The 72,089-nt window shown below is 37.5% G+C and overlaps 1 pseudogene; it reads left to right on the top strand.

The window, feature by feature from the left end:
- The first annotated feature begins 45,244 nt into the window (after positions 1 to 45,244).
- LOC145509427 (protein phosphatase inhibitor 2-like) lies at positions 45,245 to 51,197 on the top strand (annotated as a pseudogene).
- The last annotated feature ends 20,892 nt before the right edge of the window (positions 51,198 to 72,089 follow it).

Raw genomic sequence — 72,089 nt, 5'->3', positions numbered from 1 at the left:
GTTTTCTATTCTTTCTTTCTTCTTCTTCTTCTTCTTTTTAATTACATACCATGGTTTGTGAGGTCTTGGTATCATGATTGTGCCCACTTTGTGGGAATGCTGAATCCTGTCCACCGGACCACCAGAGAATTCCTTGCCCCAGGGAATATTAATTGGCAAGAGCTCTTCTGGAGGTCCCCAGCTTGGCACCAAAATCTGACTTGACACAACAGTCTGCAAGTTCCAGCATCAGAATGTTTCAGGCCAAACAACCGGCAAGACAGGAATGCAACTTGCCCATCAGCAGACAGACTGCTTAAAGTCATACGAAGCTCACAGATGCCCCAAAATGTAATGCCTGACACAGCCCTGCCCATCAGAGACAAGACCAAGTTCCATGCACCAGACTGCAAGAACCAATCCCTCCCCCAACGAAAGCCTATACAAGTCCCTGGACCAAACTCACCCACCAGACCTCAGACACAAGAAGCAAGAAGGCCACAACCCTGCAGCCTGTGGCAAGGAGACGAAAACACAGTAACTTAAACAAACTGAGACGGCAGAGAAATATGGTGCAAAGGAACAAGGTAAAAACTGCTAAGACTGAATAAATTAAAAGGAAGTAGGCGATATACATGAGTAAGAATTCAGAGTAGTGATGGCAAGGATGATCCAAGGTCTCAGAAAAAGAATGGATGCACAGATTGAGAAAATGCAGAAAGAAAAAAATTAACAAGTAACTGGGAAAAGCTGAAGAACAGGCAAAATGATGAACAATACCAAACCTGAAATGAAAAGCACACTAGAAATAATTAATATCAGAATAACTGAGGCAGAAGAACTGAAAAGTGAACTGGAAGACAAAATAGCAGAAATCTACTGCCATGGGTCAGAAAAAAAAAAGAATAAATTAACACAGTCTCAGAAATCTCACAGACAACTTTAAATGTACCAACATTTGAATTATAGGGGCCCCAAAAGAGGAAGAGAAAGAGAAAGAAAAAGTGTCTGAAAAAATATTTGAAAAGATTATAGTGGAAAACTTCCATAACATGAGAAAGAAAACAACCACCCAAGTCCAGGAAGAACAGAGTTCAATGTAGGATTAACCCAAGGAGAAACTAGCTGAGACACATATTAATCAACCTAAGAAACATGAAATACAAAGAAAAAAATATTAAAAGCAAGAAGAGAAAAGCAAAAATAACATACAAGGGAAACCCCATAAGGTTATCAGGTGATTTTTCAACCCAAAATCTGCAAGCTAGAAGGGAGTGGCAAGATATATCTAAAGGAATAAACTAGAAAAACCTGCAACCAAGAATTCTCTACCCAGTAAGGATCTCATTTAGATTTGATGGAGAAATCAAAAGCTTTACAGACAATCAAAAGCTAAGAGAATTCAAGACCACCAAACCAGCTTGGCAGCAATTGCTAAAAGAACTTCTCTAGGTGATGAACATAAGAGAGAAAAAAAAAACCCTGCAAAAACAAACCCAAAACAATTAAGAAAATGGTAATAGAAATGTACATATCAATAATTATCTTAAATTTAAGTGAATTAAGTTCTCCAAACAAAAGACACAGACTAGTTGAATGAATATAAACAAACACCCATATATATACTGTCCAGAAGACATCCACTTCAGACACCCACTTTTTCCCCTTGGGAAATAAAAGACTACAAGTGAGGGGATGGAAAAGAAAGGATATATAAATAGAAATCAGAAAAAGAGCTAGAGTAGCAGTACTCACATCAGACAAAATAGACTTTGAAATGAAGATTATTATAAGACACAAAGAAGGAACCTACAAAATGATCAAGGAACAGTTCAAGAAGAAATAACTGTAAATTATATATATTCACCCAAGATAGGAGCAAATCAATACATGAGTCACATACTACCAGCCATAAAAGGGGGAATTGACAGTAACACAGTAAGACTGGGGCCTTGAAAACCACACTTATACTAATGGGTACATCATCCAGACAGAAAATTAACAAGGAAACACAAGCCTTAAATGTCAGATTAGTTCAGATAGACTTAACTGTTAATCAAAGGGCATTCAATACAAAAGCAGGAAAGTACACTTTCTTCTCAAGTGCACTGGAACATTCTCCAGGAGACAGCACATCTCAGGTCACAAATCAAGTCTTGCTAAATTTAAGACAATCAAAATTATATCAGACATTTTTTCCTGACCACAGCACTATGAGGTCTGATATAAATTATAGGTTTCCCTGATCGATCAGTTGGTAAAGAATCCACCTGGAATGCAGGAGACCCCAGTTTGATTCCTGGGGTGGAAAGATCCTCTGGAGAATGAAAAGGCTGCCCACTCCAGTGTTCTGGCCTGGAGAATTCCATGGACTGTGTAGTCCATGGGGTCCCAAAGAGTCAGACATGACTGAGCGACTTTCACTTCCAGTACTGTTGCCCGGACAATTCCATAGACAGACGAGTCTTGTGAGCTACAGGCCGTGGAGTCACAAAGAATCACACATGACTGAGTGACTAACACACTCACAAAGGAAAAAATAAAAATAAAAAAAACACAAACACTTGGAGGATAAACAATACTATACTAAATAACCTGAAGAAATCAAAGAGGAAATTATAAAAATACCTAGAAACAAATGAAAACAAAACATGATATCCAAAACCTGTGGAATACAGCAAAAGCAATTCTAAGAAGGAAGCTTATACCAATACAATTTCATCTCAAGAAACAAGAAAAATCTCAAATAAACAAGCTAACCTTACACTAGAAAAAAGAACAAGCAACACCTCAAGATAGTAGATGGAAAGAATTTCTAAAATCAAAGCAGAACTAAACAAAATAGAAATAAAACAAGAGCAAAGATTAATGAAACTAAAAGCTGATTCTCGGAGAAGAGAAACAAAATTCATAAGCCTTTAGCAAGACTCATCAAGGGGAAAAAGGGGACTCATATAAATAAAATTTTATGAAAGAGAAGTTACAACTGCTACCACAGAAATAAAGAGAATCATAAGCTAATACTACAAAAAAGTAAATGCCTATAATGTGGACACCTCGGAAGAAATGGACAAACTCTCAGAAAGGTACAACCTTGTAAGCCTGAACAAGGAAGACATAGAAGATAAGAACAGACCAAACAGAGGTAAGAAAGTTGAAACTGTGATTAAAAATCTCCCAACAAAAAAAAGTCAAGGATCAAATAGTTTCATGTGTGAATTCTGCCAAACATTTAGAGAAGAGCCAACACCCATACTTCTCAATCTCTTTCAAAATATCACAGGGGAAGGAACACTTCCAAGTTCATTCTACAAGACCACCATCACCCTTATGCCAAAATCAGACAAATATTTCACACAAAAAAGAAAATAACAGGTAAATAAAACTGATGAACATAGATGCAAAAATCCTCAACAAAATAGTCACAAACAGAAGCCAACAACACATAAAAATGATTGAGTGGGGTTTATTCCAGGGATGCAAAGATTCATTGGATATGCAAATCAATTAATGTGACACATCATATTAACAAATTGAAGAATCAAAACCATGTAGTTATCTCAACAGAAAAAACTTTTGACAAAATTTGACATTTATTTATAATTAAAAACTTCAGAAAAAGGGCATAGATAGAACCCAACTCACTATAATAAAGACCATATAGGACAAATTCACAGCATACATAATTATTTTTTTAATTTATTTATTTTTAATAGGAGGATAATTGCTTTGTGGCACTGTGTTGCTTTCTGCCATATGTCAACATGAATCAGGCATGGGTATATATATGATATGTCCCCCTCTCTCTTGAACCTCCCTTCCACTTTTCACCCTATCCCACTCCTCTAGGTTGTCACGGAGTTAATGGTCTGAGCTTCCCGAGTTATACAGCAAATTGCCACTGAATGTCTATTTCACACATGGTAATGTACATGATTCCATGCAACTCTCTCAATTCATAACCCCCTCTCCTTCCTCTACTGTGTCCACAAGTCTGTTCTCTACCTGTTACAAGTCTGCATCTCCATCGTGGCTCTGCAAATAAGTTCAATACCATTTTTCTAGATTCCTTGTACATGTGTTAATATACAATATTTTCTTTTCTCTTTCTGACTTACTTCACTCTGTATAGGAAGCCCTAGGTTCATCTACCACATTAGAACTGACTCAAATGCATTCCTTTTTATAGTTGAGTAATATTCCACTGTTAACAGAGAACTTCCAGATGTCCAACCTGGATTTAGGAAAGGCAGAGGAACCAGGGATCAAATTGCCAAATTTCACTGGATCATAGAGAAAGCAGGGAATTCCAGAAAAACATCTACCTCTCTTTCACTGACTATGCTAAAGCCTTTGACTGTATGGGTCATAACAAATTGGAAAACCCTTTAAAGAGTTGGTAATACTGGAGCGTCTTACCTGTCTCCTGAGAAACATGTATGTGGGTCAAGAAGCAACAGTTATAACACTGTATAGAACAACTGACTAGTTCAGGATTGAGAAAGGAGTAAGACAATGCTGTTCTTTGTCACTCTGTTTAGTTAACTTACACACAGAGCTCATCATGTGAAACACCAGGCCAGGTGAGTTACAAGCTCTTCCTGATTTTTCATTGTTAGTGTATAGGAAGGGGATTTCTGTGTATTGATTTCATATCCTATGACTTTACCAAAAGTGAATTACCTTTAGTAGTTTTCTGATAGTACCTTTAGAGTTTTCAATGTGTAATATCCTGTCATCTGCAAACCGTGAGGGTTTACTTCTTTTCCAATCTTGATTCTCTTTATTTCTTTTTCTTCTCTGAGTGCTGTGGCTAGGACTTACAAAACTATGTTTTGAATAATAGTGGTGAGAGTGGGCACACTCGTCTTGTCCCTGATTTTAGAGGAAATGCTCTCAGTTTTTCACCATTGAGAATAATGTTTCCTGTGGGTTTGTCATATATGGCCTTCATTACGTTGATGTAGGTTCCTTCTATGCCCATTTTTTGAAGAGTTGTTCTCGTAAATGGGTGTTAAATGTTGTTAAAAGCTTTTGCTTCATCTATTGATGCTATCTTATGATGTTTATATTTTAATTTGTTATTATGATGTATCACATATATTGAAAAATGCATGTGCCCCTGGGATGAACCCAGCTTGAACATGGTGTATGATCCTTGTAATGTATTGTTTAATTCTGCTTGCTAGAATCTTTTGAGGGTTTTTGCATCTCTGTTCATCAGTGATCTGGGCTAAGCTTAGTACCATGATGTGGGACCTTTGATCTCAAGGTTTTCAGCTCCAGTGTATTATGCTCATGTGTGTTTGTATCACCTGTTGTTGGTGGAATATGCTGACCTTCATGGATTTAGAGAATTGGGTTGTCATCTGCAACATGATTTCATCTGTTACAAGTCAACTATCCATAAGTAGTCAGCAACTTTTCTGTTAAACTTTTCAAGGACGTCATAATTGACTTACTCTATAGATGCTCTCCCTTTGGTGGCATACAGCCTAAAAGTAGCCAAGAAGTGTTAAGTAAATGGCAGAAAGTGAAGAAGAATTAAAGAGCCTCTTGATGATGGCGAAAGAGGAGACTAAAAAGCTGGCTTAAAAGTCAACATGCAAAAACTAAGATTATGGCATCCGGTATCATGACTTCATGGCAAATACAAGGGGAAAAAGTGGAAGCAGTGAAAGATTTTATTTTCTTGAGCTCCCAAATCACTGCAGATGGTGACTGCAGGCATGAAATTAAAAGACGTTTGCTTCTTGGAGAGAAAACTGACAAACCTAGACAGCATATTAAAAGGTAGAGACATTACTTTGCCGACAAAGGTCCATACAGTCAAAGCTATGGTATTTCCAATGGTCATGTGCAAAGATAAGAGTTGGACCATAAAGAAGGCTGAGTGGCAAAGAATTGATGCTTTTGAAATGTGGTGCTGAAGAAAACTGACATTCCCATGGACTGCAAGGAGATCAAACCAGTCAATCCTAAAGGAAATCAATCCTGAGTATTCATTGGAAGGACTGTTGTTAAAGCTGAAGCTCCAATACTTTGACCACCTGATGTAAAAAGCCAACTGATTGAAAAAGACCCTGATGCTGTGAAAGACTGAAGGCAAAAGGAAAAGAGGGCAGGATAAGATGAGATAGTTAGATAGCAACACTGATACAACGGACATGAATTTTAGGAAATTCCAGGAGACAGTGAGAGATAGGGAAGCCTGGTGTACTGTAGTCCATGGGTTTCAAAGAGTTGCACATGACTTAGCAACTGAAAAACAACAACAAATCTATCTACTTTTAGTCTACTGACCACTGTTGTCTATTCATGGTTGGGCATTTGGTCCCTGGCCTAGTCATTAGTCTATTATTGTTACCATATTAATATGTATTAGTTAATATTTATTAGGTATCTATATTTGTTGCTTTACATTGTATGCCTATGATCATTTAATCATATTAAAATTCTTAAAATAGTGATTATACTTTCTGTTTTTTGCACTGAGTAAATTGAAAGTAAAAAAGTACATGAAGCTTTTGCAGAGCCAAAGAGCTGTGAGATGGTAAAGTGAAGGTTCAAACCCAAATCATCTGACTTTGATGAATTAGTGGTTTAACTCACTCCCTTTAAATATATATTTGAATATTAAATAAATTTGGAAAATGTTTCAAATTTAACAGTATGTCTTTCATGCATTAGATTTACTTTTCCCACTCACTCTCTGAAAAAGGAACATAACAAGAGAAAAAAATTAGTTGCGTTTTCTCTCAGAAAATATTTGAATATACCATAGTATTTTCAAGTTAATTTTTTTTTCATGTTGCTCCCAGGTTCTAGATTTTCAATGAACACTGTTAGGAACATCTTAGCACTTAAGATTTTTCATTACATATGAATTTCAAATATGCAAGTTTAAATTATAAGTATTAACATATGTTATACTCAAACACACAGATACACATATATAGTGTCAATTTTATGGCAATTTGCACTTTTAAGAAGCTATGATACCATTCAATCTGATAAGTACACTGTAATTCCAATTTACTAAATGATTTCTTAGTGACTTATGGATTAATATACACTCAGAAAATAGGCAGTTAACACAATGAGCAATGTACACGGTAAGAATAAGAACAGAGCTTCATGAGAAAAGTGAATAAAGCTTTTGTCGATGTTCAGTCATGTCTGACTCTTTGCAACCCATGGACTGCAGTATACCAGGCTTCCATCTTTCACCTTCTCCCAGAATTTGCTCAAACTCATGTCTGTTGAGTCGGTGATGCCATCCAACCATCTCATCCTCTGTCGTCCCTTCTCCTCCTGACTTCAACCTTTCCCAGCATCAGGGTCTTTTCCAGTGAGTCCGCTCTTCACATCAGGTGCCCGAGGTGTTGGAGCTTCAGCTTCAACTTCAGCATCAGTCCTTCCAGCGAATATTCAGGGTCGATTTCCTTCAGGATTGACTGGCTTGATCTCCTTGTTGTCTACAAAGCTTTATTTTCTACAAAAGACACTGTGGTTTTACTATCTCTATTTCTCTTATGTCCCTTTAACTACCACACCCAAGGGAAAAACAAACAAAAATGAAAAAAAAAAAAAAAGAAAACAAGACCCAAACAAATAAAATCAATATGCTCAATATGATATCATCTTAGAAACTAATAGTATTCTGAGTGGCTTAAAGAGTTATTTTTTTTTTAATTATTATTTTTTTTTAAATAAATTTATTTATTTTAGTTGGGGGCTAATTACTTTACAATATTGTAATAGTTTTTGCCATACATTGACATGAATCAGCCATGGGTTTACATGTGTTCCCCTTCCTGGACCCCCACCCACCTCCCTCCCCATCCCATCCCTCTGGGTCATCCCATTGCCCCGGCCCTGAGCCCTTGTCTCATGCATCGAACATGGAATGGTGTTCTGTTTCACATATGATAATATACATGTTTCAATGCTATTCTCCCAGAACGTCCCACCCTCACCTTCTCCCTCATAGTCCATAAAATTGTTCTATGCATCTGTGTCTCTTATTCTGTCTCGCATATAGGGTTATCGTTACCATCTTTCAAATTCCATATATATGCATTAGTATACTGTATTGTTGTTTTTCTTTCTGGCTTACTTCACTCTGTATAATGGGCTCCAGTTTCATCCATCTCAGTAGAACCGATTCAAATGTATTTTTTTTAATGGCTGAGTAATATTCCATTGTGTAAATGTACCACAGCTTCCTTATCCATTCGTGTGCTGATGGACATCTAGGTTGCTTCCATGTCCTGGCTATTGTAAACAGTGCTGCGATGAACATTGGGGTACACGCGTCTCTTTCAGTTCTGGTTTCCTCGGTGTATATGCCCAGCAGTGGGATTGCTGGGTCATATGGCAGTTCTATTCCCAGTTTTTTAAGGAATCTCCACACTGTTCTCCATAGTGGCTGTACTAGTTTGCATTCCCACCAACAGTGTAAGAGGGTTCCCTTTTCTCCACACCCTCTCCAGCATTTATTGCTTGTAGACTTTTGGATAGCAGCCATTCTGACTGGTGTGAAATGATACCTCATTGTGGTTTTGATTTGCATTTCTCTAATAATGAGTGATGTTGAGCACCTTTTCATGTGTTTGTTAGCCATCTGTATGTCTTCTTTGGAGAAATTCAGGGTCGATTTCCTTCAGGATTGACTGGTTTGATCTCCTTGTTGTCTACAAAGCTTTATTTTCTACAAAAGACACTGTGGTTTTACTATCTCTATTTCTCTTATGTCTCTTTAACTACCACACCCAAGGGAAAAACAAACAAAAATGAAAAAAAAAAAAAAAGAAAACAAGACCCAAACAAATAAAATCAATATGCTCAATATGATATCATCTTAGAAACTAATAATATTCTGAGTGGCTTAAAGAGTTATTTTTTTTTTTAAGGATCAAATATACCATGAGTAATAACATAATGGAGATGTAGAAAGTTACTTATTTAATAAATATATGAGTGCCAGTCATTTTGTTTATTCATTCAACACATCATTTAAATTTTTTTACAAAAACTACCTTAAGTTCAAAGATTTTTAAAAAGCAATACTAAGATGTGTCTGTCATTGTGTTTATATTCTAGTTGGCAGTAAGGTGAATAAAATAAAAAATAAAGATAATTTGAGAGGACTAAGGACCATAAAGAAAACATACCAGCATTTTTTAGCATTTCTCATGCGGATTAATTTATACTAATATGTTAAATCAAAATTTAAAATATATCAGGGTGCAGAGAATCTCAAAATACCTGGAAAAAATTCTCAATTTATCATAAGGAAATGAGATCCTTTTTCTGCAGCAGAGATTGACAAAAAAAAAAGTTTTCTTGGAGCTTTTATAGTTTAAACTCTTGTGTAGCTTTTATACAACAAACAACATGTATACCCAAATCTCTTCCTTCTCTGTTCCCATTTTCAATCAATACATTTAATTTTCCTATTTTTTTAAAATGTATCAGACTACATTACATTGTTAGTATTCATAATTCCCCCAAGGAGATACAATTTGTGAAAGAAAAAATCCTCATATTTATAAGATTTAAAGCTGATACTATAATTTAACATATAAATCTAAGCATTTGCTATAAATACTAGATTTCTTACACTGTTAATAAATGAACAAAATAATATAGTCTTGGTGTTAAGAGGCACCATTTTCATATCACATGTAATGATTCTATGTTAATCCCTGGAGGAGGAAATGGCAACCCATTCCAGTATTCTTGCATGGGGAATCGCATGGACAGAGGAGCCTGGAGGGCTATGGTCTATAGGATCGCAGAGTCCGACACGCAGCAGCATTCTATGGTAAAGAAAATATGTTGGTATTATTCAGAAAACTCAAGAATCAAAAGCAAGAAGAAAGAAAGGTAGTATTTCCCAGGTTGAATAATAGCACACTTCCTTGGGGCTTCCCTGATGGCTCAGCTGGTAAAGAATCTGCCTGCAAAGCAGGAGACCCTGGTTAGATTCATAGGTCGGGAAGATCCCCTGGACCAGGGCATGGCAACCCACTCCAGTATTCTTGCCTGGAGAATCCCGTGGACACAGGAGCCTGGAGGGCTGCAGTCTACGGTTTTGCAAAGAGTTGGACACAACTGAGCACAGAACAGCATGGTACACTTACTCAAACTTGCAAAATCCTGACAGTCACTTTAACACATCCTGGGATGTTGAGTTGTGTGTGTATGTGTGCGTGTGTGTGTGTTTTAGTCACTCAGTCGTGTCTGACTCTCTGCCCCGTGGACTGTAGCCCTCCAGGCTCTCTGTGACTCCAGTGCCCATGGAATTCCTCAGGCAAGAATACTGGAGTGGGTTGTCATTTCCTTCTCCAGTCGAGTTGTAGAACTTAGAAGAAATTGCAGGTGGTGGATTCTGAGGCTCGACCATGAATGACTGTATTTTCAGTAAGTTTTTAATCCTGTGGCGAGCCTATCTGACATGAGATTGTAAACCATAGATCACTGTGGCAAATGTGATTCATTTGAGGAAAAAAACCTATTATTTAACAGTATCCTCTTCCCTGGTTCGCTATTATATTTAGGTTAGAAAATGCAAATAGTTACTATTTTAATTTATATATAACCTCAAAAGGAAATGTCTGATGTATAATTTCTAGATTTATTATGTAATATACCATTTTTAACTTTTTAGCTGCTACATTTTATTCTAAAATAGAGAATTTTCCATCTGAATTTTTAATCTCAAACTTTTAATCTCAAAGCCCACCTGATATGAATACTCATTCAAGTTTTTATAAGGTAATAACAGTTGAAAATAACTTTGATTTGAAGAAAGAAGAAGAAATCATCCACCCTCAGAGAGCTTACAGAATAATAGGATAAATTTTAAAACTATGTAAGAATCATTTTACAAGGCACTACATACTTACCACAAAAAATATAGATGCTACAGTGTTCTTGCCTGGAGAATCCCAGGGACAGCGGAGCCTGGTGGGCTGCCGTCTATGGGGTCGCACAGAGTCGGACACGACTGAAGCGACTTAGCAGCAGCAGTTAGGAATCAGGGTGCTGAGATTAGATTGCCTGAAATCACACCGCTATGACTCCATTAGGTAATATGAAAATGTCTACCAATATAGGTTGTTTAAGTGATGCACCATATATGAATAAATAATGGATAGATATGCCCCAAATTTGATCAAAAGCAATAAGTATAGATTGAAAAAGTTCAATTAAGTCCAAGTGAGACTGATCTAAAGAAAACCGCATGTAGGCACGTTGTATTCATGACAACCAAAGAAAGAGAAAGCTTTTAGAGATTCCAAAGGAAAACACAATACAATAAATTGAACAATAATGAAAAGCAAAAGTAAGCCCAAACAATTAAGAAAATGTCAATGAAAGTGAAAGTGAAGTCGTTCAGTTGTGTCCAATCCCATGGATTTTAGCCCACCTGGCTCCTCCATCCAGGGGGTTCTCCAGGCAAGAGGACTGGAGTGGGTTGCTATTTCCTTCTCCAGAGGATCTTCCTGACAGAGGGATTGAACCCGGGTCTCCCGCATTGGAGGCAGAGGCTTTACTGTCTGAGCCCCCAGGGAAGTCTAGGAAATGTCAATAGAAATGTATATATCAATAATCACTTTAAATGTAAATAGATTAAATGCTCCAACCAAAAGACACAGACTGGCTGAATGGATACAAAACCAAGACCTATATATATGCTGTCTACTTGAGACCCACTTTTGACCTAGAGACACGTACAGACCAAAAGTGAGAGGATGGAAAAGATGAAAACCAAAAGAAAGCAGGAGTAGCAATTCTCATATATGACAAAACAGACCTTAAAATAAAGAGTATTACAAACGTAGGAGTTATTCTAGGCATATGCAAATAAGCCTATATGTACATAAGCTTATACGTACATAAGCATGATTATGTTTACATATAATTAATATAAATTGTCTCAAAACTCTCATCCAAATGTAGTCATTAAAAAATTACTGGGAAGTGAGTTCAGTTCAGTTCAGTTGCTCAGTCATGTCCAGCTCTTTGCGACCCCGTGGACTGCAGCATGCCAGGCTTCCCTATCCATCACCAGCTCTTGGAGCTTGCTCAAACTCATGTCTATCAAGTGGGTGATACCATTTCATCCTCTTGTCATCTCCTTCTCCTCCTGCCTTCAATCTTTCCCAGCATCATCAGGTGGCCAAAGTATTGGAGCTTCAACTTCAGCATCAGCCCTTCCAATGAATATTCAGGTATGATTTCCTTTAGAATTGACTGGATGGATCTCCTTGCAGTGCAAGGGACTCTCAAGAGTCTTCTCCAACACCACAGTTCAAAAGCATCAATTCTTAGATGCTCAGCTTTCTTTATGGTCCAACTCTCACATCCATACATGACCACTGGAAAAGCCATAGCTTTGACTAGACGGACTTGTTGGCAGAGTAATGTCTCTGCTTTGTTGGTACTGTCAAAGGAAGTGAATGAATGTGTAAAGGAATGATGCATATCTACTAACCACCCCTAAGTCAAAATTCTAATGACTGAGATAATGGAGTTTACACAGTATACATATACATAAATATAAACTTAAATTTATGCAATGTTCAGAGGAATATCAAAATATGAAAAGCCTTTGGTTATGGAGTTTGGATTACACTTAACATGAAAATGTAAGCAAGGGAATAGCATAAAGGGATTTATTATTTTAAAAGACTACACTGGCTGTTCAGTAGAGAATTCATGGGGAGAGACAGAAGCTAGAGGTCATTTAGGAACTTATTGCATATAGTCTTTGAGGAAAAAAAATTATAATGGCTAGAACATAGGTTTTAGCAATGGAAATGAACAGAAGTGGATTAAAGTTAGACACACTGAAGGCAAAAATAATAAGATTTGCTTATGGATTTGATAGTTTGGGTAAGACAAAAGAGTCAACTCGACAACTATTTTCAATATTTGAGCAGTTTGGTTGATGGTGCTTCTTGCTGAGTTGGATTGTAAAGGTATTAACAATTTAGAGTACCAAGAAGATAGACTTTGTTTTATGTTAAGGTTGAGAATTCCAAATAGACTCTTTCAAATTTCTATTTAAATTCTCTATATAGCAGTTATTTTATAGCAATGACAAAATCAGCCCATGATTAAATAAACAAAACAAAAGATCATTTGTAGATTATTTTCTGAAAAATTTTATTGGAGTATAGTTGCTTTAAAATATTGTGCTAGTTTCTGCCATATACAAAGTGAATCAGCTAAATGTATACATATATCTGGACTTCCCTGGTGATTCAGTGGTTGAGAATTTGCAAGAAAAGCTATGACGCACCTAGACAGCATATTAAAAAGCAGACATCAGTTTGCCAACAAAGGTCCATGTTATCAAAGCTATGGTTTTCCCAGTAGTCATGTACAGATATAAGAATTGGACCATAAAGAAGATTGAGTGCAAAAGAATTGATGCTTTTGAACTGTGCTCCTGGATAAGACTCTTGGGAGTCCCTTAGACAGCAAGGAGATCAAACTAGTCCATCCTAAAGGAAATCAACTCTGAACACTCATTGGAAGCACTGATGCTGAAGCTGAAGCTCCAATACTTTGGCCACCTGATGCAGAGTTGACTCACTGGAAAAGACCCTGATGGTGGGATAAACTGAGGGCAGGGGGACAGGGGGTGACAGAAGATGAGATGGTTGGATGGCATCATTGAATCAATGGACATGAATTTGAGCAAACTCTGGGAGATGGTGAAGAACAGGGAAACCTGGCATGCTGCAGTCCATGGGGTCTCAAAGAGCTGGACACGATTGAGTGACTGAAGAACAACAATACATATATTCCATTTTTTGCATTTCCTTCCCATTTAGGTCACCACAGTGCATTGAGTAGAGTTCCTTGTGCCATACAGTAGGTTCTCACTAGTTATTGATTTTATATATAGTAGTGTATACATAGATCTTCCCTGTATCTCAGATGGTAAAGAATCTGCCTACAATGCAGGAGACCTGAGCTCAACCCCTGGGTCAGGAAGATCCTCTGAAGGGCATGGCAACCCACTCCAGTATTCTCGCCTGGAGAATCCCATAGACAGAGGAGCCTGGCGGGCTACAGTTCGTGAGCTCTCAAAGAGTTGGACATGACTGAGTGATTAACACTGCTACTGCTACTGTGTATATCCGTCAATCCCAACCTCCCAGTTTATCCCAGCTCCTCTTTCTTGCTTTGATGTCCATGTGTTTGTTCTCTATGTCGGTGTCTCTATTTCTTCAAATAGGCTTTGCAAATAGGCTCATCTGTAATATTTTTCAAGGGTCAATTACTTTCACCAACACTTTTGCTTATTTCAGTTATGTGGGTTCACTACATTATGCATCTCTAAAATGACTTTTTTAAAACTCATCTGTGTTCTTAACATTAATTAATTCAATATAGTGCTGACCTCCCTGATGGTTTCAGTCTATCACTAAGTGTAAGTATATTTTGTGTACTTCAACTTTTTCTTTTCTTATGAGAAGCTCTTCACAGAAATTTCCCTGTGCTTTCCTATAGGTGTTCCCTTAGCCTGCTCAACCAATCCTCCAGATCTACATGAAAATAACTGAATCCACAGAAAACAAAATTTGAGGAGAGCATATTTGATAACTTTTACTCCATAAACCATTTCTGTGGCTGCAGATATGTTTAAAATAATCTAAGAATATCTTTTAAATTTGGAGAAATGAATAATCCTTTATGTATATAAATGTAATGTTTATAAAGAACTTACTTCTCATTGAAAGGCAAAAACATTCCCATCAGTGAAGGACGTATATATAAACCTTCTACCTAACAACCAGAGGCTGGGCAGATAGCCAAATTTCATAACTTTAATGAAAATAAGTGCTTTATCATCAAGGTTAGAACTTTATTGACCAGAACTTCAAATGTATTCTAGTGTTAGTAAACTTCATTAACAGAAAAACAGGTTAAAAAACCACTGCAAATGAAACTTTAATAGTATGGGAGAGCTAGTCTATTTATTTCCATGAAAATTAATTTATGTATATGGATTGTCTGACTCCTCAGACTACTTCATATAAACTGCATCTACTTTGTACTGTGAAATTAATTGATTTCTTGTTTTCTTTTCATAAGAACTCCAAATCATGCCCAAGTATACCATTTCTCTCTCTTTACTTTGACATACATTAATAGACCTGCTGCTGCTGCTGCTGCTAAGTCGCGTCAGTCGTGTCCGACTCTGTGAGACCCCATAGACGGCAGCCCACCAGGCTCCGCCATCCCTGGGATTCTCCAGGCAAGAACACTGGAGTGGGTTGCCATTCCCTTCTCCAGTGCATGAAAGGGAAAAGTGAAAGTGAAGTCGCTCAGTTGTGTCCGAGTCTTAGCGACCCCATGGACTGCAGCCTACCAGGCTCCTCCATCCATGGGATTTTCCAGGCAAGAGTACTGGAGTGGATTGCCATTGCCTTCTCCATTAATAGGCCTAGAAGTAAGGAATTTCATTCTTCATGACTGGTAGTATATCGAATCTTTGAAAAACAGTGCTTTGGGATTGATTATCTTCTTTATTTCTGGAATCTAGGGTTTCTCATTATTTTAAGATCTATAAAATTAAAATAATTTCCTTTTGCTATTTTAACTTGCCTACCTATGCATTTGTATACCTAATTCTTTGTGCCTGTTCCTTATCTTCAGTCATTGTTTGAGTCAATCTTCAGTTGCTGGCTTAACATGAGTACATTGAGAGAAGTAGCTTGGCCAAAAAAAAAATTCATGTGGTAAAATCACTGTAAAATACACTCAATATACAATTAAATTATTCAAATACTAATTCATGCAATATAGTAAAGTCAACCAAAATTAATTGGCTATCAGTTTTTTATTCTATGTTTGTATTCCTCCAACAATCCTTTTCAGAGTAGTCATTCTTTAAATAATGAAAGAATTAGGCATTATTATATCTTAGCCCAATATTAGTCATGGTTTAATATACAATTTTATCCTCAAAGAGAATTTGTAGCAGTGGGAGATGAACATAAGAACTTAGAGGCAATTGACTTTTATATTTAAATAAGTCCAAAATATTTCACAAGGCTTGGTAGAAGAGGTTAGATCAATATACAACAGACAATTTATAAAGAGATTTATATGTTATACTAGAGTGCCTACACAAACACGTATTTATTATCTTGGGTAAAAATTTCCCATTTCTAACCTGTTCTGCTAAGCTTCTATTTCTATAATCTAACTCAAACTAGAAGAAATAATTAGAAAATGATAAAAGATTCAACATGTATTTTGAAATTTCTGAGTAATACTTTGAAAAATAGAACTGCCTATCTTAGGAGTAACTGCTGTCAGGCTTGGAGATATATTCTATTACATTATGAGATGAATTTCAGCTGGCAAATATATTCTAAACATAAGACATATAAGTGAGAATCACTTTATCAAGTTTCTCAAACAATGTAAGAAAATAATTCTTAAATGTAATTATTTTGTATAAGAAAACTTCCTTCTTTCTATTTGTCAGTAAACCAAATTTTCAGGAAAACTGAATAGTTGGACCCTAAGGCTGTAATGAAGTCACCTCTATCCATCTATTAACCAATAAAGTACACAGGAGGAAATAAACTACATCCTTTAAGCTAGTCTTTGAAAATCTAAACTTATAATATGTTGGAAAATGTCATACTCTACTTCAGGTTATCAGGGTTCATCAGCTTGTAGACATGGTTTTATTAAAAATTAGGAGGCCAAATGATTTATTTTGTTATCTTATCTAAACATCCGGGCTGTCACTCTGTATCAGATTCCCATAAAAGTACAGTAAAGTAAATGATAAATAACTATATGGCTTATTTTATTTCTAATAGAAAAAATCAATTTCTGAGAAATAAATTTGGCAAAGTTGGTCTTGCAAATATACAAATTAAAGATAGAAAGTAAACAGTGTGGTAATTTAATTTATTACTTTGCAAAGTAGCTCTGATACATCTCAAGGAAAGGAAATTATTTTAATATGCACAAGGCAATGTCAGCTGACTCACATTTGATTTTGATAAAGCAGAGAGAAAGCAAGGGGAAAAAACAGGCTAGAATTATATGGATTAAGAGAAAACCTAATAAGGAGTGATAAGGGGTAGGTTATATATCTGACATTTTAAAAAACTACTTATGAGTATTAATTAAAGTACTTTATATAACCCTTCAGGATTGAATTTCCAACAGGCTAGCCTTTATAGTTTCTAGGTACTGAATTGTTAAATGACCATATTTTAGTATCTTTATCCCTATTAACTTCTAGCTCACTGTATACACTTTTGGCTATATTTCAAGTTCAAATTTTTACATTTTATGGTTTATTGAGAAGTCATAATTTCAGTTTCTTTTGAAGTAACTATCTTCCCTTTCTGTTAGATAACTAATGATCTATGTTTAAGTTTAAAAAATATTTTTAATCATCAATTTCTACTCTTCTTGGCCATAGAAGCATTTCTTTATTGGTTTAGGAGACAGCCCTAATCTCTGAGCATGGAACTGTGATCTCACAAGATTTAAAGCCTATGAAGTTTTGTGTCTGAATGATATAATCATATTTCATCAAAGCAAGCAGGTAATATCCTTGTGTAATTTAGCTTATGGTTGACTAATGGACCAAGTTTGAGGTTGGGTCTACATACACAAAATGGGAAGAAAAAGAAGGACCCAGAATGCAAGTTCAAAACTGTCCAAACGAATGTGTTCTTTTTAGAATGAAAGTTTCTTGGAGAAGAGAATTTACTTAGTCCAACTTTGAATTTGTAATTCTGAGAACAATGTATGGCACATAGAAAGGAAGTAGTAAATGTTTCAAGAGAGAATGACAATGCGATTATTTGAATGAATGGGTTAATTATTTCATGAACCAATCACAAAAGAGTCAAATAATCCTCTTCCATGGTTTTCTATTAGTGTTTTCCTAGCCAAGTCTTCTGTTCACCTTGATCCTCTTAAAACTTTATAGATTTATTTAGTTACTACTATTCACTTTCTGTAAATGATAAAACTGAGGCTAAGGGACAAAAATGAGGTACTCACGTTGAGAAAACTAGTAAACAATGAAACTGTGATTAAAGTACAAATTTTGTCTTCAGAACATAATCTTTTCACTACTTGCTAATCCTCTGAATCTTTATACCTATAAATGAATATATGTAATATATTTAAGATGAACATGCATAAATGAACATATATTCATTTTATAGATATAATGTACAATATAGAATGCATGAAGATGTATTTAAATGTATGTTCATTTTTATGGGTATGTATAGCTACAGGCATACTTTTGACTGCTCACAGGTGAGAGCCAAATGTATCAACAAATATTAATATACTTTGAGCATTAAAATCCCTATGGATAAAAGAAAGTTTCTATAACTACCTCCTGTCTTTATAATCTGAAAAGTGCTGGCACCTACCCAAACATATATATGTGTGTATATATATGTTATATATGTATGTATTTTCTTTTAGTCTATTACAATCATTGGTATCCTTTAAGAAAATTCCAAGTACCAAATGGTCTCTAGTTTTGATACAAATAAACTTCTCTGAACACACAAAGCTAACTATAGTTAGCTTATCTCATTTCCAAACTTACCTATACTACTAGTTCCTTTTATCATATTCCACTTGTTTCTTTTTTAACACATCTGTCTATAGGGTCTTGGAAGACAATAGAATCTGTGCCCCTCACCCACCCTCGGCTACTCTAACATGTAATACATATTAACAAAAAGCCATTTCAAATACACTTGAAAAAATTCAATAATTCAGATGTTCATATTTTCTGTTAAAAAGAAAAATACTGTATACTCTGTTGTATAGTTTCTTTCTTCCATTTTTTCTTTGTTTCAAACTGAAACAGCCATGGAGCTCAGAGCTCAGCAAAAACCGAATCAGCCTCCCTGAGTTCAGACTATAGCACAAAGTAACGGTAATCAAGACAGCATGGTACTGGATTTTTTTTGGCGGGCGGCTCCAAAATCACTGCAGCTTGTGACTACAGGCATGAAATTAAAAGATGCTTGCTCCTTGGAAGAAAAGCTAGGACCAACCTAGAGACAGCATATTAAAAAGGAGAAACATTACTTTGCCAGCAAAGGTCTGGCTAGTCAAACCTATGGTTTTTCCAGTAGTCCTCTATGGATGTGAAAGTTGGACTATAAAGAAAGCTGAGCACCAAAGAATTGATGGTTTTGAACTGTGGTGTTGAAGAAGATTCTTGAGAGTCCCTTGGATTCTAAAGAGATCCAACCAGTCCATCCTAAAGGTAATCAGTCCTGAATATTCATTGGAAGGACTGATGCTGAAGCTGAAACTCTAATACTTCACCCACTTGATGTGAAGAACTGACTCATTGGAAAAGACCCTGAAGCTGGGAAACATTCAAAGCAGGAGAAGAAGGGGGTGACAGAGGATGAGATGGTTGGATGGCATCACTGACTCAATGGACGTTAATTTGAGCCAGCTCTGGGAGTTGGTGATGGACAGGGAAGCTGGAGTGCTTCCGTCCATGGGGTTGCAAAGTGGCGGACACAAATGAGCTGAACTGAACTGAACTGATGGTACTAGAAAAATAGAAATAGAGATCAACAGAACATCATAGAAAGCCCAGAGATAAACTCACACACCTATGATTACCTAATCTCTGACAAGGGAGGCAAAAATATACAATGTCTAAAAGACAGTCTCTTCAATTAGTGAGATTGGGAAAACTGGAGAGCTAGATGTAAACGAATAAAATTAGAATACACCCTAACACCCAAAACAAAAATAAGTTCAAAACGGTTTAAAGACCTGAGTATAAGGCTGAATACTATAAAACTCTTAGAGTAAAACATAGGCAGAACATTCCTGGACATAAACTGCAGCAGGATCTTTTTCAGTCCAGCTTCTTGACATACACAGTTGTGCACAACTCTTTGTGACCCCATGGACTGTGGCCCACCAGGCTCCTCTGTCCATGGAATGTTCTGGGCAAGAATACTGGAGTGGGTTGCCATTTCCTACTCCAGGCAGTCTTCCCAATCCAGAATCAAACCTATGTCTCTTGCGTCTCCTGCATTGGCAGGCAAATTCCTTACCATTAGTGCCAGCTCTTATTGTAATGAAAACAAAAGCAAAAATAAATAAACGGAGCCTAATTAAACTTAAAAAGCTCTTGCATAGCAAAGGAAATCATAAACAAAATGAAAAAATAAACCTCAGAATGGGAGAAAATATTCACAAATGAAGAAACCAACAAGAGATTAATCTCCAAAATATACAAACAGCACATGGAAGTCAATATAAAAAAAATCAATAAATGGGAGAAAGATCTAAATAGACATTTCTCCAAAGAAGACATACAAATGGCTAAAAAAGCACATGAAAAGATGATCAACATCACTAATTATTAGAGAGATGCAAATGATAAACTCAGTGAGGTATCACATTATGTTAGTCAGAATGGTCATCATCAAAAAAATCTAAAAACAATAAATGCTGGAGAAAAGGTGGAGATAGGAAACCCTGCTACACTGTTAGAAAGAACGTAAATTAGTATAGCCACTATGGAGAACAATATGGAGTTTCCTTAAAAAACAAAGAATTCCCATATAATCCAGCAATCCCACTCCTGGGCATATATCCAAAAAAAGTAATAATTCAAAAATATACATGCACCCGATATTCATTGCAGCACTATTTAAAATAGCCAGGACACGGAAGCAAGCTAAATGTCCTTAAACAGAGGAATGGGTAAAGAACATGTGGTGTACACATAGAATGGAATATTACTTAGCCTTAAAAAGGATAAAACAATGTCACTTGCAGCAGCATGGCTGGACCTAGAGATCGACATACCCTGTGAAGTAAGTCAGGCAAAGAAAGACAAATATCATGTGATATCACTTATATGAGGAATCTCAAAGTAGGGATACACACAAACATATTTAAAAATAAGAAATAGAGTTATAGTTTTAGAAAACAAACTTACAGTTACCAAAGGGAAAGAAGGGTGAGGGATAAATTAGGAAATTGGGATTGGCAAAAACGCACTGTGTTTAGTCTCTCAGTCATGTCTGACTCTTTGTGACCCCATGGACTGTGGCCCACCAGGCTCCTCTGGGCAAGACTACTGGAGTGGGTTGCCATGCCCTCCTTCAGGGGATCTTCCGGACCCAGGGAGCAAACCAGGTCTCCTGCATTGCAGACGGATTATTTGCCATCTGAGCCACCAGGGAAGCACTATTATATATATAATAGAAAATTAATAAAGACCTACTTTATAGCACAAGAAACTCTACTCAATACTATGTAATGGTCTATATGGCAAAGTAATCTAAAAAGAGTGGTATATATATAACTGATTCACTTGCTATACACCTGAAACTAACCAACATTATAAATCAACTATGCCTCAATTAAAATTAAACAAACAAACAAAACCCAAAATGAAAACTCCTCCAAACCTCATATATATTGAGAATACAGAGCAGAGCATGTGTGTGTGGGGGGGAGAGAGGAGAGCAAAATTGGTGAAGGGGGTCAAAATGTACAAGCTTCCACTTATAAAGTAAATAAATCATGGGGATGTAAGGTACAGCTTAACACTATATTGCATATTTGAAAGTTGCTATGAGAGTTCTTGTCACAAGGAATAAAATTGTAACTATTTATGATGACAAATATTTACTATATTTATTGAAATAATTTTGCAATATATGTAAATATTGAATTATGTTGTACATTTGAAAGTAGTATAATGTTATTATATATTGTTGTTCAGTCACCCACTCATGTCTGATTCATTGTGATGCCATGGACTGCAGCACGTCAGGCCTCACTGTCCCTCACCATCTCCTGAAGTTTACCCAAGTTCATGGCCATTGTATCGGTGATGCCACCCAGCCATCTCATCCTCTGATGCCCTCTTCTCCTTGTGCCCTCAATCTTTCCCAACGTCAGAGACTTTTCCAATGAGCCAGCTCTTCACATCAGATGACCGAATTACTGGAGTTTCGGCTTCAGCATCAGTCCTTCTCATGAGTATTCAGGGTTGATTTCCTAACTTAAGATTGACTGGTTTGATTTCCTTGTTGTCCAAGGGACTCTCAGGGGTCTTCTCCAGCACCACAGTTTCAAGGCATCAATTCTTCGGTGCTCTGCCTTCTTTACGGTCCAAATCCCACAACCGGATGTGACCACTGGGAAGACCAGAGCCTTGGCTATACAAACCTTTGTTGGCAGAGTAATGGCTCTGTTTTTCAACACACTGTCTAGGTTTGTCACAGTTTTCCTGCCAAGAAGCAATCATCTTCTGATTTCATGGCTGTAGTCACCATCTGTAGTGATTTTAGAGCCAAAAAGAGGAGATCTGTCACTACTTCCACCCTTTCCCCTTCTATCTGTCCTGCAGTAATGGGGTCGGATGCCACATTCTTGGTTTTTTCTTTTTTTTAATATTTACTTTTAAGCCAGATCTTCCACTCTCCTCCTTCACCCTCATCAAGACGCTCTTTAGTTCTTCTTCACTTTCTGCCATTAGAGTAGTATCATCTACATATCTGAGGTTGTCCTTTCTCCCACCTATCTTGATTCCAGCTTGTAACTCATCCAGCCTGGCATTTCTCGTGATGTGCTCAGCATATATATAGGTTAAATAAACAGGGTGACAGCAAAGAGGCCTGTCATACTCCTTTCTCAATCTTGAACCAGTCAGCTGTTCCATAAAGTATTTTAACTGTTGCTTCTTAACACGTATACAGATTTCTCAGGAGACAGGTAAGATGGTCTGGTATTCCCATCTCTTTAAGAGTTTTCCACAGTTTGTTATGATTCATACAGCCAAAGGCTTTAGCAAAGTCAGTGAAACAGAGGTAGATGTTTTTCTGGAATTCCCTTGCTTTCTCTTTGATCCAGTGAATGTTGGCAATTTGATCTCTGGTTCCTCTGCCTTTTCTAAACCCAGCTTGCACATCTGGAAGCAGCCTGGCATGCAAGATTTTAAGCATGGGATATGAGTGCAATCGTCCCATTGTTAGAACATTATTTAGTACTACCTTTTTTGGGAACTGGAATGAGGATTGCCCTTTCCCAGTCCCGTGGCCACTGCTTGGTCTTTCAGATTTGCTGACATATTGAACACAACACTTCGATGGCATCATCCTTTAGGGTTCTGAATAGCTCTACTGAAGACCCTGATGCTGGGAAAGATTGAAGGTGGGAGGAAAAGGGGACGACAGAGGATGAGATGGTTGGATGGCATCACCGACTCAATGGGCATGAGTTTGAGCAAGCTCCAGGAGTTGGTGATGTACAGGGAAGCCTGGTGTGCTGCAGTCCATGGGGTCTCAAAGTGTTCAGACTGGGAGACTGAACTGAACTGAACTGGGATTCCATCGTATTCACTAGCTTTATTAACTGCAGTGCCTCCTAAGGCCCACTTGACTTCATAATCCAGAAATGCCTGACTCTGGGTGATTAACCACACCGTTGTAGTAATCAGGTTCATTAAGATCTTTTTGTACAGTTTTTCTCTGTATTCTTTCCATCTCTTCTTGATCTCTTCAGTGTCTACTAGGTCTCTCCCCTTCACAGATCATTGCCTTGTCATGGCGAAGGGGCTTGTGTAATCCAATGAAGCTATGAGCCATGCTGTGTAGGGCCATCCAAGATGGACGGGTCATAGTGGAGAGTTCTGACAAAACGTGATCCACTGGAGGAGAGAATGGCAAACTACCCCAGTTTACTTGCTGTGAGAATCTCATGAACTGTATAAAAGGACAATGTCAATTATACCTCAATAGAAAATAAAGGATCTCAATTATACATTAAAAATAAAATCTGTATATGTCTTTCACTGTATTATTGAAGTAAAAAGAGAAAAAATTTTAAAATGTAATAGAATAATTTCAATAGATGTAGACCAAATTCAATGCATATTTTTTTAAAAATAATTTAGCTAATTAAGAATATGAGGGCATCCTCATAAACCGATCTCTGGCTTTCTCAATAGCATATACAAATAAACCCTAAGGAACAAGAGCAAAACAGCAAGAAACTACAGTTAGAATCACACTTAATGGTTTAAAAATATGCAGTGCTTTCTCTTTAGAACTGAAGAAAAGCAAGAATATTTGCTTTCACCTTTTTTTTTCCCACTTAAGTCCCAGAAAGTGCAATAAGTTAAATAAATAAAAGGCATATTGGAAAATAAAACATAAAATTTTCTTCCTTTATAGTCTTCTCTGTAGAAAGTCCTAAGGAATATACAAAAACATCTTCAAGGAAGATTAAAAGAGCTTAGCATTGTTGTAGGGTACAAAGTCAATATACAAATTTGACTGCATTTCTATTTAATATTTTTTAAAATAATTAAAATGAAATTAAAAAGAATATTAGTTATAATGGTCTAAAATATGAAATACTTAGGGGTGAATTCAAGAAAACATAGTTTTTTTATTGTTTCAGTTGCATATTAATCTTTGTTCACTCATGTATTTGTATAAGGTATTAATAGATTTCTAGAAGTGGAATTCCTAAAGCAGAATTGAGCACATTTTAAAGTTTTGATAGTTTCAGCCCAAGTGCCATTTATAAACACAAATTGCTAATATAGAATTCTACCAGTATATGTGAGAGTCACTCCTTCTTCATGCTGCTGCCAACACAGAATTAACAGTGCAATACTTCAATGGTATTTACAAATATGAGTGTTGTTGGTTGAATTGTATCTCCTCAAAATCAACATGCTGATGCGCTCTCAGTAACTTAGAGTATGATTTGGTTAGGAATATTAATAGGGTTGTTACAGATATAATTGATTAAGATGAAGTTACTGGAGTAGGATGGTGTCCTAAGCTAACACGACTGCTGTACATATAAAAAGGAGAAGTTTAGGTTCAGACACACACACAGCGACAGCAAGGAAAGATGAAGGCAGAGGTGAAGGTGATGAACGGGACCAGGGAATACCAAAGGGTCACAACAAATTACCAGAAGATAAGGGAGAAGCATGGAACAGACTGTCTCACGGCTCTCAGAAGGAGCCAAATTGTTGATAGCTTGATCTTTGACTTCCTTCATCTAGAGCTGTGAGACAATACATTTCTGTTGGTTCAACCCCTATACTGTGATCCTTTATTACTGCAGCCCAGGAAACTAATATAATGAATGAAATATTTTCCTACAAGTGTTAGTTAAGCTTCTTTTGAAATGTCATTTCCATGAGTACTTCTTGTCCTACTGATCATCCATGTATATCATTTCCACTGATATGCACCTTAACTCTTTGACAAAAGCTGTTCTTAGCTTTAATAGTTAATTTGAGTAGCTTGGATTTTGCGACAAGGTTGCTGGTCATTTGAGGACAAAAAAAATTCTATTTGCATTTTTACCTCTTTCTTCCAAATATTTATACCCTGCACTCTTATTCAGATAACACTTGCCACAGTTGTAGTTATTTGTGTTTTTATTTTCCTCTGTGCATCAGCTTCATGGTGATAGGAACTGGGTCTATTTTATTTAGCACTCATTCACAGTGCATAACAAACTGCCTGACACACCACGAGTGCTCAAACATATTTGCCAAATTTAATAAAACACTAAGGAAGAAACTATTTCATTTGTTGGTGTTCCTGAGAGCTCAGGAGCACCAACAAATTGCAGAGCATTATGTGACTGGAGTTCAAGTTTTATTCCAATTATTCTAGTTTGTAGAATAAAAATAAAGTCTAAAATATATCGAATGCCTAGCTGAGATTATAAATCTCAATGCATGTTGATAACATTCGTAGTTTCTGAGTAAAGAAAAAGCAGGAAATGAATCCCAATTTTTCTTCATATATTACCAAACTTCTACAGTAAAACAGAAAAAATTATCAAATAAAAATATACCATTTTTTGTTTTTATTTAAATATTAGAGATTTATCTACTGCATTTGCTGCTGTTTCCATTTTCTAGGGGATCATGAACTGTTTCTCTGTCTTGAAGGATATTTCAAAGCAGTGACCTTAGTGTGTATTTCCCTTGGGGTAAATAGCATTCAGTCAGGATTAGTTTTGTTCATTCCACAGAGTTGAGTTCAGTACCACACCTACCAGAATATTCAATAACACAAACTAGTGAAATCACCTAAGAGTGTGACAAAGTATACCATATGTTGCAATTTCCGTTAGCTCATTGAAAATACCAGGAATGTGAAGCCAGGATGAGATTGCCAGACCTTTAGTTTTGCCAATTCTTGGAATATAAATTGAGGGTGGGTTGTAGATGAGGAGTACCTGTCTATCAAAATAATTATTTCAAAATGACTGCAAAGTCATTATTAGGAAAACAGCAATACCAATGACTCTAACATCTAAAGGTTTTCTTCCCAAACCAAATAAACAATGTTTTCAGTATTTACAGTAAGATAGTATGCCATTTTCTTTTCAAAATCATCTAGCAAAAGATTCTTACTTTCAAAGCACAACAATATTTTTGAAGAGGAAACTGTACTCTGTCTAATGTCTGTTTTTCACATTTATAATTTGTTATAAAAGGAATACTTCTAGAATGGGTTGGTAACAAGTAACAGACATATTATTGGAGAATCTAGGTCCCAATTTCAATGGGTAACTGAAGGGCTGATTATTTTAGAGGATAGGTATTGTTTTTTATGTACAGATGGCTGGCTGCAGCTCATTTTACCATGTGTTCATTCTTAATTGTGGCAGAATTTGTCCTGCTGTTTATCTGTCAAGTGATTTAAAATAATACCAGAAGACTTTTGTTTCATCCAAAGGATCAAAATAGGACTCAAAAATGCTGTGAGCATACTATGATTTGAATCCAACCTAATATACCCCAATTATGGTAGAATTTTTTTCAAAGCAGGAATATATAAATAATTATGTTCATCTATTCAAAGTAAGCTGGTATTTATATAATGTCACAATATATTTAGGAAAGAAACAGATGTAAGCAATATTTCTTCTTGGTAACTACATTCTAATTTGGCCAGATATGAAAGTAAATTCTACTCTTGGAATCTGATTGCCTTTAATACTGTAGGGAACAATTATTGGTGTGATTATGACTGCTCAAAGAAACCGCAATTGTCTGTTGGTTCACTGTTTTTTCCCTGATTTTGCATATATCTTGGGATAGGTAAATGAAATGTTTCACCATAACCTGGCTTTGTGCCACATACAGTAATGGCTAAATCTGAAGGCAGTGAAGAATTTATAAGCATTAATTTTAAGAAATGGAATCCAGAAAAGGGAGGGAATTGTTAATTTCCCTGAAGGTCATGGACTTGCTATCATTAAACAGAGCTTCCTAGAAGTATACTAGAATAACGAATGAAGGAAATAACTATTAAAAGTAGTGATACTGAAGGAAGCAATGTCAAAGAGAAAGATAAAGCAGGAGTAAAATAAGAGTTTACTTCAGTTTATATTATAATGGGCAAAATCAAGGTTATTTTCAAACTTCAAATGACTTTAAAATACATTTTGTAAAATATTTAAGAAGATGGCAGGAATTTAAAAAGCCAAATTTTTCTGCTGAAATGATGAACACTGACTCTCTACAAAGCTGACAAATATGAATAACTGTGATATTTTGTTGAATGAATTGTCTTTAAAACTTTCTAGATAAGAAAAGTAACAGTTTTAGTGTTAAAATGTGGGACTTGTACTTATTTCATTTGCTTTCTCTGTTTGTTTTCTCCTAACTTACAGATCAGAAAATGTAAGACATATTTTTCCAATATTATTAAGTACATAATATGATAGAACTTTATTTATTAGAAGGGAAATATTTGAGTGAAAATTAAATTCAGAATAAAGAAGTCAATTAATTCAGTGTAAATCAAATTATTTTTTGTGGTTAAATCATCCATAGTGTTTTTCAGACCTCTACTTCCTTCCCCTAGTGGGTTATATTGTCATATTGATATACGAGATCTATACCCTTGGATTTAGTCAGGTTTTTAATAAAACCTTCACAAAGGATGTTAGCGTTTTATGAGACTTTTACTAAGGTTTTGGGAGAAGCTCCTGAAAGAATAGATGTTGAAATTAAATGGCTTCCGTGGTGACTATAAACATGGTGAATATATTCTGGTACAAGATAAAACCAAATGGAGATTACTAGCTAAGGTTACTAAGATCCTTCTGAAGGATACGGGGCAAAAGAACGGACGAGTATCCATCACGGCCATGTTCCCAGGAATTAATGAACAGTGCTTACTGACAGCTTTATAACTTTACCTTTGTCGTGGTTTCCGTGTTGCTCTCAAGGTTGAAGGAATTCTTATTACTTACCAAATACTCTAGAGGAGAAAATGTTTGCCTGATTGTGTACAGAAAGGTTGTATCAATGAATATTCTTTTTCTTTCAGAACACATAGAACTTTTTAAAAAATTGAATTTATACATTTTTCATGATATATGAGCATAGGCTATATTTTAAAAGTGATTTTTGTAGTTATTTAGGTATGATGAAGATTGCTGTTATTTATTTTTAGTTTCTTTTGTCTGAGAACATAGCAAGTTGGAAATGAAGACCAATCAAGAGTTTCATGTGAAGTAAAATCTAATTGTCTTCAGTTACTATTTCCTTATCTTTTATATTTTAATACATGGTAAAGAAACTAATTTTTAAATTTATAGTGACAAGCTTAGAATCTTGGTAAAACCCTGACCAATGTTTTCTAAGTTCTATTCTACTCAATTCCACTTTTAATTATAAAATTCCAAAAATATATGGAACTTTTCTTTGATGCAAATTGGAAACCTCCATCTGGAATATGGCCTTTTGAAAAAATAATTTTTAATCAATTAGTGGAACTATGGAGAAGGAAATGGCAACCCACTCCAGTATCCTTGCCTGGAGAATCCCAAGGACAGAGGAGACTGGAGGGCTGCTGTCTATGGGGTCACACAGGGTTGAACACGACTGAAGCGACTTAGCAGCAGCAGCAGCAGCCGTGGAACTGTGTGTAAGACTTTTACCAAGTGCAATTATTGTGTTATGCTAAGAAGGCAATCAAAATTTTAAATACAATGGAGAAGCATATAAAACCATGACAATAAACTTTCTAAAGAATTAAAAGTCATTTTGTGAATACTTAGGTAAGTTGGAAATTGATTCTAACCTCTCTTCGATGTATTGCATGTATGATTAATTATGAAGTTAGAGATTTTTAAAGGATGGACACTTGTTAACATTTAAAAACCTAAATATTAAAATTTAGACAACATAGTAATCAGACACATTAAGTAGAAAAAAGAAAGAGAAAGAAAACAAACAAAAATTCCCTCTTTAAACAAAGGGCTTTCTTTTTAAATGCAACTACCAACTGTGTGCTCACAAAGCATAGTCCAGAATCTCTGCAATTATGTTTGCAGCATTTTAAAAGTACTGATATGAGTACTATCTTCATTCCTTTGTGTAATAATGGCTATCATTTATGGGGCACTTACTACCTGCTGTGTTCTTATGAACTAATTATTATTATCTTTATCTTATGGTTAAAACAAAACAAAAAAAGAGAGAGACGAGACAATATCGTGTTCTTAACTTTCCCCCTGAAATTAAGTCTAGTAAATTTGAGTTAAATTTAATTTGTTACAAACTTAAGCATTTTAATCTTCTCCTTAATTATATGCTTAGTATGTCAATGTTTTAAGAATTAATTTAAAAGTATAAGATATTGAATCATTCGTAAGGGAAGAAATTTTCTTAAAATTTGATATTATACCAATGTTTCAAATATTCTATTCTCACTTAGGTTTTTCAGGCCTAAGCATTACTCTCTTTCAATAATGTTTATATTGTAAGAATTTGTTCCTTTTCTACCTTTGATTTTTTTTTTCTTTTTTGATTAATAGTTAATGCTGCTACTGCTGCTAAGTTGCTTCAGTCGTATCCGACTGTGCGATCCCATAGACGGCAGCCCACCAGGCTCCCCCATCCCTGGGATTCTCCAGGCAAGGACGCTGGAGTGGGTTGCCATTTCCTTCTCCAGTGCATGAAAGGGAAAAGTGAAAGTGAAGGCACTCAGTCGTGTCTGACTCTTAGCGACCCCATGGACTGCAGCCTACCAGACTCCTCCGTCCATGGGATTTTCCAGGCAAGAGTACTGGAGTGGGGTGCCATTGCCTTCTCCGATAGTTAATGATAATCATGATAATGGCATATACTTACTGTGTTCTTAAATTATGACAGATGCTGTGCTTTCTGTTTGAATATATTAGCTTACACAACCATCATGCTATAACTACAAATAATAGTTCAGTTTTACAGAAGAAGAATATAAAGGTACAAATAAGTTAGATAATAGCTGTGTTTACCGGTCACTAGCATGTGCTGGAGCCTTGAGGGTAACTGGACTGGGTACCATTCCCTTCTCCAGGGGATATTCCCAACTCAGGGAATGAACCCAGGTCTCCTGCACTGGAGGTGGTTTCTTTACCATTTGAACCACCAGGGAAGCCCTTAACACACAATAGCTCTCTTTATCCAGCCACTAGCATCTGCTGGAGGCTTGAAGGTAACTTTACTTGCAAGAATATGACTCTGTCAAGTTTAACCCCTATTCCCATTTCCTGTCAAGCGTACATTCCATTATCAAGAAAAGATGAAGGGAAATGTACACTGCCCTGGAAAACTAAGAAGGATTACTTGATGGTTCTTACTTAAATACTATTGTGTTTAAATAATACTAGGCAGAATAGGATGAAGGAAGCCTTAGAGAAATGACATATAGGTCACTCCTGAAGAGTATGCTGAAGTAGTCCAGATGAATATGATGCTGTGAAAGAAGGTACAAAGCACCAGTAGATGCAAACAGCTTTGCTAAGAACTTGAAAGCAAAGTAGATTTCCCGAGCATTGACGTATATGGTTCTCTCCCTAATCTCCTAAGCCTACTTGCAGAAATGAATCATTGCCATGTTTTACCTTTATTCTTTTAATTTAAATTTGGAATCCTTCTAAGAACTAGTGAAGTTACAAAATATAAATCTGTACTAAACAGTGTAATGATAAAACTTAAATCGTGATCAACATAGCACCATGATATATAAATAAAAATTACTAGACTTGTAAGAGTAAATTGGTAGAAATATAAAGTAAGAAATTTAACAAATGTTGATAGATCAATTACAAATCAACTATATCTATAATGACATTAAGAAACGGAAAAATTCTTAGAAAATCATAACCTTCCAAAACTGAACCAGGAAGAAATAGAAAATCTGAACAAACCAATCACAAGCATGGAAATTGAAATTGTAATAAAAAATCTTCCAACAATCAAAAGCCCAGGACCAGATGGCTTCACATGTGAATTCTATCAAAAAAATTTAGAGAAGAGCTAACACCTATCTTACTCAAACTCTTCAAGAAAATTGAAGAGGAAGGCTAACTCACAAACTCACTCTATGAGGCCACAAACACCCTGATATCAAAACCAGACAGTTCAGTTCAGTTCAGTCGCTCAGTTGTGTCCGACTCTTTGGGACCCCATGAATCACAGCACGCCAGGCCTCCCTGTCCATTACCAACTCCCGGAGTTTACCCAAACCCATGTCCATCGAGTCGGTGATGCCATCCAACCATCTCATCCTCTGTCGTCCCCTTCTCCTCCTGCCCCCAATCCTTCCCAGCATTAGGGTTTTTTCCAATGAGTCAACTCTTCGCATGAGGTGGCCAAAGTATTGGAGCTTCAGCTTCAACATCAGTCTTTCCAATGAACACCCAGGACTGATCTCCTTTAGGATGGACTGGTTGGATCTCCTTGCAGTCCAAGGGGCTCTCAAGAGTCTTCTCCAGCACCACAGTTCAAAAACATCAATTCTTCGGTGCTCAGCTGTCTTCCAGTCCAACTCTCACATCTATACATGACCACTGGAAAAACCATAGCCTTGACTAGATGGACCTTTGTTGGCAAAGTAATGTCTCTGCTTTTAAATATGCTATTTAGATTGGTCATAACATTCCTTCCAAGGAGTAAGCGTCTTGTAATTTCATGGCTGCAGCCACCATCAGCAGTGATTCTGGAGCCCCCCAAAATAAAGTCTGACACTGTTTCCACTGTTTCCCCATCTATTTCCCATGGAGTGATGGGACCAGATGCCATGATCTTAGTTTTCTGAACGATGAGCTTTAAGCCAGCTTTTTCACTCTCCTCTTTCACTTTCATCAAGAGGCTCTTTAGTTCTTCTTCACTTTCTGCCATAAGGGTGGTGTCATTTGCATATCTGAGGTTATTGATATTTCTCCCGGCAATCTTGATTCCAGCTGGTGCTTCTTCCAGCCCAGCGTTTCTCATGATGTACTCTGCATATAAGTTAATAAGCCGAGTGACAATATACAGCCTTGACGTACTCCTTTTCCTATTTGGAACCAGTCTGTTGTTCCATGTCCAGTTCTAACTGTTGCTTCCTGACCTGCATACAGGTTTCTCAAGAGGCAGGTCAGGTGGTCTGGTATTCCCATCTCTTTCAGAATTTTCCACAGTTTATTGTGATCCACACAGTCAAAGGCTTTGGCATAGTCAATAAAACAGAAATAGATGTTTTTCTGGAACTCTTTTGCTTTTTTGATGATCCAGCAGATGTTGGCAATTTGATTTCTGGTTCCTCTGCCTTTTCTAAATTCAGCTTGAGCATCTGAATGTTCACGGTTCACGTATTGCTGAAGCCTGGCTTGGAGAATTTTGAGCATTACTTTACTAGCATGTGAGATGAGTGCAATTGTGCGGTAGTTTGAGCATTCTTTGGCATTGCCTTTCTTTGGGATTGGAATGAAAACTGACCTTTTCCAGTCCTGTGGCCACTGCTGAGTTTTCCAAATTTGCTGACATATTGAGTGCAGCACTTTCACAGCATCATCTTTGAGGATTTGAAATAGCTCAACTGGAATTCCATCACCTCCACTAGCTTTGTTCGTAGTTATGCTTTCTAAGGCCTACTTGACTTCACATTCCAGGATGTCTGGCTCTGGGTGAGTGATCACACCATCATGATTATCTGGGTCATGAAGATCTTTTTTGTACAGTTCTTCTGTGTATTCTTGCCACCTCTTCTTCTAGGGTCATTAGAGCTATCTAAAAATCTGTCTACCAATGAGGCAAAATAAAGACTTTGTCAGTACCTACTTTTCTGCTCCCCTAAAATGGGAGAATCTGTTAAATTTAATTAAAACTTGCAACACACCTCATAAATTATGTGTAATAAAGCAATGTAAAAGGGGTTTTAATAGAAATGGTAATGAAGGAAAAGAAATTAATAAGACCAGACCAGAAACTTATGATGCAAGAGGATAACTACATTCTTCTGAATACCTGTATCAAGTATTCAGACATTTTATGTAAATTATAATAATGAGTAGAAGTGAACATGAAAACATAAAATCTATATAAAAGACTAATGTTATAAATTCTGGATTAACATATGATTCAAAATTTCATTCAAAATTGTTTGAAACTGAGTTATTTAATAACATTAAAAATTGAAGGAAACAGAGAATATCACCTTTACTGATAAAATAAAAAGTAAAATAAAACTTATTTGGATATGTAATTCAATAATTTTTGTATTTAATTGACCTGGCATAAGTTTGCAAGCAGTAATAGTTTTAATTATTCATGAAGTGAATACATGCAGAAATATAAAGGTGCATATGGGAAAAGAGAGGACAGTGGTTTCATGAATATACGCTTAAACATGACAGTTGATGTTATATTTCGTTACCTCAAGAAATAACTTTGGCCTTTTTCAACATCCAAAAGACATGATACAGAGCCAGTAGCAATTACCCTAGTACTTTTAATACTATTTCAGATGGATTTGTCCAACATAGTATTCCATCTGCCATTTAACCATCCATTTATTGGTTCAACAAATGTTTATTGAGCATCAGGCACTACTTTAAACGTTTTTCTATATACTAATTATTGAGCTTACATGTGTCTCATGTGCACACGTTGCTTCTTGTACACCATCAAGAACAGAAGCTGTAAAATAGTTAAAATTATATTCATACTATTTTATCTTTATATAGATTATATCCATATCCATGCTTAAGTACTTTTACTTACAAAGTAAGGAGCTCTGTTTTAAGCACCTTATTTTTAGAACTGAGTAGACAGCTAAACCGAAAGTAAAACCTATAGATTATGTGCATCTGAGAAACTGCTGGGTTCATCTCATCCCCAAGTTCATGTACTGTCTAGCAGTAGCACAAATGTTTAGTTCTTTAAAATAGTAGTTTACGTATTAAATACAAATGCCTGTAAAAAGGGATGTCTACTTCTACATTTAGCCAAGTTAACTACATCAGAGCTTTATAGAGATTGAAAGTGTAGGCAGTAGCTTAATGATATATATACAGAAAGGATTTTTTAAATATTGGTGCAGAAATAACTCAACTTTGGTCCCAAGTAGGCACAAAGAGATAGAATAAAGCAGAAAAGCTGTCACTTGCTCTCTTGATCAGCTAGGATAGCCTTAGCAAACCTTCACAAAGGAAGAAGCAACCAAAGAGAAATGTCTTGAAATTGAGGAAGATAATTGTGTACAGTCATGTGGGAATCAGGTCTAGGGACTACCTTACAAAACAAATCATCTATATTTTGAAGTCTAGATGTCATTTAATAGCAAGAGGATAAAGCAAGCCACCCTAGAATAATGGTTACTGTCTGCATTTATAATCTACAAAATGGATTAGAATCAACCTCAATATTCTTTGGAAGGACTGATGCTGAAGCTGAAACTCCAATATTTGGCCACTTGATGCAAAAAGCAGACTCCCTGGAAAAGACCCTGATTCTGGGAAAGAATGAGGGCAGGAGAAGGGTGTGACAGAGGATGAGATGGTTGGGTGGTATCATTGACTCAGTCAGCATGAGTTTGAGCAAATTCCAGGAGATAGAGAGGGACAGGGAAGCCTGGCACGCTGAGGTCCATGGGGTCACACATGACTGAGTGATTGAACAATGACAAAAGAGAAAATCGCTCTACAGAGTAGCAGGTGGATTAAAGAGACAAGACAATGAAGAGAGGGACTCAAATGAGGAGGAAACTGAAAAAAATTCTAGATGAGATGGTTAGGGATTGAGCAATATTGTTTCAGCAGACAGAGAATGAGACCAGAAGTATATGAAGGAATTAAGACTTGTTTATAAATTATTTGAAATTTGAAGAAAAGAGGGTAATCTGACAAACTTTGTTTTGGATAAGTGAATAATTAGTATGATATAAACATGTAATTCAGGAGGAGGAAGATTTTGTTTTGAGTAAAGATATGTTTAAACATCTGAGACTCATGCAGTTGGTCACTGATCTACAAGAAAGCAGAAACACCATTTGACCCATGGAATAAAAAAGTCTACTTAATAATGCAAGTCTTGAGAATCATTATCTGAAGGCATGGATGAAAATACCATTAGAGTATAAAAAAAGTAAAAAGCTATGTGTAGAATTCTAAAAGATACTTATCGGTAGAAGATTGTACTAAAATGCCTGGAAATTTAGAAGAAGAGCATAAGATGATGTCATGGATGACAATAGACCTTCAAGAAAAATGGTATGGCTAATAGTAACAAATGTCATTAAGAGTAAGATCAGAAAATATACCACAGTTATGAGTGAGAATCATTACAGGTTGTGATAAAAGGGGCCCTAAACAGCTAACTGCACTGGTGGTCTTAAAGCAAATATAGAAATACATATTACTGAAAAAAAAATTGAAAATGAAATGGGAAAAATTAAAGAATAAGTTTTTGAAATGACAATAGTAAAGATATAAAGAACTCATATAGGCTGACAGTTCTATGTAATAGATGTAAAAGCAATGTATGTACTCATTCAAACCTTATGAGAAATAACAGCAACAACAAAACCCTGAGACTGCAGAGCTTCATTCAAACCCCGTAAGAAATAACAGCTGAGAGCCGCAGCTTCAGTTTCACAGACATAGAAAGATTTAGGGTCGCTTAAGCTCACTCAGGCGGTAATTGGCAGAACTAGAATTTTAACCCACATAGATTTTTAGCCTCTACACAATACTCAGTTTTGCCACATCTAGTCCATGGGATCCCAAAAGAGTCAGACAAGACTTCCCAACTAAACAACAACAATAAATAAAAGAGAGTGGTGGAACATATAGCATCTGCTTGTGAATGGAAGAAATAATTGGGCACGTTCTATTTTATGAATCTTCAAAGAATTTAAGGATATCCACAATGCTTTTTGTGTTAAATAATTTTAAAGAATATGCTAATAATCTGACCAGCATAAATTCATGTATGTTTCCCAGCTATATCTCATATTTTAGGGTTGTTGTTGCTGTTGTTCAGTCACTAAGTTGGGTCCAATTCTTTGAGACCCTATGGACTGCAGCACGACATCAGTTGGTGATGTCCATGTGTAAGGTCATCTCCTGTGTTGCCAAAAAAGTGCATTTTCTATGACTAGTGCGTTCTCTTGGCAGAATTCTGTTAGCCTCTGCCCTGCTTCATTTGTACTCCAATGCCAAACTTGCCTGTTATGCTAGGTATCTCTTGGCTTCCTACTTTTGCATTCCAGTCCCCGTAAAAACAAACAAATTTGAGTCAGTGGTAGTGAGGTGGATGACCCTAGAGCCTGTAATGCAGAGTGAAGCAAGTCAAAAATAGAAAAACAAATATCATATATTTTTATATATATACATATGGAGTCTAGGAAAATGGTATTGATGGAGCTAATTACAGAGGAGAAATGGAGACATAGAGAAAGGACAGGCGGACACAGTGGGAGAAGATGAGGGTGGCAACTGAGAAAGTAGCCTTGACATACGTGCACTTGGAGAATGGATAGCTGGCAGGAAGTTGCTGTGTAACAGGGAGTCTGGTGCTCTGTCCTGACCAGTAGGGGTGGGGCGGGGGAGGGGAGGGAGGCTCAAGACGGAGGGAAGGTACGTACAGCTGTGGCTGAATTGCGCTGCTGCGCACTGTACAGCGGAAACCAGTACAGTATAGATCAGTTTTCCTCCAATGAAGAAAGTAAATTGAAAAATAAGACAACATTGTCCAGAGGGCTTCTTAAAGACAAAATTTATCAATGACCTAAAAAAAAGTAAATCTGTCAATATCTTTTGTTTGTGAAACTTCACTTTGCATAGATGTTTCATATTATTTTAGATATGTGAATAAGGGATTTCTGCATAGCTCCTTAGAATCTAGCTGTTTCTAAAAGACTCTTCTATGCTCACTTTTATGGCTGTTTTGGAAATCATGAGTTCACACAAATAGGTACTATTTTTAGGTGAATATTGTGGGCTAAATGACAACTCCCCAAGATATCTGTGTCCTAATCACCAAAACCTGTGATTGTTACTTCATATGATAACAGGGATTTTAGAGATGTGATTCAGGAGCTTGAGATGGACAGCTTATCCAGTATTAGTCGGGTGGGCTCAAAAGGTAATGACAGTATTCTGTAAGAAGGAGGCAGAGGAGATTTGACTTCAGAGACAGAAGAGGAAAAAGTGATCTTATGATGAAATAGATTTAAAGATGCTATGCTTCTAGCTTTAAAGCTGGAGGAAGCAGTCATTAACCATGAAAGGTAAACACTGCAGCTCTAACTGTTGGAATGACCAAGCAAATGGATTCTCCCCTGAGAGCTTCCCAAAGGAACACAGTCAGGCTGGCACCTTGGTTTTGGCCTAGTGAGAAACCTGTATGCAGGTCAGGAAGCAACAGTTAGAACTGGACCAAAGAATTCTTTTGTACCAAAAAAGATATGGGCATTACATTCACAACTTCTAGCCAATGGTTAAAGGGAGGTTTATATCAGTGCAATAAAAACAAAAGGAAAGAAAATCACAGATTTGAGAGAAAAAAAGCATTTGCAGGTGAAATAATTGTCTTTGGATAAAACTCCAAAAAGTCATTACAATGACACAAAATTATTAATTTGGTAAGGTTGCAAAGTTTCATAGTTTGATACTCATAAGCTATTTACATTTCTATACTCACAGGTAACAAGAAAAAATTAAATATAATTATATTTAAATATCATCAAAATCATGAAATACTTAGTAATGAACTTAGCAAAATACATACAATTTTTGTGTGATAAAATACATGAAATTCTTCTATGAAAGACTGAAGAAGATGTAGATAAATGGTCAGGTATATCAATATATAAAGATACATATTATCTTCAAATTGATCCGAAAAGCACCATGTCAGTCAATATCCCCATGATTTTGTTCTTGTTTGCTTCCTTAAAGTGATGTACAATTTACATATAACATCATATTAATTTCAGGTATAAATTATTCAATATTTATATATATTGCAAGATGATCACCACAATAAATCTAATGAAGATCCATTTCCATACATAGTTACAATTTTTTTTCTTGTGTTGAGAATATTTTACATTTAATCTCTTAGCAATTTTCAAATATGCAATACAGTGTCATTAATGATTGTCATTATGCTGTAATTTACAGCCCAACGTCTTATTTATTTGATAACTGAAAGTTTGTATTTTGGATGCTCTTTATCCATTTTTCCTACCCCTCATCCTTTAATTCTGGGAACCCCTAATCTATGAGCTTGATTATTTCTTTTGATTCCACATATACATTAAATCATATGTTATTTGTCTTTCTTTGACTTTTTTCACTTAGCATTCAGTTCAGTTCAGTTCAGTCTCTCAGTCATGTCTGACTCTTTGTGACCCCATGGACTGTAGCATGCCAGGCCACCCTGTCCATCACTAACTCCAGGAGTTTACTCAAACTCATGTTCATTGAGTTGGTGATGCCTTCCAACCATCTCATCCTCTGTTGTCCCCTTCTCCTCCCGCCTTCTATCTTTCCCAACATCAGGGTCTTTTCCAATCAGTCAGCTCTTCACATCAAGTGGCCAAAGTATTGGAGCTTCAGCTTCAGCATCAGTCCTTCCAATAAATATTCAGGACTGATTTCCTTTAGGATGGACTGGTTGGATCTCCTTGGAGTCCAAGAGACTCTCAAGAGTCTTCTCCAACACTACAGTTCAAAAGCATCAATTCTTCTGTGCTCAGCTTTCTTTGTAGTCCAACTCTCACATTCATATATGACTACTGGAAAAATCATAATATAACGTCCTCAAAATCCACCCATGTTGTTACAAATATGAAGATTTTATTTTTCTTATATTAATATACAAATGATCATATGAATCTCATTCATCCATAGATAGGCACATTTGTTATTTCCTTATTTTGATTGTTATAAATAATATTTCAGTGAACATGGGGTGCAGACATCTTTTCAATTTTGCATTTTTATTTACTTTGGATAAATACCCAGAAGTGGAATTGCTGAATTACATGTTAGTTTTAATGTTTTGAAGAACCTCATATAGCATAGTGGGTGCACCAATTTACATTACCAAGAGTGCACTAGGGTTCCCTTTTATTCACATCCTTCTCAGCTCTTATTATTTATTGTCTTTGATAATAGATATTAGAACAGGCATGAGGTGATATCTTGTTGTGGTTTTGATTTGCATTCCCCTCAAGATTAGTGATGGTGAGTGTCTTTTCATATATCTGTTGACCATGTGTATGTCTTCTTTGGGAAAAAAAATGTCTGTCCAGATCTTCTGCCCATTTTAAAATCATACTTTTTTTTGCTTTGAGTTATATGGGTTCTTATACATTTTGGATATTAACTCATTCTTAGAGATAATGGGCTTCCCTGATGGCTCAGTTGGTAAAGAATCCTCTGCCAATGCAGGAGACCAGGGTTTGATCCATGAGTTGGGATGATCTGCTGCAGAAGGGATAGGCCACCCACTCCAGTATTCTTAGACTTCTCCTGTGGCTCAGCTGGTAAAAAATCTGCCTGAAATGTGGGAGACCTGTGTTTGATCCCTAGATTGGGAAGATCCCCTGGAGAAGGGAAAGGCTACCCACTCCAGTGTTCTGGCCTGGAGAATTCCATGGACTGTATAGTCCATGGGGCTGCAAAGAGTCGGACATGACTGAGCGACTTTCACTTTCACTTGGAGATACTGCTGCCAAATATTTTCTCCCATGTGATAGGTTGCTTTTTCATTTTGTTGATAGTTTTCTTTCCTGTGCAGAAGCTTTTCAGTTTGATGTAGTCCTACTTGTCTTGTTATCATTGCTCTTGTTGTTTGTGTATCCACACAGTTCAAACCCATATTGATCAAGAGGGCAATGTTCTTATTTTATGACACAAATTTCTACTTTGTGTTACTTACCAAAGGTAAATGAAAACATTTTTACACGAAAAGACTTGGTGAGAATGGTCATAACAGCTTTATTTACCATGAGCAAAAGCTGGAATAAAACCTACTTTCATTAGTGGTAATGGATAAGGAACTATGGTATATTAAAACAATGAAAAATTGTTTAACAATAAAAAATGAGTAACTGATGCACAAAATATCGTGAATAGATTTCAAAATATGCTGAAAAGAAAGAAGACAAAGAAGTATATACCGTGATTCCAATTGAATTACATTCTATAACAGGCAAAACTAGTAGATCAATAGTTGCCTAAGGCTGAAAACAACAGAAAATGTGGGAGGGATAGTAATGGAAATATTCTATTATTTTATTGTAGTAGCCGTGGTTACACAGAAGCATGTAATTGTCAAAACTCATGACGTTGTACATCTAAACTGGGATCATTTGGTGTCTGAGGGAAGAGTCTAGTATTCTTGGCTGAAGAATCCCCATGGACTGAGGAACCTGGCGGGCTGCAGTACATGGGGTCACAAGGAGTCGGACACGACTGAGTGACTAATCACACACAGTGTTACTCCTAAATTATAAGTGAGAAAAAGGGACGAGAGCTAAGCTTCTGGACTTACAATAAAGTGGCTACCAATTATTAAATACTTAACAAGTGCCAGGTCTTTGTCTTAAAACTAAATGTGCTATCCCACTTAATCTTTCCAATATCTTCACAGAAACTGTTACTAACCTTGTCTTGGAGAAGAAGGAAGTAAGTTTCAGGGAGCAACACAGCCAATTTTTTCCCTCAGTTTAAACACTCAAGGATTACTTAGCATTTTTTTTTTTAAGTTTCTAGAAAGCTAAAGAATTTCCTGTTTCCACCTTTTCGATTGCTTTTTTTCAGCATTCAGATTTAGTCTACCTCCTATGGAGTGAAACCTTGAAAATCAGTAAGGCTGCTTAACAGTTTGTAGTCTCTGGAATTCTCATTGAGTCTTTCTTCCTGTATAAAAAATAGGCCAAGATGATGACTTCAGTTATTATCAAATGCAAAATAAAACCCCAAATTGGAAAAAGTATGTTAATTTTGAATTTAAGTTATATATAAATATCTATGCTTTGTATATGCAGCTTCATTCAAAATATTAGGTAATTTTCTCATATTTGAATTTTCTTTCTTAAAGATAAACTGAAAAATATATATATACTGATAATATTTTGAAATATGATGATAGGAAGGTTAATAAGGTTGGCATTAAAACTTACATGTATATTATCATATGTGAAACAGAACACCATTCCATGTTCGATGCATGAGACAAGGGCTCAGGGCCGGGGCAATGGGATGATCCAGAAGGATGGGATGGGGAGGGAGGTGGGTGGGGGGTCCAGGAGGGGGAACACATGTAAACCCATGGCTGATTCATGTCAATGTATGGCAAAAACTATTGCAATGTTGTGAAGTGATTGGCCCCCAACTAAAATAAATAAATTTATAAAAAAAAATAAATAAATAAAACTTATATTTTGCTAAAAGGATAGGATTTTGATGGCAGCACTGTTAGATTTTAAACTGACAAAATGTTATAAAGGTGAATTTTCCAGAGAAAATATTTGCTTTTCCTTGGACCTATTTCCTTTGTGTATAGAAGAAAATCAAAATGTTATTTTTCAGTAGTTTCCTCAATGTCCTCTAAAGGTTCTCTTCTCCTGCATCTTACATACTCTTTCATAATTAGAATCTATTAAAAGCAGACATCAAGCATATAAATGAAAATACTTCAAGATAGGTACATAATACTTGTAAAATATAAATAATAACATATCCATTTCCCAGTCAGAAATTCTATGTGCAAATTTCAGAATGTCTCACCACAGGTAATGAATTTCAGAAAGACAAATGGGTATATTCATCAAAGTTTTTTATTCGTTTTCTCCCTGTAAAATTAGGTAAACTATGTCCCTAGATACCTTATTCAAAGGAAAAAAATGTATATATAAACATATACACACATAAACACACACACACGCACATATATATACAAACACATACATACATGCATACAGATATACATACATATATATGTTTATATTTACATTTTGTTTCTTGTAATATTCTAAATAACAAAAGTACAGCATGAGAAATAATCAAGATTGTCCCTAGAAGTTCACTGTAATCATACCTAAAAAAGTAATATTTTATCACAATGAATGTTGTATTTCTAAGAAATAAGAGAGAACTCTGTACAGAGAATTTTATGAAAAAAATGCTAAAAAGTATTTTTCACAGTGTAAATGAGTTTTCTACAAATAAAAATTTTGAATATTTCTTTTTCCTGCACTGCTTGACCGTATAACCTGTCTTATAATTAAACAATAGCCATGGGTCTGTATTCAGGCACATAAGTTTAAAAAAAAAAGAAAACTAAACAAATAGCCACCTAAGACGCTGATATTTTCCCTGCTGAAAGAGTAGAGAGTATTGCTGACTTTTTGTACACAGACATTAAAGGGCAAGTTTTCTTTGCCTTTATTTTCTCTTAAATAAGGCTGAAAACCAAAATTCAACATTCATCTGAATGTCCAAATTTTCTGGTAATCATGGGAAAACTAAATTTTACAAGTTTTGACAATCAGAGAGGGAAAATATGTAAGCATGGTATGGAGTAAACTACCACTTTGTGTGTGCATATGTGTGTGAAATCTGACAGATTTAACAAAATTTACTGAATGTGTACTATGCGCAAGACACTGAGGTAGGGCCTGGGGAGAGAGGGGAAAGATTGACTTTGTTCACGCCTTCATGAAGCTTACAGTCTACTTGCCAAACCTCTAGGTTGTTTTTATTTATTCATGAACACAGTGAACAACGTTTGTGATTCATGCTAACTTCTGGGAATAGAGTGATGAATATTAGGTGAGGTCTTCAAGGATGAATAGGCAAGAAAATAATTCTAGTTTTCAGTACTGTAGTAGGAGTAACCTGTAATGATGGAGGATAGAGTAACACGCCATGAGAGATTATAAAAAGGACACTACCACACAATTCCTTTTGGAAGCCAGAATCAGTACAAGCTCTTCTAGACTTAAAACAAGATTGACATTCTAGTAACTGGGCTAGAGATAAATTCACGATCATGCGCCTTACTGACATTGTAAGTGTGCCTTCCTCAACTTACAATGGAGTTGCATCACAATAAATCCATCATAAATTGAAAATATGATGTCTAAAATGCATTGAAAACACTTAATTTACTCCACATCATAGCTCAGACTTGCCTTACCTTAAATGTGCTCAGAATACTTACATTAACCTACAGTTGGGCAAAATCGTCTAACACAGAGCCTATTTTTGCTGACTATCTCACATAATTTATTGAGCACTGTACCTAAGTGAGATCCAACCAGTCCATCCTAAAGAAGATCAGTCCTGAATATTCATTGGAAGGACTGATGCTGAAGCTGAAACTCCAGTACTTTGGCCACCTGATGGGAAGAGCTGACTCATTTGAAAAGACCCTGATGCTGGGAAAGATTGAGGGCAGGAGGAGAAGGGGATGACAGAGGATGAGATGGTTGATGGCATCACCGACATGATGAACATGAGTTTGAACAAGCTCCGGGAGTTGGTGATGGACAGGGAGGCCTGGCGTGCTGCAGTCCCTGGGGTCGCAAAGAGCGGGACACGACTGAGCGACTGAACTGAAACTGTAGATAAGCGAAACAGAGAATGGCCATTAGGCACAGAACGCTTGTCCTTTGGTGGTTCACCCTCATGACTGTAGCTGACTGGGGGCTGGGATGCTGCTGCCCAGCATCATGAGTATGATCATCACAGGATGATCATACATCATCCCAGTATTGCCAACCTGGGAAAAGATCAAAATTCAAAATTTAAGATTATAGCTGGGGCTGCGGAGTATGTCAAAGCCATTTTTGAGAAAATGCTGAGCCATCTACCCAAAGCCACACAGATATCTGGTTGATCTATGTCTACATGATCATCATGCATGTCAGACAGGTGGAAGTCTGGGATAACTTCAGGAGGGTCATTCACCTGAGCCTGGCCCCCAGGCGAATGAAATTCTTCTTCAGGAGCTTCCTGGACTGCGCAAGACAGACCCCAAAAGGGTGTATGCGCACACAATAAAGGCACAGGCCATGGAACAGGCAAGGCTAAGAGCTCCACGCTGGAGGGCTAGAGGACCACTGGCTCTGAGGGTACTGGCAGCAGTGGGTAACACGGCCGACCCTCAGGGCTGGGCCGTTGAAAAATTGTGTGGCCTGAGGATTCCATTTAACTCTGCTTTTTCAGCAGCATCCTTGGGGGTAATCCTGTCAAGATAAAAAAGAATTTGAGATTTCTTATTTAAAAAAATATAGATAACCCTATATGCGAGACAGAATAAGAGACACAGATGCATAGAACAATTTTATGGACTCTGAGGGAGAAGGTGAGGGTGGGACGTTCTGGGAGAATAGCATTGAAACATGTATATTATCATATGTGAAACAGAACACCATTCCATGTTCGATGCACGAGACAAGGGCTCAGGGCCGGGGCAATGGGAAGACCCAGAGGGATGGGATGGGGAGGGAGGTGGGTGGGGGGTCCAGGAAGGGAAACACATGTAAACCCATGGCTGATTCATGTCGATGTATGGCAAAAACTACTACAATATTGTAAAGTAATTAGCCCCCAACTAAAATAAATAAATTTATAAAAAATAAATAAATAAATAAATAAAAGCAGTGAGCTTCAGAGGAAAAAAAAAAAAGAAAGAAAAAAAATAAAAAAATAAGAGTAAAGTTTATACTGAATGCTATCACTTTCGAACTATCATAAAGTCAAAAATTTTTTAGTCTATAGTTTCAAGGCAACGTGGGTACTGTGGAGAGTAAGCGCTTTGCCAAGTGTTACAAGCTCCTTTCACAACTTGAAAACAAATTGATGCTTCAATTATTAGGTTACACAACGGTAATTTATAGGCACAGAATTGGAAAACATGTTTGTTCGTTTTTTCAACGAAGACAACAGCCAAGTGGCTGTGGTTCTGGCAAGTCACTTAAATGCTGTTGCTTATGTTACTGTAAATGTTGAAGAGAGGCGTCTACTGTACAAAGTCTGCACAGTGACAGATGGGATAGATGGTAAAGGAGCAACACAGTCAGGTTCCAGTGAAGAAAAATGGCGTGTAAGAGCAAAACACTCTAATGCTATCATTTGAAATTGCAAAGGGAGAGTAATAATAAATTTCAGCGTTTTTACGTTTCAGAGGACCCTTCTTTTTATTAAGCTGTCAGAGACAAATGGAGCGAGTTGTTCCAGGGCTACAATGAGGAAAGGTGGAAGTAAATTTCCTCCAGACTGGATTTCAGTTTTCATTTGGTAAAATAAAAGGACTAAACTCTTTTAGAGATGGTCAGGGAAAAATGTGACTAACATTCTTCCTTCTTAAAAGTAATTACTTTGCATTTGAGCTACAGGGAAGCTCATTAGTTCAACTCATTACTGCTCGACTCTGCATCAAATTGGTTAAAAAAAAAAAAGCACCATTGAGAGCGAACTCCAGTTTCCCTACACTTTCTTGTAAAAGAATACTTTATAACTGCAAATTACCACATATGCTGTGCTGTTTCAGAATTATGAATGAATGAATGTGTATACAACAAGAATGTGCAACACACACACAAATGCACAGATGGTTTATACTTAGATGGTGAAGTGTGAATAGGTAGGTTAAAAAGAAATACTTTAAGATCACATCAGAGGTCCTTGAAAAAAAGAGAACAGCAAAATACTTCTACTCATACATAGAAGAATGTAGGATTCAACCCTGATCCAGTTTCATGTGTATGCCACAGAAGCAGTCTCGGTCTTTCACAAAAATGGTTCAGTGATATTCCAAATTTAATATGAATGCCAATCTAAGTAAGCAAATGACCATTAGTATGTGATATGCCATTCAATTTGTGAAAATCCAAGCCAGCCGTGAGTTCAACAATTAGAAGCCACCTTTATCTATGCTCCCGCTAAGTGCAGATTTTGATGCTGATGTTCATTTTGTGAATTCATAAAAAATGTATGAGGTGAGTGAGGGACAGAGAATGAGAGGGAATTAATATAGAAAAAAAATAAAGTGACTTAAACATCCTTTCCTCACTTTTTCCTGCTCATTTCACAGCTCTGGCTCACATATATTGCATTTTTAGACTTCCATTCAGCCCAGGTTCGCTCAATCACTTTATCAAATCTGTCCTCCCAAAAGCTCTAGGAGAATACATTTACAAGCTAGAAAGAATATAAATCCACATGTCACCTTTCCTAGGGAATAAGTACTTCATCACAGAAGACTTTGAACCTCATGAGATAAATTATTGGCACCAGCTAAGGGAGACTAAGGGGAAAAAAATCAGAGAAGTTATAAAATGCCATGTGATTCACTGCATTTAAAATAGAGAACTGCATCCTCTATGTATGACTGGTAAATGGAGTGCAGGTCAACCTTAATATCTATAAACATCTGTAAATCTCACTTAACAATTATGTATATAACAGTGCTTGAGGTGGTTTGGAGAAAGTAAGAAGGCAGAAGACATAATCCTTTTCCTTTAAATGTGACTTGGACAATCAAATGGATAGACATAAAATATTTTAAACTCTAAGGAATGTGTAACGAACAGTTGATTTATTACTGAATTTCTCTCTTTAGCTCACATATGGGATTTTCCATGTGTTAGAATATCTAATTTTTTAAGTGTCTAGGCATATAATACCTTTAAGAACTATTTTTACATACTGTGTTTAAAATGGAAAACTTTTTGATGGTTACAATAAAAATAATGATTTTATCTAGAAGTATTTGATAACCTCTAGCCAATCCCATGGACAGAGGAGCCTGGTAGGCTGCAGTCCATGGGGTCTCGAAGAGTCGGACACGACTGAGCGATTTCACTTTCACTTTTCACTTTCATGCACTGGAGAAGGAAATGGCAACCCACTCCAGTGTTCTTGCCTGGAGAATCTCAGGGAAGGGGGTGGGCTGCCGTCTATGGGGTCGCACAGAGTCGGACACGACTGAAACGACTTAGCAGCAGCAGCAGTAATGTGATAAATCATGATGTGAATAAATAAAAACAGAAAAAAATTTTTTTCCTTTAATAGAAAATGACAGCTCAAGCACTTTTTATTATGAAATCACAAGCAGAAACAACTCAGTTGCTTTTTGTTTTGCAGCATTATGGGAAGGATTCTAAAGTATTGCGAGTAAAAAAATGCACTTAACAAAATTCCAATATAAACTTTAGAACTTATTAAATATAAGCTCTTTGAGCTTTAGCTTCTCAACTATAAAATTGGTAAGCATTATTACAGTTAGAAGCAATTTAGATAATCTATGCTAAACTGCTTCACTTTTTGAATTTAATTTAAATATGCACTTAGTTATTAGAAATGTATTTGTAACACAAAAAATGACTGTGAAAATGATTTGGTTTTGGCTATCAGATAATTTTAATATTAACTTTTGACATATGGCAGATGAAATCAAACCTCTTGTATATTTGAATTTTAATGGAAAAGTGAAGAAACATAGAGCTTTGTTTTAAACAGGAGTTTCTTCTCCATTGTTTAGCACATCAGGCACTCAAAAGGCCGTCATCCCTGGGGTCTTCTCTACTCCTCAGCTGCCAGGACTGGTATATGGGGAGAGAGGCTACAGTGATTGTCCCCTGCATTGCGTGTGACTCGGCAGTAGCACTCTGCCTCCACGGCTGCCTCCCTTTCCTCCAAAGGCATTCTTCACCACAAACTCAAAAGAGAGAAGACAACAACTAGAAATATGAAAATTACAAGAGAAAAAAAATCTCATTTATGAAAGCAAGCATATAGTAAAGGTAATAGTTCAACCACTTATAAAGTTAGTAAAATGATTAAAAAGCAAAAGTAGTAAAATCATCCATATCCACAGTAAGTAGTTGAGGGATGTAAATAGGGATATAAAGGGATATAAGCAAAAAGATGAAAAATATGATTTCAAGACCATTAAACATTGTGGGGGATGGGTAGTAAAAATACAGGGCTGTTAGCATAAATTCAAACTTAAAAGATCATCAACCTAAAATTAAATTTATGTATTTATAACTGTTGTTAAATATGAACTTCAAAGTAACCACAAAAGAAAAATCTGTAGTAGATAATCTATATTTTTCAAAAAAGGGAAAGGAATACAAAATAATAATAAAATAGTCATCAAATCACAAGGGGAAGAGAGTCAGAAAAGAAAGGAGCAGAAAACAACTACATAACCAAGCTCAAAGCGATGACAAAACGTCAATAAGTGCTCACCTATCAAGAACTATTTTACATGTAAATAAACTAAAAGTTTCAATCAAAAACACGGACTGGCTGAATGGATACACACACGCGCGCACACACACACACACACACACACACATATATGTAGATACTGCCTATGATACTCAGTTCAGTGTTAAAGATACATACAGACTGAAAATGAAGGGATGGAAAAAGGTTTTCTATGCAAATGAATATGAAACGAAATCTGGGATAGCAATATTTATATTGGAAAAAAATTGACTTAAAGACTGTTGCTGCTGCTGCTGCTAAGTCGCATCAGTCCTATCCGACTCTGTGCGACCCCATAGACGGCAGCCCACCAGGCTCCTCTGTTCCTGGGATTCTCCAGGCAAGAACACTGGAGTGGGTTGCCGTTTCCTTCAAGAGGCAAAAAAGAACTTTATTATAATGATAAAGAAATTGCTCCAGGAAGATGTACAACTTGTAAACATATATGCACCTGAATATATAAAGCAAATATTAACAAGCATAAAGGAACAAACTGACAGGAGCACAGTACCGAGGGATGATTTTAAACCCACTTACATCAACGGCGAGATCATCCAGACCGGAAAATCAACTAAACCACCACCACCACATACATTCACGTGCTCTCCTAAGGCACATCACTGTTAATCAGGAAGGCTTTCACCCACAGTTACTGTATTAAGGAAGTCAATCATGCATTCAGCTCCAAGAGCCACCTTCCAAGAAGGCAGCTTGCATTGGCTCTAGTATGTTAAATGTCCTCAGATGAAATGAAGTAACATAGATATAACAGGCAGATATAATTTATAAAACCATATACATGTATTTTGAAACATAACTAAACTTAAGATCTTAACACAGTTGTAAATGTTATATTCCATATAATCAAAAGTCCTTTATATCCCAACATTTACAGAACGCTATAATGAGTGGAGTAAATTTAGATTCCTTTACTACATTTAACAAATACATTTTAATGAAGATAATAATAAATATTATCCATCTTATTTATAATTTTATTATCTATTATTTGCATTGAACTATTTTTTCCTACTATGTAGCGAAGATAAGGAAAACATTGCAGGAAAGGAAAACATTGTGTCCTTTATTCTACCATGAAGAATGATCCTCACACCTTACTTAAGTACCTTAACACCTGCACTGTCAAAAACTAAAAAATATTTGCTTTGTAAAGAAACATATTTGCAAGAGTATTTATTTCCTAAATATTATTTTATTTGGAGGCACATGTTTTGGTCTCAAACTCTACCTAAATTAAAATGTTTATTTCAATCATTATGACAAAACAAATGTTTTTGGCCCAGTCTAAATGCACAAATGTTCTTGCAAATGTTCCCTAGACCAGCTGCTACTAACACTTCTTTGTAAACTTTCTTTACTAGAAATTTTGCCCCTACTGGTTGTCTATTTGAAGACATTTATAAAATGTTTATCTTAGAATATTGTACACATTTTCAAATGCATAATATTCTCTATATTATTTATATGTGTAAAAACATTTTCATAATCATGGCTCTCTATTGAGTAGTGGATGAAATTATTTAAAAACAAAATGTAAGGAAGCTATTATGCTGATCAGTTCCATAAAAATAAATAAAAACAAAAATTGAGTAAGATTATTTACTTGATTAAGAGCAGTAAGAAGACTGAAATTTAAAATCATGATATACCATGTCCTGTAGGAGTTGATTATCTATGTAACTATGTCAGAACTTGTTTACATATATTTTGAACCATTAAACCTAATACAAAAGAAAGAGATTTAATTTAAGGCAATCAGAAATACTTTGGATTGGCTAAACATGAAGGCTTCAGGCTGGCATTCTTGGACTGATTACCAGAAGAGCAGCACAGAACTAGCTTTCCAAGGAAACTCGTATCTTTTGTTTAATCCGAAAGCCAGGAATATAGAAACTGCGGCCTCAACTACTCGTTTCAACTCTACCAGGTTCCAGGAATCAGGAAATCTAACTACAGTCTACAGGATCAAAACTTCTCAGTCATGGCATTGCAAGTTCTGACATTGTTGACAAGAGCTGAGAAAAAAGTCCCAGAAGTGGGATGAATGAACATCCTGGTGACCTCATCCAGCAGATGAAGCCTACGGGTTAGTGAAGATAGACAGCCGAGCACTCCTTCCCACAGTATGGTGGGAGATGAGGAAGATGCACTGAGCGATTCAGAAACCGCCGAAGCCCTGACCCCAGGTATCTTAGCTCGGAAATGAACTGCTGCTGCTGCTGAAAGCTCCCAACCGAAGTATCGAGTTAGTGAACCAGAAGGCGGTGGAGATGAGGACACTGACCTCTCACCTGAAGAAGGAGAAAAAAAGCGACAGTTTGAAATGAAAAGGAAGCTTCACTACAGTGAAAGACTTACTATTAAATTAACTAGACAATTAATCTCAAAAGACCAAAATGATGAGGAGGGGGATGAAGAAATGTCAGAGATTGCAGCTGGAGAAAGCATGGATATGGAGGAACCAAGTCAAGGATCTGCTACAAGTGACGAACTGCAAAACAAATCACAGAGTTCATAGAAGAGATTTTTTTCAACACAGTAATTGTCAAATACAAACTCTGTTACTGTAATATACTGCTTCTTGTTCTCTACAATTCATGACTTAAGTACCAAAATATGTACCAGTTATTATTTATTGCCAAGAGTTAAATAACTTAAGAGACTAATTAGACTGAAAATTCCCAACTGACACATATATTCTTGTGTAGTACTTCAACACAAATACAGCATAATGTCATCCAAAATTACGTTACTTTTGTAAGAATACTGGTTAATTTGTATAAGATATATGGCTTTTTGTGCTTTAGAAATTAATATCTTTGGGGAAGAGAGGGGGGATCTAATTTATTTTCTTCACTTCTAGATGTGCTAGCTCTTATAAAAGGCTGGGTTTTAAAAAAAATCAAAATCCAATTAGAACAACAGCTCATATAGGCTGATAAATATATTCAGTCTGAAAAGTATTTTAACACGTGTCTTCAACTTGTCTGTTTACTTGAAAAGAATTACGGGGGCAGGAGGAGAAGGGGACTACAGAGGATGAGATGGTTGGATGGCATCACCGACTCAGTGGACATGGGTTTGGGTAAACTCTGGGAGTTGGTGATGGACAGGGAGGCCTGGCGTGCTGTGATTCATGGGTTCACAAAGAGTTGGACACGACTGAGCGACTGAACTGACTGATGTTATGAGTTACTGTTGCATTTTCTGGCATACTACCTTTAAAATTCCTGTTGAGTTTCTTTTATGTTTACAAGGAAAGGATTAAACTTTTTTCTCATCAAAACTAGCTTTTTCCCATAAATAAATTATCAGATTAAATTTGCCAAAAAATAAAGAATACTGAAGTGGGTTGCCATTTTTCCTTCTTCAGGGGTCTTCCCAACCCAGGAATCAAACCTGAGTCTCCTGCATTGGCAGGTGGATTGTTTACCACTGAGCCCTTCAGTGAGAGGCTTATATTGTTTAAATTAAATTGCTGCATGCGCACTAGCTCATCTTTATTTTAATAAATATTTTATTTGATACTAATTATGAAATGTCTCAAACATAAGCTCAACCAGCTTGCACAATTTGTAACTACTATTCTTTACATAGACTTTTTACTGAAATAAAGCTGTACTGATTATGGTACCTGGTATATGACTAAGAGTCTGCAACTATGCCATTTGTTAATTTATTTGTTTGTTTTTTATGAATGAAATAAAAGTTGACTGATTATATTTTTCACCTAACCACCTTGAATCAGGATCATGTAACCTCTTCAATTCTGCCTTAAAATAGTCGTACTGCCATTCCACACAGTACTGATGACAACATGCCGCTAGGTCTTATACAGCAGGAAGCAGTAGATATCCTACATGGTTCAAAACATTCACACCAGGTGGTTGGACATAAGCCTCACAAAACCAAGAGTGCGACCTCACTGAAGTATTCAGGGATTCCAATTGTCTGTATCACGCTGTGATATTCTTTTCAAGTACAAAGACAAGTTTTTGTTGCTCATGATGGTTTAGTCTCTAAGTCATGTCTGACTCTTGTGACTCCATGGACTGTAGCCCGCCAGGCTCCTCTGTCTACGGGATGCTCCAGGCAAGAATACTGGAGTAGGTTGCCATTTCCTTCTCCAGGGGATCTTTCCAACCCAGGAATCGAACCTGGGTATCTTCCCTGGCAGGCAGATTCTTTACCAACTTGAGCTATAAGGAAGCCCTACTTGTTGCTCATATCCTCTTTAATTAAAACACAATCCATGCATACTTGGTGTGTTATTGAAGAATACCTGTTTATCAAGGAACTCATAAACCTGTCATCCTTGACTGTGATCCAGAGCCTAAGAATATTTTCTACCTGGTTCAGTCTTCTTTGTGGGGAAGTCTAGCTCTCTGTTTTTATGGCCCAGATGATTCAGTGATTCTTGTTGAGTCTGTGAAAATCAAGATACCCCATGGAGACTGCTTAAAAGCCTGAAAAAAAAAATCCCACCCTTACTTAAAAAAAAAAAACTGTCCTTTTGGCAAATCCTTGTCTCATGTTGATCAACTACTCTCGGTTTGCTGCTGGGTAGCAATAGAGCTGAAAAATTGACCAGCAGTCCATGTGACCAAAATACCTGAGCTCCTATTCAAAAATAAATGCCATGTTAGTATTTGCATATACTCAGCTGCATTTCAGCATATAACGGAAGAATATATGTATATAAGTTTGATTAGACACTGAGGATTCAGTTAGGTTGCTAATGCTGCTGTTTAGCATTCCTAATACAACTTAATTCTGCTACCTACCACTCCTTTTTTTTTTTACAGGAAACCATTATAGACCAATTAATTCAGATTTGTAAGTATTACTACATGACTTGTGTGGAAATTAACAGCATGATGCCAGTCAGGCTCTCTCACCCCACGCTCTCACCCCCTCTCACCCCATGTTCTGTAAACAATGACTTTGCATGGTTGTGTAATGACTGAGATCACCTATTGCACTGCACATGCGTGTCATGAAGTACTCACTTGGTCGCTGGCTACTCTGTGCAGTATGCCTATATGAGCTTGCCATGAAAGCCCTGGCTGCTGCTGCACTGGGGCTACATTGAAGCGACATCATAGTTATGTTATATGAGGTTACGTTACGGCTACATTATGGCTGTGTTATGTTACTGCTGCTGCTCTGGCTGCTGCATCAGCCAGGAGAGAGACTGTGTGCTGGGAGAGACTGTCCTGTGCCAGCCAGGAGAGAATAAATGTGTCTGAAGTTCCTACAGCTCCTCAAGTCTTCTTCCAGCTATTAGCTTGCACCTTGCCTACCCTGGTTTCAGCAAACAGTGTGAACAGCAAGACAACTGGTGTCATGAACAGGATCAGCTATACAATTGGCGTAGTTGGCAGGATAACCGGCAGGTAGGGGAGTGGGCATCCTCGTTGAGGGAGAGAGAAAAACAAACCATCAGATGTCCTGCAGTGTACGTGGATGTTCTGGAGTGGGTTGCTTTGAAATCTGAATTGGACATGGGACCCTGCATCCCTGTGGTGACCTCATGGCATGACTCTCATCCCTCCTTTGAAAGGAACACGTTGTCATCATCTGTCCGATCTTCTCTAAAGACAGCAGAAAGATGGCAGAGTAGAAGGATGTGCGCTCATCTTCTCCTGCAAGAACTCCAAAATTACAATTTGCTGCTGAACAACCATTGACAGGAGAATGTTGGATCCCACCAAAAAAAAGATACCTCATGTCCAAGGACAAAAGAGAAGCCTCAGCAAGATGGTAGGAGGGGCAAAATCAGGTTTAGAATCAAACCCCATACCTGCCAGAAACACTCGGAGGGCTCAAACAAAATTTTGTGTGCACCAGGACCCAGAGACCCCACAGAGACTGAACCAGACCTGCCTTTGAGTGTTTGAGTGTCTCCTATGGAGGTATGGATCAGCAGTGGCCTGCCACAGGGGCAGGGGCTCTGGGTGCAGCAGACCCGGGTCACACAGCATGGGGCATAAGTCCTATTGGGAGATTGCCATTAATCCCACCATAGAGCCACCAAGCAGGCAATCCACAAACTGCAGAAAGATTATACCAAATAAATTCTCACACTGTTAAGAAAGTTCTAGGACCCACAACAGATTTCCTAACCTGGGGATCTGGCAAAGGGACTGAGAATCCCCAGAGAATTTGACTTTGGAGGCTACCCAGTGGGATTTGATTACAGAACTTCCACAGGATTGGGGAAACACAATCTTAGAGGGCCCAAACAAAGCCCTGTGCACCCCAGGACCCCAGAGAAAGGAGCAGTGACCCCACAAGAGACTGACCCAGACTTGCCTCTGAGTGTCCAGGAGTCTCTGAGGAGGCCTGGGTTGGCTGCAGGGGACCTTTTGAAGGAGGTCGTCATTATCTTCATTACCTCCACCATAGTTTGGCCTCAGGTCAAACAACAGGGAGGGAACACAGCCTCGCCCATCAACAGAAAATTGGATTAAATATTTACTGAGCATGGCCCTGCCCATCAGAACAAGACCCAGTTTCCCTCACAGTCAGTCTTTCCCATCAGGAAGCTTTCCATAAGCCTTATATCCTTATCCACCAGGGAGCAGACAGAATGAAAACCACAATCACAGAAAACTGCAATCAAACTGATCACATGGACCACAGCCTTGTCTAACTCAATGAAACTAACGTCCATATAGTCAAAGCTATGGTTTTTCCAGCAATCATGTATGGATGTGAGAGTTTGACCATAAAGAAGGCTGACCACTAAATAATTGATGCTTTTGAACCGTGGTACTGGAGATGACTTTTGACAGTCCCTTGGACTGCAAGGAGATAAAAGCAATCAATCCTGAAGAAAATCAGTCCTGAATATTAATTGGAGGGACTGATGCTTAGGCTGATTCCAATACTTTGGCCACCTGATGTGAAGACCTGACTCATTGGAAAAGACTCTGATGCTGGGAAAGATTGAAGGAAAGAGCTGAAGGGAAGGACAGAGGATGAGATGGTTAAATGGCATCACCAACTCAATGGACATGAGTTTGAGCAAGCTCCCTCAGGTGGTGAGGACAGGAAAGCCTGGAATGCTGCAGTCCATGAGGTTGCAAAGCATCAGTCATGACTGAGTGACTGAAAAACAAGATTTACATTATAAAAGAAGATACAACTATTTTGTTACTTGATCCTTTGGTATCTTCCTTTGCCTTTCTGACAAGAAATTTTGATCAAAGATATAATTTTGGCGTGTGTGTATGTGTGTGTGTGTGTGTGTGTGTGTGTGTGTGTGTGTGTGTTCAGTCACTTTTGTTGTATCTAACTCTTTGTGAAACTGTGAACTGTAGCCCACCAGGCTCCTCTGTCCATGGGATTTTCCCAGCAAGAATATTGGAGTGGGTCCCTTCCTCTAAGGGATCTTTCCTGTGCAAGTATGGGTCTCCTGAATTGCAGGCAGATTCTTCACCCTGAGCCCCCAGGGGAGCCCTAATTTTAGCATGCTGTGCTGTTCTTAGTCACTCAGTCACGTGTGACTCTTTGTGATCCCATGGACTGTAGCCCACCAGGCTCCTTTGTCCATGAAATTCTCTAGGCAAGATTAGTGGAGTAGGTAGCTAGTCCTTTCTCCAGGGATCCTCCCAACGCAGGGGTTGAATCCAGGTCTCCGCATTGCAGGAAGATCCTTCACTTGAGCCACCAGGGAAGCCCAAGAATACCAGAGTGAGTAGCCCATCCCTTCTCCAGGGGATATTCCCAAGCCAGGAATCAAACTGGGGTCTCCTGCATTGAAGGCGAATTCTTTACCAGCTGACCAACCAGGGAAGCTCGATTTTGACATATATGTGATTAATTCAGTAGCTACATTTAGACCTATTAAAACATGGTGGTTTCTAAGAAATTCACAGAGAGCAAATACCTTACAAAGAGCCTGCTTGTGTGTTAGAGCTGAAAAGAGCCAACAGTAAAGGGGAATAAGTAAATTATCTATGGATTAGCATCATTCAGTTGAGTATGGGACTGTGTTGTGGAAAATCTCTTAAAAATAATTTGCAACGGCTATGAAAATTTGAGATATTTTACAAAATCTGTACATGAAGAATTCACTAAAAGATCGCAAGCTTATAAATATGTTTATGTTTATTGCTACAAAATATGCTTAAATCTTAAGCACTAAGGTTTGATGACAAAAAAATTTCTAAGCAAAACCAGGTGGTTTGTCTTAGTAAAATTTTGTACTGTGTAAATGTTAGGTGCTGAAGAACCACATGCTTAAGTAGCAATGTTTATTCTTCAAAGGCGTGAATAAAATAATTACATATCCATTTTAACTTATTTGTACTTATTTATTCTTATAACTTGGTTGGTAAAGAATCCACCTGCAATGCAGGAGACCCCAGTTCGATTCCTGGGTCAGGAAGATCTAATGGAGAAGGGATAGGCTACCCATTTCAGTATTTTTGGACTTCCCTTATGGCTCAGCTGGTAAACAATCCACCTGCAATGCGGGAGACCTGGGTTCGATCCTTGGGTTGGGAAGATTGCCTGGAAAAGGGAAAGGCTACCCACTCCAGTATTCTGGCCTGGAGAATTCCATGGACCGTATAATCCATGAGGTCGAAAAGAGTCAGACACGATTGAGTGACTTTCACTTCACTTCATTTCATTCTCTAGTTACCCACTTAAATATGTTAAAGGGACTTTTATGCCAATATTTAAAGAAAAATATGACTTTTCAAAAAGAAATAAGGGAAGTGGATTTTAATCCATGCAAATAAAGAGAATAACATACAAATGTAGTGAATAACACAACTGAAAACAAAGTTCATGCAGTTTTCCACAATCTTATTAACATTATGCAGAGAAGGCAATGGCACCCCACTCCAGTACTCTTGCCTGGAAAATCCCATGGACGGAGGAGCCTGGTAGGCTACAGTCCATGGGGTCGCTAAGAGTCGGACACCACTGAACAACTTCACTTTCACTTTTCCCTTTCATGCACTGGAGAAGGAAATGGCAACCCACTCCAGTGTTCTTGCCTGGAGAATCCCAGGGATGGCAGAGCCTGGTGGGCTGCCGTCTATGGGGTCGCACAGAATCGGACACGACTGAAGCGACTTAGCAGCAGCAGCAGCATTAACATTATGAAAATAAAAAATGGTTGCCTTTCACTATCAAGTCATTGACTAAGCTTAAACTCAGAGAATTGGAATTTCTAGAGGACCCTTCTGGCCAACTTCCATAATTTTTAAATTTGCAGTATCCTAATGAAAAAAAAAAAAACAACAAACCCAACTTTGTAGCAGATGTGGCCTTCCTTTCAAAAAATGAGGGAAATTTCATATGGGATGAAAACTCCCTTGATGCTTAAGGATTTTTGCCATGATAAAATGTGGAAAATCACTTTCATAAAATCAAAGTATTTAGGAGAAAGGCCTCAGCTACAGAATAAGCCTAGAACTTAAACAATTAAACTTCTCAGATGAACAACAACTCTAGCAGAAAAATTTCTTGCCCCAAATCATGCAAGACTCTCTCTGGGTAACACTATTGCTGAAACAGTAGAAGAGAATTGTCTATCTCATTGCCTGACCTAGCTTAATTGTTGTCACTATCAGAGTAAACTACCTAGAATATGCGCACTCTAATCTTCCTACGAATCATCCTGATAAATCAGCTCAACTCTGACACTTTTTCAATATCATTTTATGGGTTTTTGGATATATAGAGACAAATAAAGAACATTTATTTTCTTTGAGAACTTTGGGCAAGTCAGGGGAATGGATATGGTTTTAAATAAGTCGAATACAATGGAAAACACACAACATATCAGATATTCAAGGATTAGCAGAGAGGAACTCAAGTTTTGTCACCTACCGTAGCAAGTCTGCTCTCATCAACTTTTAATGACATTTTGTTTAAAACTATATATAGCCTTCTTATTTTCCTGCCAACACTAAAAGAATAGTGCCCTGAATAAGTCCACATAGATTCTTTAATATAAGTCAGAGGAGATTGGAAAAACTGTAGTTTATGGTTCCAGCCTGTTCTAGCTCGAACTATTTAGCATAAAGCGAAAGTGAAGTCTCTCAGTCGTGTCCGACTCTTTGGGACCCCATGGACTGTAGCCCATGAGGCTCCTCTGCCCATGGAATTTTCCAGGAAAGAGTACTGGAGTGGGTTGCCGTTTCCTTCTCCAGGGGATTTTCCTGACCCAGGGATAAAACCTGGCTGGGTCTTCCACATTGCAGGCAGACGCTTTACCATCTGAGCCGCCAGGGGAAGCCCCAAGAATACTGGAGTGGGTTGTCATTTCCTTCTCCAGGGGATCTTCCCAAACCAGAAATCAACCCCCCATCTCCTGCTTTGGCATGAAGATTCTTTACCACTGAGCCACTTGGGAAGTCCATTTAGCATAAGCCTTCATGTAAAAACTTAAGGGAAATTTAAAAACGGAGGGACCATAGGACAAATACCAAAAATCACATAAGACATAAGAGTATTTCGTATCATTTTGCTTTGATTTTCTGCTTCAGATCACAAGTACATCATCATATAATCATGTAGTTTCCTGAAATAAATAATCATCTTTCTACTTAATCATTTTATTCACTAGTTGGTGCTTTAAGCTTCTATATATAGAGCTTTTAAAAAATTATTGAAATATAGTTGATTAACAATGTTGTGTTAGTTTTGGTTGTATAGCAAAGTGAATCATTTTACATATACCTAAATTCATTTTTTAAATATTCTTTTCCCATACAGGCCATTAAAGAATATTAAGTAGAGTTCCCTGCTACATATCAGGTTCTTACTAGTTATCTATTTATACAGGGTAGTGTATATATGCCAATCACCATCTCTCAACTTATCCTTTCTTTCCTTTCCCCTGGGAACCATAAGTTTGTTTTCTACACCTGTGACTCTACTTTTGTTTTGTAAATAAGTTCATTTGTACCTTTTTTTTTTTTTTTAAAGATTCTGCATCTATATGGTATTATATGATGTTTGTCTTTCTGTGTCTGACTTACTTTGCTCAGTACAACAATCTCTGGAATTTTTGTGACTCATTATTTTTCTTAAGCCTCCACTAACTATCTGTTTGAAATGTCATTAATTTTCTACAAAGGAACGTGGACAAAGTTAGTTCTTGGTTTCCACTCACACAGTATTTGAACAAACCATATTCCATTTGTATGGTCTCATACTGGATTCAATTCAGACTTTAAACAAACATACGTTGAACAAGTCATCTAAGTGCATTTAGCATTTCTATCCACAATTGTCTTTGCTCTTTCCATTATTATGATCTAGTTTAACCCCACAATCACATTTGGGTCTTTCTTCAATATTTCACAGCATGCAGTTTCCATAATACTCTTTTTATTTGTTTGTTTAAATTTATTTTTGTTGGAGTGTAGTTGATTTACAATGTTGTGTTAGTTTCTGTCATACAGTAAACTGAATCAATTGCACACATACATAGATCCATCCTTTTTTAGACTCTTTCCCCATATATGTCATTATTTAGTATTGAGTAGAGTTCCCTGTGCTACACACTAGATTCTGATTGGTTATATATCTTATATACAGTATAGTAGTGTGTTTATATCAACCCCAACCTCACAATTTATTCTCCCTCTCTTATCCCCTGTTAACCATAAATTTATTACTTACACCTGTAATTCTATTTCTGTTTTGTAGATAAGTTTATTTGTACCTCCCCTTTTTTTTAAGATTCCACATATAAATGATATCATACGGTATTTATCTTTTGGTGTCTGACTTATTTCACTTAGTATGACAGTCTTTAAGTCTACTCCTAAGGATTCAGTTTTGGAGATTTCCAAACTAATATGTGCTTTTGCTTGACAAAAAGGACAACTTTCTTTTTATAGACTGTATGTTTTCTCTGGTTACTTTATCTATAACTAGCAATTTGCTTTTCTATAAAATTATTTAATTATATTCTTGTAGAAAATATCCTTAACTACATTATTTTCTTAAGTTCTGAAAGTTTTTCATTAGGACCACCATATTACATTGTTTTAGGTGAAATGGTGCCCAAAGGAATTGTGAAAAGTGGCAGTTTTCTTATTGATAGTAAATCTTTTTAGTGAGATCTTTTTTATTTTGGGTCTTTTGAAATGCTTTATTTTTCATTTTTCAAGCTGGTTTTATAAAGGGCAGAGGAACCAGAGATCAAATTGCCAACATTCACTGGACCATTGAAAAAGCAAGAGAGTACCAGAAAAACATCTATTTCTGCTTTATTGACTATGCCAAAGCCTTTGACTGTGTGGATCACAGTAAACTGTGGAAAATTATTCAAGGCATGGGAATATCAGACCACCTGACCTGCCTCTTGAGAAACCTGGATGCAGGTCAGGAAGCAACAGTTAGAACAGGACATGGAACAACAGACTGGTTCCAAATAGGAAAAGGAGTACGTCAAGGCTGTACATTGTCACCCTGTTTATTTAACTTATATGCAGAGTACATCATGAGAAACGCTGGGCTGGAAGAAGCACAAGCTGGAATCAATATTGCCAGGAGAAATATCAATAACCTCAGATATGCAGATGACACCACCCTTATGGCAGAAAGTGAAGAAGAACTAAAAAGCCTCTTGATGAAAGTGAAAGAGGAGAGTGAAAAAGTTAGCTTAAAGCTCGACATTCAGAAAACTAAGACCATGGCATCTGGTCCCATCACTTCATGGCAGATAGATGGGGAAACAGTGGAAATAGTGGCTGACTTTCTTTTGGGGGGCTCCAAAATCACTGCAGATGGTGATCGCAGCCATGAAATTAAAAGATGCTTACTCCTTGGAAGGGAAGTTATGGCCAACCTAGACAGCATACTAAAAAGCAGAGACATCAGTTTCTCAACAAAGGTCCGTCTAGTCAAGGCTATGGTTTTTCCAGTAGTCGTGTATGGATGTGAGAGTTGGACAATAAAGAAAGCTGAGCACAGAAGAATTGATGCTTTTGAACCGTGGTGTTGGAGAAGACTCTTGAGAGTCCCTTGGACTGCAAGGAAATCTAACCAGTCCATCCTAAAGGAAATCAGTTCTGAACATTCATTGGAAGGACTGATGCTGAAGCTGAAACTCTGATACTGTGGCCACCTGATGCAAAGAGCTGACTCATTTGAAAAGACCCTGATGCTGGGAAAGATTGAGAGCAGGAGGAGAAGGGGACGACAGAGGATGAGATGGTTGGATGGCATCACTGACTCAATGGACATGGGTTTGGGTAAACTCCGGGAGTTGGTGATGGACAGGGAGGCCTGGCGTGCTGAGGTTCATGAGGTTGCAGAGAGTTGGACACAACTGAATGACTGAAGTGAACTGAACTGGTTTTTCATTTTTAGTAAAATTCAAGTTTTATACAGCATACTTAAAAAGTCTTTATTGACTATTTTTTTTCAGAGCAGTGTTATGTTCATAGTAAAATTAAAAGGTACAGAGATTACTCACATAACTCCTGCTACACATGCATAAACTCTCCCATTATTAATATCTCCAACAAGAGTGGTACATTTGTTACAATTAATGAACATACATAGACACATCAGAAACAGCCAAAATTCATAGTTTACATGATAGTTCACTCTTGGTGTTGTACATTCTATACATTTGGACAAATATAGTGACATATATTGCCCTGACATCTCAGGTGGTAATGAATCCGCCTGCAATGCAGGAGAGCCCAGTTTGATTCCTGGGTTGGGAATATCCTCTGGAGAAGGGATAGGCTACCTACTCCAGTATTCTTGAGCTTCCCTTGTGGTTCATCTGGTAAAGAATCTGCCAGAAATGTGGGAGATCTGGGTTCAATCCCTGGGTTGGAAAGATCCCCTGGAGAATGGAAAGGCTACCCACTCCAGTATTCTGGCCTGGAGAATTCCATGGACTCTATAGTCCATGGGGTCACTAAGAGTCAGACATGACTGAGCAACTTTCACTTTCACTATTGACAATTATGGTTTTACATAGACCATTTCACTGTCCTAAAAATCTGTGATCCTCCTATTCATCATTCACACATACTCAACTTTTGTTAACTAATGATCTTTTTATTTGTCTCCATACTTTTGCCTTTTCAGAATGTCATATAGTTAGAGTTATATACTACACAGCCTCTTGAGATTAGCTTCTTTCACTTAGTAATATTTATTGAAGTCTTCTCCATGTCTTTTCAGCTCATTTGTTTAACAGCTCATTTGTTTTTAGTACTGAATAAAATTTCATTGTCTGATTGTATTGGGGAAACGCACTGACTGAAACCACCCACCCTGGCCAGGCACCATAGTAACCATTTGCATGAGTTATTTTATGACAAGAGGTGGGAATTAACAAGCCACCACCGACCAGAAGAATTCAGGAAAGTTCTAAAAGAGACACTGTATGTCCCCCATCACCTCCAAGAATCCTTCTCACTGGCATCCATGTTGGTTGAGCCATGCGTGAGCCACCAGGAAAGATCCTGGGTCAGAGTGATTGGCCAGAGAAAACCTGGAAACTAACCCTGTCACCATAAAACTCAAGACTGCAAACCACAAGGCAGAGAAGTTCTCCTGGGTTCCCTCACCATGCTGCTCTCCACCTGGGCACCCCTTCCCAATAAAGTCTCTTGCTTTCTCAGCATGTGTGTCTCCTCGGACAATTCATTTCTGAGCGTTAGAGAAGAGTCCACTCTTGGGCCCTGGAAAGGGTCCCCCTTCCTGCAACAAGTGGTGACTGGAGGGGACTCTCCTTCACCGCAACTAACATCCTGAGCACTCGAGGTGCTGGACACAAATTTGCCCTCCAATGCACCAGACTCAGGGGCTCAGCAGGAACCCTTTTGTCCCTGGTCTCCTGCTAACACGGACGGCTTGGCCAGAGTGCCCTGACCGGGTAGGAAAAAGACACTTCATTGACCTCTCCCCTCCTCTCTTTTTCTTCTTCTTAACCCTTCCTACCCTACCATTTTTCCAGTCCCCTGGTCCTGGGGAAGCAGAAGTCTGCTAGAAGGGACACAGCCTGCACTGAGAGTCAGAACCCGATCCTCTCCGGTTGGCCGAAAGCTCGAATCCTGGTTCTGGCCTTGTCTGCTTTCTTGTATGGCCAGGTTCCAGTCCTCCCTTCCCTGAAAGCCCAGCATAAGGTCCTGTAATGCCTGGATGGATGCAGGTGGTAAGAGACATCTGTAAGGCCTCCCCTTGCACCCTCCCTGGCATCCTTCCCCCGCTTTTTTCAACCTGGCCTTCTTTCTCCCTCTGATATCCTAGAAGACCTGAGACACTTCCATTTACTCTGTGCATACTTGGATCTCAGGTTCTGTGTCTCTAGAGGAGGTTTGCTGAGAGACTGTGATCTTGTATTTCAGGGAGTGTCTGATTAAGACTTCTGAGCCTGCGGGTGTTTTATATTTTGTGTCCTGTGTTGTGATTTGTGCTGACCGTTCTTGTGAAATAGAGTAACACTGTGTGATCTCAGAGAAAATTTGTTTAGGTCAAAGTCTTAAAAACTGGTTTCCCAACTAGTTCTTTTGCATGAACAGTTAGTAAAAGCAAGTTTGATGAGATGAGTTTTCAGAATTTTGACCCTGAGTGGAAACAAGTTCTAGTAGAACTTGATTTTCTTTCTACGCAGCTTGAGAACAGGGCTCTCAGGAACACTTACTGAGACCATTTCTAATTCCTGGGACTGAGAGAAAGATGAGAAGTCTTTAAAATTTTACTTATCCCAACTGTTATTTATAAACTAGTGGATTTTATATTATAGTATCTGATTCATGACTAAGTTTAGAAACTAAAGCGAGATCTCTCGCTGTGTCTGTTTGGATATATATATGCCTCAATATGTGTCTTTGTCTTTGGATAAGCAATGGTTAACTAGTAAATGATTTCTATTTAATTTGCTTAAAGAAAAGTAAGTGCTTACAAATCAAATAGTTCTAAATTGTGCTAAATGAATTTCAGTTTCATGTGAACTGGGAACTATTCAGTATTAAATTAATACCCAGTATTAATGTTTACTTACTGATCTAATTACTATAGACATGACTTTAGAACTGTCAATATTAAGTATAATATTTCTGTTTTCTAGAGGTCAAGTAGACCTTACTCTGTTACAGATTTGTCAATAAGAAGAGTAACTCAATGTGGAAAAAACTTAAGGAAAATGTGTTTTCAGCAAAAGAAGGTGTGAGAAATGAAAAAGTACTGAAATGAGTGAGTTATGCATAACCAAGGTTTTCTAAGATTGGATTGCATTTAGTTGGATAAATAGATTTTATTAGGAATGATATAGCCATAGGATATGGCCACTAGGCCCAAGATGGCAGAATTGACTTTCACTAGACGTTGAGCCTCTGTTAAACACACATTTTGACATATCAACAAGCTAATTGACACACCCATCAGCGCTGGCTCTGACTGAGTGTTCCAAACCCTTTGGACTTTTTTGACAAACTTCCTAAATCAAATTCTACTAAAGTTCTTTTGACCTTTAGCTAATTTTAGAATGCTTCAAAGGGCCCCTGAAACATCTCAAAGAGAGATATTAGGCTAATTATGTTCATCGGGTAGCTAAATTATATGGAAATATTATCAAATGAATAATAAATCCTCTTGGGTTATATTGTATGGTAAATGTTACTAATATAGATATTCTAGAGGTTACACAGTGTTCTTAAAAATCTGATATAGCCTGGTAAAATATTATCAGTCATAATTTTTTGAAAGACTGCCTCCAATCTGGATAGAGGGACCTTTATCAGAGCACTGCACTGGACTGGCCTATAGAGAGGGTGGCTGACCTCAAAATTACCTTAAAATGACTCTCAAATTGTGGAGAAACCACACGCACACCAGGATGAATAGAAGATGACATTGGAGGTAGACAGCTTGCCCAAGGTCCTCGACATGACTCGTATGATCATTTATCATGTTTTGTTGACCTGGACTTTGCATATGAACCGAGTGTTTTTCTATCACAGGCATGATCCTATGCTCGTTTTAGAAATCAACCCAATTGTTGACTTTGTGATCAGTTACCTGTGTCTGGTACTTCTGGGTTACCTTGGTGAATTTTTCCACTCCAAGGCTCTAATTCATTGGCCTTGAAGAAATTTACTTTAAAGGAAATATTATAGTCATGTTCAGGTCACTATTGATATTACTAAATGGACTCCTCTCCCCTGGCCAATTAATAATACCTGCTCTGACCCTGGCCATGGATTTAAATGATCTTTGCATGGCACTCAATCTCAGTCAGAATTATGGGCTAAATCTCAATAAAAATCTAACCTCTCATCTATTAAAAGGAAAACTCCCATAGCTATCAGATGGATCTATATGGTTAATACCAGGTTATGGGCATTTAAGTTTAAAATCTCCTCTGTGTTAGAAGCAATTAAATTATACTATGGACAATCAGTCTACACTAGAAAACTGGGTTATGCCTTATGGACAATACCAATATATAATTTTCCTGAAAGATAAGGATTGGCACAGACTAGACTAAGTCAGGCAACCTGGGATATTATTGGGCTACACCTAATAGAAGTTCTTGGGTTAATTCTTACTTGTGACTTTACTATTACTGCTGGCTGTATTATTTGTACTTCACCTGTTTTACAAAATTGCTGTTTCGTACATTACTAAATGTGTGACTGAACTTCTGATAAAATAATATATAGCTCCATATGAGATCAATGATTGTAACACTGTAACTCTACATATGGGGAAAAGCAATAAGAAGGAGTATTTTTCTGGACCATAAGAGGCTAATATAGACAGATGGTCCAGAGAATTTTAGATACTGTTTTATGGCCTAGTCCAGTAACAGCACATTGAGTGGTCTCTCAATGAACTCTTTGCCAGACCAGGGAAAGAGCTTTCTGTGCATCGTGGGACAAAATGGTCATGAAATGCCTCCAAATCATGGTTAAATTTATGACCATGGAGAGTCCCCGCCAATTGGAAAATGGCACTTGCCATCTCTACAAAGATTAAATCATGACCACTGCAGTTACTGACTTTCAACACCCACTGAAAGAAGTTCAGGGTGGAGATCAGGGATGAGGCACTCTGTGCTCTGGGAAAATCTGCAGAACAGGCCTTCAGACAGTTAAATATTTTGAGTAGATTTTATAAGTCCCAATTCTTGCATCTTCTCATACCTAGAGAAAAACTAACATTGTTAATGGTGACATCTGCTTTGGCTATTAAGAAGAATGCTACAATTAAAAGTCAAAACAGAGTAGCTATGGTTCAGACATCCAAGGAAATAACTAGAAGACACTATGAATGTTGTTTCAGACTATCCTTGTATTGCTAAGAATTTGGGTTTCCTGAGTGTGTCAGACATGGATGCCACCGGATATTCTCAAAACCGTGTCTGGTGCTGGCAGCTAGTAACTGCAACCTCACTCTTGGTCAAACTAGACAACTGGCTACCTGGCTACAAGCTTCCCAAAATTTCCTGGTCCAGACTGGGTTTCAGGCCTATTCTGAAAAGAAATGAGATTTATTTTGTCTATTAAAATTCCAGTTGTCACTCCTCCGACTACTTTTAATGGGGTCTTTTGCATCAAAATGACAGACTCAAGGATTGAGGTTTTAATCATACAAGACTCAGATCCAGGACTTGGAGCTCAGGAAAACTTCCTTCAGTCTGTGCTCCAAATTGAGGCAGCACTCTGTCCCATTTTGACAGGGAGTTACCAGAGCTATATTTGCTCAACTCCCTGAATCAAAACTGAGTGGGACTCTGTGGGGCTTTGGGGTATTTTTTGTGTCCCCGATTTCTTGTTTGCAGAATATAGGTTTCATTGAGCCTCCTTGAACTTCCCTGAGTTCCAAAGGGTAGATTCAAACAATTCTTGATCAGGGAAGGGAGGGGACGCAGAAATGGCTGCAATCAAGAGGTGATACAGCATTGAGGCAAGGCCCTCATTCTTAATCAAGGAATATGCACAACAATATCTTTGAGTTCTTCTGCAGAACTGGGGCTCTCCTCCACGTGGAGGAGGGTAACTTCAGGCTGACAGCAAGGTTTCTGAAGCACCACCCTATTACTGTACCGCCAATCAATCAGAAGAAAGTCATACACCCCAAAGCCCTTAACCCAATTTTGCCTTCCTGTTCTGGGTACCGGTGATGACCATCCTGTTAGGCCTCCTTGTTGCCCCCTGTCTGCTTCACCTCTGATGTGTCCAACAGTTTCAGGCTAAACTGCTGTTACTAGGGGGATGGATGCTGGTTTCAGGCCCAGAATACCTTGACTTAGATCAGGTAGAGAGAGACTTCTGCTCTGTTAGGCAGGACAGTACCCATGCCCAGATGGAAGAAGTTACAGAAGAAAGACACCTCCACCCCAATTCCCAAGATGTATCTTGAGTATGAAGTCTCTCGGGGAGGGAGGAGTTAAGGGAAACATATCAACTGAAACCACCCACCCTGGCCAGGCACCATAGAAATCATTCACGTGAGTTATTTTACAACAGCAGGTCCTGGTAAGAAACACAGAAATAGCAAGCCACCACCAGCTGGAAGAATTTGGAAAAGGTCAAAAGGAGACACCAGGTGTCCTACCACATCTAAGAATCTTTCTCGCTGGCATCCATCTTGGCTGAGCAATGCGTGTGCCACCAGGAGGGACCCTGAGTCCATGACTGGCCAGAGAAAATCTGGAAACTGATCCCATCACCATAAAACCTGAGACTGCAAGCCACCAGGCAGAGAAGTTCTCCTGTGTTCTCTTACCTCCTGCTCCCCGCCACAGGGCCCCTTCCCAGTCAAGTCTCTTGCTTTGTCAGCAGGTGTGTCTCTTCAGACAGTTCATTTCTGAGTTTTAGAGTTCACTCTGGGGTCCTGGAAGGGGTCCCCCTTCCTCCAACAGATATACCATTTCCATTCACCTACTGAAAGACATCATGGTTACTGCCAAGTTTTTGACCATTAGGAACAAAACTGCTGTAAACATCTTGTGGAGATTTTTGTGTGGAAAACTTTTCAACTCCTTTGAGTAAATACCAAGGAATATGGTTATTGGATTGTATGGCAAGAATATACTTAGTTTTATAAGAAATCACCAAAGTATCTTCCATACTTCCAAAAAAGTACCTCTACCATTTTGCACTCTCATCATACATGAATGAGAGCTCCTGTTGTTCCTATCTTTGCCTCATTTAGTATGGTCAGTGTTCTAGATTTTGGCCAGTCTAATGTAGTATCTCACTGTTGTTTTATTTCTCTGATGGCATATGACACAGAACACTGCTCACATGCTTATTTGCAGTCTCTTTACATAATGGATAGAAATAGAGAGTAAAGTGGTTATTGACAGAGGTTGGGGTGTAGGGAAAATAAGAAGATGCCAGTCAAAGGGTAAAATCTTCTAGTCATAACATGAATACATTCTAGAGATCCAATATGCAGCATGGTGACTAACATGTAATTCATGATGTTATATAACTGAAAGCTATTAAGAGAGTGGATCTTAAATATTATGACCACACACACTAAAAAATGTTAGCTATGTGATGGGATGGAGGTGTTAGCTAACCATACTGTGATAATTATTTCACAACGTATGCTTGTATCAAATCATCATGTTGTAGACTGTAAAATTGCATATATGTCAATAATATATCAATAAATCTGGGAATAAAGGTGTAGCATGTCTTTACCAATCAGAGAAATGTAAGTGAAAACCAAAACAAGCATCAATGCATACTTACCAGAATGACTAAAATGAAAGCTCATGATAACGTCAAAAGCTGACAAAGTAGAGAAAGTTGTTCACTGATACATTGCTGTTGAGAATGAAAAATGCTACAACCTCTCTGGCAAATAGCTCATGAGTTTCATTTAAAACAAACAAAAAGATCTTAATAAAAGGCCCAGTAACTGCACTCTTGGACACTGATCCCAGAAAAATGAAACTTATGCTTATGCAGAACATGTACACAAATGTTCCTGTATATAACAGCCAAAAAGTGGAAACAATCCCAGTATCCTCCTGTGGGTGAGTGATTATTTGTGATTATATGAAGTGAAATTCATCTAAACCATGAAATTCTACTTAGCAATTAAAAAAGAAAAAACTGCCCTAAAAAGTTGTTTTTCTTTTTGTAAAGCAAGTGTTTGACTTCAGCTTTGATTGTTTGAGGCATCCGCTTCAAAGAGGCATTTATTTCAAAGAGAAGTATCTTGAAAACACACATTTCCAGCCCCATGACTAGATAAAGAGCCAGGCTGTCCCTCCCCCGCACCCCAGCCCAGGCTCGTTTGTTTTAGATAGCTGGTCATTTAGGTTGTTTGCTTTCCTTACCCCACACTTTAAATGACTTTATGCTTTAAATTCATGAGCAAGAAGTGAATTCATGAAACACTAGGCCCCCAGTTTCAATCCCAATAAAACAAAACCCCACGGGAGGTGCTTCAAGATGGAGTTGTAGGAAGATCCTGAACTCATTTCCTCCCATGGACACGGCAGATCTATAGCAGCAGGAGGAGCAGCTCTATTTAAAAAAGATCTGAGAACGAGCTGAACTGTCTCGTCACAAAAAGGATAAGGAGGGGATATGAAAACGAGAGGAGAGGAGGAGACCTGTCTCTCCCCAAACTCCACTGCAGTGACCCACAGTTGGAATGGGGGATCATAAAAACGGAACACCTCCCTCAGGAGTAGAGGGTTGAAACCCCACACCGGATGCTTCGGCATTTGAGACACAGGCCAAAGAGACAAGCTCCTAAAAACTGGCTTTGAAAGCCATGGGGCATATGTTGAGGATATTCAAAGGGCTGTAGAAAACTGAGCTGCTGATTATAAAGGACCCATGCGTTGTCTCATTCACCCTGGGACCCAGCACAAAAACAAGACTTTGAACAGTGCCTAGGCCTTCTGTGAAGGAGATTCACTTGATAATCTTAAAGCAAACTCTCTCAGGGGATGGAGGCGCTGCTGGGTGCCAGCTTTGCATTCACTCTCTGCATTACCAGCAGCAGCACCTGTGCAGGCTACTTTCGCAGTCTCCCTTGATCTTGCTAGACCTGTTTGCCCTGCCCCTGTCCTGTCCCACAGCTGGACCTCACCAAGCCTGCCCTGCCTGGTGTTCCCCCAAAAGCTATAACCAAAATAATTAGTTAAGGGATACAAACACACAGTGATGCAATATATGAAATCAAAAGCATAAGATGTGAGAGGAAGGAGTAAAAACACAAAGTTTCAGAATGTGTTTAAATGTAACTTGATAACAAAATATAGCAGAAATATAGCATATGTATATCTATCTATGTAGCATATATACATAGATGCGTGTATATGTATATATCTACCTATATAGCATATACACATAGATGCGTGTATATATATAAGCTGCTTAGTTGCTTCAGTCATATCTGACCTTGTGTGACCCCACTGTCTGTGTCCTGCCAGGCTCCTCTGTCCACGGGGACTCTCCAGGCAAAAATATTGGAGTGGGCTGCCATGCCTTCCTCCAAGGGATCGTCCCAATCCAGGCATCGAACCCAGGTCTCCCACATGGCAGGTAGATTCTTTACTGTCTGAGCCACCAGGGAAGCCCAAGAATACTGGAGTGGGTAGCCTATTCCTTCTCCAGGGAATCTTCCCAACTCAGAGATCGAACCGGGGTCTCCTGCATTGCAGGGGGATTCTTTACCAGCTGAGCTACTAGGGAAGCTTATGTGTATGTATATATGCAAGCTAATATATGTGAGTCTTAGTAACCACAAAGCAATAACCTAGGGTAGACACACAAAAATAATAAGAATAGAATCTAAATAGAACAGTAAATTGATCAAATCACAAGGGAAGAGGACAAGAGAAGAAAAGAGAGACAGAGGCTACAAAGCAGCCGGAAAACAGGGTAGACACACAAAAATAATAAGAATAGAATCTAAATAGAACAGTAAATTGATCAAATCACAAGGGAAGAGGACAAGAGAAGAAAAGAGAGACAGAGGCTACAAAGCAGCCGGAAAACACTGAACGAAGCGGCAGTAACTGCACAAACCTCCCAGAATCATTCTAAACGTCAATGGACGAAAATCCCTCATCAAAACCCACAGACCGACTGAGTGGATAAAAATCAAACACAACACCTATCTGCAGAGACTCACTTCAGATGTAAGGACAAATGCAAATTAAACATGAAAGGCTTGAAACAGAGGTTTCCTCCAAATAGAAACCAAAAGAATACTGGGGGAGCAATACTTATATCAGAAAAATATAGACTTTAAAACAAATACTGTAATAAAGACAAAGATGTGCACTGAATAATGATGAAGAGATCAATTAAAGAAGAATATGTAACATTTGTAAATATTTATGCAACCAACATAGGAGCATCTAAATATACAAAGCAAATATTAATAGACATAATAGAAGATTTTGATACAAAGATAGTAAGGGACTTTAATATTTCCTTATATCAATGAGTAGGTTATCCATACAGAAATCAGTAAGG

The sequence above is a fragment of the Giraffa tippelskirchi genome, chromosome 6 (genome assembly GCF_054371585.1).
Source record: "Giraffa tippelskirchi isolate mGirTip1 chromosome 6, T2T-mGirTip1v1.2.pri, whole genome shotgun sequence".
NCBI lineage: Eukaryota > Metazoa > Chordata > Mammalia > Artiodactyla > Giraffidae > Giraffa > Giraffa tippelskirchi.
Note: the sequence above shows the minus strand (reverse complement) of the source record. Positions and strands in the feature narration are given on the sequence as shown.